Below are 60,948 nucleotides of genomic sequence, written 5' to 3'. Positions count from 1 at the left end.
AATCAACTTGTACTTTATGAAATTAAACATCTATTTTAATGAATTATATGCAGTAATAAACAACATATAAACTTAAAAATACTTTCGTTTTGATCGCTACTGTAGACAGTAAGTGTTTATATCCAGACTATAAACCTTTATCCCAGTAGGCCTACTTCTGTTATTTAAATGTCTGTAACACAGAAATGATGTGTGGTTGAAAAGACTGTTTGTGTTGCTCTTTCTGGATCAGCAGCAGCATGATTGCAGATGTCTTTAAGACGCTTACGATGTGAAACAGGCGGTGCTTATCCACACTATTACATCATAGAGTAGTAATTTTGGCAGACTGCCTTCAATATAAGTTTTTTAGACTAACAACAGTTTTGAGTTCTGAAACTTACATGATGTTTTTATTATACAATGACCTCTCATATGTCAAAAGATCAAGGGAATTTAGCTTTCTCAGTTCATGACCCCTTTAAGTAAGTAACAGTAACAATAAGGCTTGTTAACATTAGCTATGCATTAGCTAAACTAACAATATTGCTTTCAGAATCGTTTTCATATTTAGCACTGTTAGTCAGTAAAAATGCAATTGTTCATTGATGTTCAAAGTGCATTTGAACTTTGAAGTAACAACTGATTTAAAAAATGTAGAAGTACCCTAAATGTGTGAGATTAACCAAATTAACAATACTTCTACAGCATTTAATCTTGGATAATGTTACTTTTTGTGTTATGATAATCCTTTTGACATTTTATTCTTCATTTTTAAGTCATTTTGGATAAAAGCATCTACTAAATAAATAAAGGTAGTCTAAAAGTTAACTAGTTAAGTAATATTAAATGGATCATTATTGTAAAGTGTACCCATAATTACTTGATTCACATTATTAAATTGTGTTACGCATTAATAGTCATGCATATTGTTTCATTTGGTTATCTTTGCATTGGCTTCCTGTTAGTTTTAGGGTTGATTTTAAAATTTTGATGCTACTTACAAGGCTTTACATGGGTTGGCACCACAATATTTGTCTGAGCTTTTAATTCCTTATACTCCAACACGTGACCTTCGCTCATCTGAAACTGGTCTTCTAACTGTTCCTTTAACCCGTTTAAGATTGATGGGCGATAGGGCTTTTTCTTCATTAGCTCCAAAACTGTGGAATTCTTTACCTATTGAGATAAGGCAAGCTAAAACTCTTAGCACTTTTAAATCTCGCCTTAAAACTCATTTTTTTAGGGTAGCTTTTAATTAAACATTTGTATTACTCAAAAGAGTAATGTATTATTTTTATATTGTTTTATTTGTAGTGTTTTGTTTTTTATCTTTTTATTGTGTATGGTTTTATCTGTTGTTGTAAAGTGCTTTGAGATCTTCATTTAAAGGCGCTATAGAAAATAAAGTTTATTATTATTATTATCTAAATGAAATGCATGCAGTCAATTAGCTGGGAACAATTTGTGACTAAATGGGTTAAGTTATATTTATGGTGCCTGCAGGACATTTGCCACACATAGCTGCATCTGTATAGCCAGATGGTTTGAAGGTGCACTGGATAACAAATCCAGCTCACAGTCTATGAGTCTTTTTTCTTTTCTACAAATATAGCAAACAAATCCATACTTAAACTAAATCTTAATCATACTTTAGATACAAGAATCCCATATCATATTATTTCCAACTTTATTGTCCATAATTTCACCTTTAAACAATTACCTCTATTTACCTTTATCATATGCAAATTTCTTGCGTAGCCCAATAATAGCAGAGATCAGTTTTTAGCTGAACCATATCAACAACTCTTCAGATCTCTGGCTTTCGCTAGTGGAGGTCATATAGTCCTACATAAATCAATTATATTATTACAATTCCTATTACAGAAGGCAGAATGCAGTGTCATGTTTAATACAATTTTAAGCCTCAAACTTAAAACACATTTACTTTAAACTTCAATTATTAACTTTAATTTTTTTTATGAACCTGGTGAAAAGTATCCAAGAACTTTATGTTAAAAAAGGAAAAGAAAATGTTTTTTTTTACCCCCTTTCCATATAGCCCATCTTCATGTTTTCTTTTCAGAGGATGCATGATTTACCCTTACCAGCTCATTTCGATAAATATTCTTAAAAATGTACTTAAGAAAATGTTTCAGTCATCTAATTTACATTTTTATTTCAAATTGAGAACAATGCAGGGCAGGTGGAATGTAAAACTGTGGCAGTGATCACAGCTGATGCACGCACAGACATGATACAGCACATGGCATGCACAGACAAGATACAATGGAAAACTGAACCTAACAGTTAACAAGCTGATATTAAATTCCCTTTTCTACTCTCAGACAGGGGTCCTTTAAAGTACATGAAAAGTACATGAAAAGATGGAGTTCCTGTCAGAATTCACAGCACTGCTGGTTCCAGTCCTCTCCTGTTGCATTACTCGAAGTTAAACTTTGTCTTGCACCAATCTTTGCACATCAAGAGTGCAGCAACGGTGCCATCTAGCGCTCAATTTCAACGAAATTACGTCAAATCATTCAAATGTGTTAATTGAGATGAAAACCTAGGGACTGTTTCATAAAACAAGTTTACCAAATAAGCCAGACTTATTTCAGTTAGTCTGGCTTATTTTGGACCAAATCAGTTGGCAACAAGTCAGACTAACTGAAATAAACAAGGTTTTGTAAACTTGTTTTATGAAACAGGCCCCTGGTTCCAAAACTAATAGTTAATTACTAATTGAAATTGGAATATTTATTTTAAAGTTTAATTACATATCGAACCCTGAATCCTTTGAGCATAACGTAGCCTAATCTTCGTTAATTTTATTAACGGAAGTTATTAGGTAAAAAAAAAAAAAAAAAAAATGTTTTATGGAAAAAGTGTTTTTATTTACCTTCTCTTTTTTAAAAAGGGAACTATGGAAATGCCAATGGTTTGTGTGAAAAGTACTTATTTTGTCCAACAAACAACATTTTCCAATGCTATGTTTCATTTCCTCCCTAAGATCCTATCTCTTCCTGTTATAGAGGTGCGGTTATGGGACATTCCAGAATGTTATTAATGTTACATTAACATTGTCCACTAAATGCCTTAAATATAAATGCAGGCATAATTTATAAGCTATAATTTAAAAAGCAGTAGGCAGGACTACTCATAAACAGCTAAACATCTCCAGACGTCGCTCACCGTAAATCATTTGGTTTTATAATCCCAACATTAATCACTTAGGCCTACAATATTCAGCCTTGTTCAAAAAGATATCAATAAAGTTGTCAGGCTACCCATATGAAGTAAAGCAGTAGATAAATATGTAAACATTGAGTCAATTTGTTTCAAATCTTCACTGACACAGAGAGAGGAACAGCCAAGAGAGACTCATTGGTTGGCCTAAATTCATGAGGGGGGCGGGATGAGAAACCACATGAGACAACAAAACTATTAAACACTTTTCTGTTGAACCTTTATGTAAGAAAAAACGCAAAGCGAATAGAGGATAAACTGTAAAGAGGCGCGGTGGACCTGAAAACCCTTTGAATAGCACACCTCTAGAAAATAATCAATAGACAAAGGAGAGATTTCACCTTTAAACCATAAAAAAAAGAAAAGAGCCATGACATTTTTTGTAATTCCTCGAGTTCATTTTCTCTGTCTCCTCATTGTTCTGAACGTCTCGTCAGCTTCAGAGGTGCACAGCTCAAACAACAGTGTCAGTAAGTCTTGATTCTCATTATATTAATAACTTTTAAGGTTAAGACATCCTGTTTTAATCGTCGTTTATTAGTTTCCATGTATGAAAAGTTCGCCTTTATGTGCCTAACAGAAAAAGTTAAGTACAGTAATCTACGTAAGAACCATTATTGTTTAAGTAAATTAGAAATCTCCCTTGATTTTAACATAACAGTTGGAATATAATTCAGGTCAACGCAGCATGTGTAGATAATATGTGGGCGGCACTGAGCTGTAGCATGCAGAGACATGATTTAGTCTAACATAGCCCCTAGACTATCTACATTATATCACTTTGCTGTTGCCTACCGCTGCAAGTAGATTAGAGTGCGCAGATCAAATAAGTAATTCTTTAGAATGTAGGTCACTCACAAATATAAATTATTTCATAATTTCACCATTACTTACCCTCATGTCTTGGAAGCCATTTCACTACATAACGGAGAAAAAAAAAAAAACTTAAAAATTCAACATTGTGAATAGGTGTCAGACCTCTGTCTTGTGTTTCCACGTGCTTCCTGTGTTTCCTGTCCTTGTTTGATGTCATTAGTAGTTTAATTCAAGTCTAACCGTGTTTGTCTGATTATCCCATGTATATTAATCCTGTCTGTGTTGTGGTATGTCGTCTGGTCTACTCGTTACTCCCCGGTGTTTGATGGCTGCCTTGCCTTGGCCTGCCCTGTCTTCATTAAAGAAGGTTATTATTTGAGTTATGTCTTCGTATGCGTGTTCCTTGTTCCTCCCTGCTGTGTGCACCGTGACAATAGGTAGCCTATAAAAAGTCTAAATTTAGCCTATGTCATAAGTCATAATTATGAGGTAAAATGTCGAAATTATGAGATAAAAAGCCATACTGAGCACAGAAGTCAAAGTTGTGACTTACAAATCATGACTGACATAAAAAGTCAAAACTGTAAGACAGACAGACAGACAGCCATTAATTAGTTTAATTTAATTGATGCAATTTTGATAAAAAAGTTGAAAAGTTGACTGACATTTTGTCATAATTTCAACTTCTCAAGACAGACATAATTAAAGATTAATGAAATTTTGATGAGACAGTTGAAAATTTGACTGACATTTTGTCATAACTTATGTCATAATTATAACATTTATTTTTTTGAATTTCTTTGAAATTATTTTTACTTTTTTGACTTTTGTCACAATTTTTTCACACAATCTCATTTGTCACAATCTCATTATTTATACATTTTACTTCGTTATGATTTGCCAAAGCATTTTTTTTTTTGGTGGTGGAAATGGGCTTCAGTACAAATAGTTTCAAACTTTTATGACTTGTGTAGAACACAGTAAATGATTAGTCATGATGATGAGTAAATGATAAAATGTTAATTTTAAGCAAAATAAGGTGTAGGGACAAGTGATGTCTGATTGTTTTCTGTGTGGTTCTACATTGTGACTGAATGAATAAGTCTATTCTGTCATTCTTAGGAAAAGTACAGTTGAGGTCAAAAGTTTACATGTTAATTATTTTGACCAAAATAAGAGAGATCATACAAAATGTATGTTATTGTTTATTCAGTAATGACCTGAATAAGATATTTCACATAAAAGATGTTTACATATAGTCCACAAGAGAAAATAAGAGTTGAATTAATAAAAAATAACCCTGTTCAAAAGTTTACATACCCTTGATTCTTAATGCTGTGTTGTACTACAAAAACTTTTGAACAGAATGGAGATCTGTACATTTTCTTATTTTGCCTAAATATCATATTTTTTTATTTAGTACTGCCCTTCAGGCTACAGAAGATAGTTACATGTTTCCCAGAAGACACAATAAGTTAAATTTACCCTGATCTTCAAATTCAAAAAGTTTTCACCCCCGGCTCTTAATGGAACGTGTTTCCTTCTGGAGCATCAGTGTGCGTTTGAACCTTCTGTAATAGTTGTATATGAGTTATATGAGCATATGAGTAAACATACAGGTAACAAAGGTCATTTTTTATAAATTCAACATTTTTTTCTCTTGTGGACTATATGTAAACATCTTTTATGTGAAATTTTATTCAAGTCAGTACTAAATAAACAATAACATGCATTTTGTATGATACCTCTTATTTTGGTAAAATAATTCACATTTTGCAGATTCTGAAAGGGGGCTGTAAACTTTTGACCTCAGCTGTAACAAGCTATAAATAAAAGTGACAAATCTGTCTTTCCTCCACTTAGGGGCACGAGGCATGCCTCTGATTAATGGTACACTTCCGGACAAGTACAAGGAGCAGATCCAGAGCTACAGCTTTACACTTGTGGTTCCTCTTGTCTGCCTCTTCGCCTTTTTCATTGGGCTTCCATCAAACTTGTTGGCTTTCTGGGTGCTGCTCTTCCGAACCAAGAAGCTCCCATCCACCATTTTGCTGATCAACCTCACCATCTGTGATCTGCTGCTGCTGCTGGTGCTCCCCTTCCGTATCGTCTACCACTTCCTGGGCAACAACTGGACATTTGGAGAACCATTTTGCCGTGTTGTGATTGGGCTCCTCTATGGAAACATGTACGGCTCAGTGGTTTGTCTGGCACTGATCGCTGTGGATCGCTACATAGCTCTTGTTCACCCTTTTGGTGCCAAGATGCTTCGAAGTAACAAGAATTCCCTCTGTATGAGTGTTTTGGTTTGGATAGTGGTTTTAGCTGCTGTTGTGCCCTTATTAGCCTCACAACAGTCCTATGAGATAATAGACTCTTCTCTAACAACCTGCCATGATGTACTACCCATAGAACAGCAAGAAAAGTACTTCCTGCCGTACTTTGCTATTCTCTTCTCCATATGCTTCCTGCTTCCACTGCTGGTTGTGCTGTTCTGCTATTCTGCAGTGTTGCGCACCCTTATGGCTGAAGGGCAGCGTTTTGCCCATGCGATTAGAGTGACTGTGCTGATGTTAATGGTTTTTGTGGTTTGCTTATTGCCTAGTAATATTCTCTTGCTTTTGCATTACTCCAAATCAGCTTTCGACCTTTATGTACCATACCAGATTGCTTTGTCTTTCAGCACCTTCAACAGCTGCTTCGATCCTTTCATCTTTTATTATGTGTCTAAGGATTTCAGAAAGAAGTTATGGGAGGCTCTCAGATGTTCTGGGTCTGATTTAGAGTCCTCCTCAGAATCGAGGACAAAGATAACCTTACTATCAAAGATGAGCAGGACTGAAGGAGTAGCCTGATCATGAGGTTAGCGTGACAGGTATGCAAATCAGAAGACATTAAGTTATGTAAGTCAAAAATTCTTGGGCATATTGAATGATTACTCTAGAGAACTGTCTTTCTATCTGTCCACCCACCTTAAGTTTAATTTGCACGGGAAAAACTGGCATGAAGAGATATGAATTCATTTCCTCCTTATTTCCTTTAGTCATTAGTGATCCAGGAGACAAATAGATATATTTAAAAACCTTTAAAAAAGGAAAGGCAACATGCATCAGTAGACATGCTTTCTTGCATGAAGCCCACTGCATGTTGGCATCAAAAATTAAAAAAAATCAGCGGTCTCCATGGCCTGAAGTAGACTGCTAGATTAATAATGGTGGAAAACAAACGGTCATTTTCACACTGCCACAAACAGTCATGCAGTTCATGCAGTGATCCAACAAATCCCATACAATTCTGTGTTTGTATATTATATTATATTATATTATTATTATTATTATATTATAGTAAACAGTAATGAATGATGTATGTATTAATATAGAAAAAATGTGGGATATATAACTGAAATTAAATTTAACTGTGAAAGGTAAAATGTAATGTTAATTTCAGCCACTTAATATACAGTGTGACAATGCAGTTGTGGTGTATAGTATTAACCATTCATTAGCAAATGGAGGACTAAAATGCCTTTTAACTGCACTCCAGACGCCACAGCATTGGCTGTCCACTGCTCTGGGTGTATGTTCACTACTGTGTCTACACTTGGATGGGTTAAATGCAGAGCACAAATTCCGAGTATGGGTCACCACTTCCCCTCCCCTCCCCCTTTTATGAGCCTGTCCTTGCAATAGAAGTTTCTATATCTTTGTGTATCTTTGTGTACTTCCTGTACTTAACCACATCATATCCGCAACCATGTCTAAGTCGTATGTCAAGAAGTGATGATTGCATTGTTTTCTTGTTAATTCCTAACATTAACTATGTATATGACCATCAAAAATGTATTTGAATGTATATTTAAACAGTATGTTGTTTTATATATATGGTGATGGCGCAGTGGATAAGACACATGCCTTTGGTGTGAGAGACCCGGGTTTGAATCCACTGTGAGACACCAATGTGTCCCTGAGCAAGACACTTAACCCCCTAGTTGCTCCAGAGGCGTGCGACCTCTGACATATATAGCAATTGTAAGTCGCTTTGGATAAAAGCGTCAGCTAAATGAATAAATGTAAAATGTATAATACCTGACATGTTTAATTTTTGTATGATGATTTGCTTAAAAACTATTCCGCTTTCTAATTACCTTTACTTATAAATATTAAAATGATATGTTCTAACATTACAATATTTAATGATTTGACTAGTGTAGTTGCTATAATAACCATTCTGAACTTAGTACTCCTTTTAGTGGACATTAACGACCTTTTGTGGAGACATTTAAAACCTTGATATGACTGAGAATCGAAAAACTAAAACTTCCCAGTGACCCTACAAGTATTTATCAGTCTGGTATTTTCTTTTTTTTAAACAATACAAAAATACACAGGTGGATATCCCCGACAGTGTTTGACTTTTTTTTTTTTATTGTCTCCCAAAGATTCACACAAGTCTTTTGTTCAATTGTGGCTCAGACTAATGCTCCTTTAGGGCAATATGTTGACTTTTCCATTAAAATGCTTGTTCATTTGTTACAACCTTATATAAAAATTGGATGTGTATGATCTACCGAAGACATCTTTGTCACTCACTTTGTATATTACTAGTCTTTATCTAAATATTTCACATGAGAAGTGTCTTTGCATGCTTAAACATGATCAGTCTCAGCAAGGATAAGCGAGTCCACCTTCAGAATTTCTAATACAGATGGCCTCTTATGTCTTAAAATGCTATTATTTCAGTTTTGATAATGATTGAGTGAGTGGTATGGCAATCGTTTCAATTTTTGCCCCAAATTATGCCAACTTCTCTTTCAACTTCTGCTAAAAATGTGATTTCTAAATGCTATCATTGTTTGCTCTTGGTTGGGTTAGGTTACAACACACTGTAGTATATACTGACAAACAGACAAATACAAAAGTGTGCATTATTATATTCATGAACACAAAAGTCAGATTTGTAAGAACACAGTTAACATGCCCTAGATTGACTCACAACAACAAACACCCCTTTTATTTCATTCTTCCACTTGCTTTGTTATTGAACCGTCTTTCCACTGCATGTTCACGTTATCCTGTCACTGTTGAAAGCAGCCCGAAACAGAAATGGTGAAACATGAAATAGCTGGCCATAACAACTGACAGTTGAACTGATTCTGTGCTGTGGTTTATTTGCAATCAGACTGCAATAATTCAACGGTTTATATTGTTTTTATTTCTGCATTATCTTCTTTAATGATAAATTACAGCCTTTAGACATGCTCCACAAACTCTTACTTTTCACTGAAATGTGTAATGACATTCCTAATAACAGTCTATTTTGTTCACTTGGATTCCCACATTCAGTGGTTCGGAAGTGTTGTGATTTAAGGAGAACACAAGGGCAGGCTTTATTTGCTTTTTGCAAGCATTCATGCTAAACTGGAATGTCCCCACTTACATGCACACTGTCAAAGGGTTTAGATTGATAAAGTAGCACTATACTACATGTATTTATACTAAAATGTATACTTGTGTATAATATAAGTTAGTTTTTTTTGTATCACCACAATTAGCTGTGCATTATAGAACAACTGACAATGCCTAACAAAACATCTAATGAGAAAAACTAAAATGGTCATTATAGAGAGGTTGTGAGACTTTTTGTACTGGTTTTGTACTGGCTTATTTTCACTGAAACAGAAAATATGTTTAAATTAGAGGCTGGTCTGTTGTTCCCCTTTTGGGCTGTTATACAATGCCATTGTGTTTGGATTGTGTGTTTGAGTGTTGAAAGCAGAATTACCACATGACCCCAGCCAAAATATAAAAACTCACAGTTAAATGTTCCTACCAGACTGAGGACGACAGCATCTGAAAACAAATGCTTACAGGACCATGAGACTTTACGTCCTTTTCAGTTTTCTGCTTTTGGCTGGTAAGAAATTACAATTTAATTGCAAAATGGACAGAAAACTAGAAAACATTCTTTAAACCTAAAAAAAAATTATTCCTTTAACGGTTAAGTTAAAACTTGCTTATAGAAAGAAGAAAAAAAGCTGTCTACAGCACAAATAAAGCATGTTCTAATGTTACTTTGACTCTGTTTAAGGTTAAATTAAATGCATGACATTTTCTCACAAACAAGAATAAGTATTAAGATGAGTTTTATTGTTACCATTTTAAGATTTGCTAAAATTTACTGATGTTTTATGGTGTCATTAAAAAAAAACATTGCAAAAAGAGTAAACATACAAAGTAAAGATTGCAAAGACTAATTATGCAAATTCAATGTCTCAATGTGTCTTGCGTCTCTTTTTCAGTGATTTGCAGCTGTCTTGTTGATGCTAGTCAAGGTATGAAAAGTAAATGAAGAAAAAGACAAACAGGCAGGCACATATAAAGACAGGCAGAGCATAAAGTAACACAGAAAATTATTTTTGTTTCACAGTGAAATTTGGCCCCCTCTGCAGTGGAAACTCAAGTAACCGCAAAAGAGGATGTGATACAAAGTACGGCTGTGGAAATTACGGAGCCAGCCGGTAAACTGTGTGTGTGTTTGTGTGTTTTTTACTTGTGTGTGTGTTTCTTCTGACTCCCCTTATATAGAGCAAACTAATTTAGTTTTCTCTAACCTCTCCTCATAGCTCTTCCCAGAAGTCATTGATGACACATTTAGAGGAGGCTGTGTTATGATATATTGATATCACTCTTTTGCTTTGAGTGTGTTAGCACACAAACTTGACTACCAGACAGCCCAATGTTAACAAAGATATTTTGCGCCATAAACAACATACTAATAAAATCCATAATCATTTACACACCTTCATTTAGTTTTACATCCATATCTTAATTTCTTCAGACCAGGCTGTTTTATTTTTTTTTATGTTTTATATATACAGTGGAACTTGATGTGTACTAACATTATTATTTACCAAAAACTGTCACAAGACACACAAGAACAAATAATATTTGATAACACTACTCAGATCTAGCTTGATGCATCCTGTTTGATTGTACATTAAGATTTGAAAAAGTTTTTGAAAACTAACTTTTGATCACGTTGAGAAAATGATGACAGACTATTAATGAATTATTGGTGAATTATTCTTTTATGTGTGTTTGTGCTGCAGAGATGGTGGAAAACGGAAACATGAGGGTCTTGACATTGTCTGTGCTGATGGAGCCACGGTTTATGCTCCATTTGATGTGAAGCTGAACGGAAAAGCTGTACCATACAAAAAGAACAATGCTATCAATGATGGCATTAACTTGAGAGGAGAAGGTTTGTACTTATATCTTCACATCTGTTAAATGTTCTAAAAGCATTAATAGCAATGTAGCACAACGCAATTTTATAGACTTTCATGTTTGTAGAAAATAACAAAGTGCTTGCTTGATAAAATACTACTAGTAATATAGGACATGTGGAAAAAGATTTCATACATCAAAGTCATAATCTCACAGTAATCTTCTATTTCCCCACATGATTTGTTTGGCAGGTCTGTGCTTCAAGCTGTTCTATGTTAAGCCGGTCAGTTACTCTGGGACCCTGAAGAAAGGGCAGAAGATCGGAACTCTGCTCCCCATGCAGAAGGTTTATCCTGGCACCACTTCCCATGTTCACGTTCAAATGTGTGACAGATCAGATCCCACCAAATACTTCTGATGCTGATGGCCTCCTGCAAACAACTTCAGAATCTTGTGCCATTTATATCAGCTTGCTTTCTTTATGCTGGTGCCCTGCACTTTGCAATCTAACAATAAAGTTTTGAAGACTATAATGTTCTCAGTGTTACATGTGGTAAATTGTACCAGCATATAAATGATCCTGTTTTGTTTGGACTTATTCACAAAGAAATACAAAACAGTGTCTGCTATATGCACTAAAGTTATACACATTGATAATTAGTAAGCAAAGTAAAAAATAATCATATGACATTTGAATCTGTAGTATGGTTGTAGGCTCTAATGAATGTTCACGTTTAGTTTAAGCCAACCTGCTTTTATTTTTCCTGTCCTTTTGTGTGCTGCTTCGACATCTATTCATGGGTCTTTGAGGCAATCATTAATTCCGCATTTAGCTGAAGTCCATTTGTGTGTAAGTCGGAGAGATATTTTAATAGTTTCTGAGAACATGGTAAAGCAGTGCTGATACAATGAAGCAGAACACCAACTTCAAACCATGACATCTCACATCTAAAAAGGGAAAGGGAAGTGGTGTGTGGCCAAGTATGGTGACCCATTCTCGGAATTTGTGCTCTGCATTTAACCCATCCAAGTGTACACACAGTAGTGAACATACACCCGGAGCAGTGGGCAGCCAATGCTGCAGCACCCAGGGAGCAGTTGGGGGTTTGGTGCCTTGCTCAGGGGTCTCACCTCAGTCGTGGTATTGATGGTGGAGAGAGTAGTTATTCACTCCCCCCACCTACAATCCCTGCCGGACCCGAGACTCGAACCCACAACCTTCAGGTTAAAAGTCCAACTCTCTATCCATTAGGCAACGACTGCCACAACTCTATCCATTAGGCCTAGGACATGTGGTCAAAATATGGTTACTCAGGATTAATGTTGTACATCTAGTCATCAAGTCTAGCAAAAATGTTTAGTTATTGTTGTTGTTATTATTACCAATCATGGCACCATATAAATTATGATTCCATTACAGCAACATGTGTACATATTATAGTATTCATTTCTTTTACATTGATTATCAGGCTAAATTATAGTAGCCTGCATAGTATTTATTTCTTTTACACTGATTATCAGGCTAAATTATAGTACCGAAGTGAAATTGGCCTGACTTCTTTTAAGTTTCCATTTTCCTCTGCATTCATCCAGTGTCCTGATATGCTGCTGAATAATCTGTTCACAGTGGACTGTAGAAAAACTTACCAATGTTTCTCATATTTCAAATAACTGTCATTATGGCTTTCCATTAGTCATAGTCGGGGAGCCAAAGTCTCAAAAATGGGTTGAACCTGACATGGTCTGTCATACTTTTTATTTGTGTTTTTTCTGTTAATTTTGACCCTATGAACCAATAATTGGAGGGTCTGCTCTGCCGGAAATATTGCGAAAAAAATTTGTGGCCATTTTAGTGTATGCACCCTTTATTTTTTATTAGAAAAATGTGAAAAAATTTTTTTTTCCTCAAATCCTCAGTGGGTTTGGTAGGCTGTCAATAAATGCATTCCAGGTACACCGAACACATGTTCTGACAACATCCACTGAAAAAATAACTCTTAAAACACATTTCTACATGATTTTGCATTAATTTAATGCCAAAAAATTTGGCGTTTTCTCACTTTTTTCCAATATTTTCATCTTTACTTCACTGGCAATCAACTATTCCCCCAAGTTATGACATCAGTCAATATGTCATTCTTTTCACCAAACAGTATACTCATTCCACAGAAAAAATCATAAAAATCCAACCAAAATCAATGGATCTGTGATGATTTCACTAATAGTTGATCAGCAGGCTCAGAACCTCAATAGAATTTTAGGCTACTCTCAAAATTCTGTAAAACATGCTGGATATTTAACATCATGGCACACTTACGCACACACACACATGATCTTAGTAATTTGAATGAGTTTGTCTGGAACAACTAACCAACGGTAACCAATGGTTACCAATGGACTTCGAAGCTGCTCATCATTGTCTGTGGTAAGTGACAGTGACTTCAGTGAATACCGGTAGGTCTGCCCTAGCGTTTTGGGAAAAGAATGGTAATATGGATATTGTAATAGTAATTAACTGAAAGGACCACGCCAGTTTTCAAACAAGTATATTTCTGATGATTCCTCATCCCAAATGTATCCCTGTAGTAGCAGCATTCATTCTCTACTTAGCTAGCTTTAGCCGTTTTAGCTAATTTCTGTGGTTCCTTTAAACGACCATAACTCCTCACAGGAATGGTAGAGAATTACTTTTTTTTTTTTAATGCTCAGAACAGTGTTAATTTCATTGACACTGTAATTTTCGTCATTATTTTCATCAACAACATTTTTTTGTCATTGACGAAACTGTCACTAAATTGTCCTCATAGTTGTCGTCATTTAAAGCTGTTTTTTATTTAGTTATCGTCTCGTTTTCGTCTGTGAAAACTTTTTATCTCACTGCAGTTAAATCTGTTTCTCTATTGCATGTTCAAGCTTTAAAAGTGATTCATATTAACAGGTTAATTAATACATGTTTTCTCTGGGAGTATATAATGGGTTTGGAAATTTTTGAGAAATTCTAAATTAATGCATTACAATTTATCCAAACCCATTCAATTTTACATTTAGTCGACTAAAATCTTATTGTATTTCGTTGACTAAAACTAGACTAAAACTAAAACAATTCAGATGACTAAAATATAACTAAAACTAAAATGGCATTTTAGTCAAAAGACTATGACTAAAACTAAATAAAAATTTGTTTTGTCAAAATTAACACTGGATCAGAATCGTATGCTTTACGAGGGGTATGTGTCCTATATGTCCATTTTGCTTCGACCGGAAGTTGAGCAATTGCGAAAATTTCAATTGGACTTAAAGAAATAGATATGAGAATAAATGCTGCTTCAGGGATACGTTTGGAGTGAGGAATTATTAGAAATACACTTACAGTATATGAAGGCTGGTGTTGTCCTTGAAGTGTTTTTCATGTCAGACAGATAGTAAGCCACTAAGGATAACTAAAGGCTGCACTAAACGTTAATACTGAACAATACAAATGTTCTGTAAGATGTAAACACACTATATATTATGCATCCTTTTTTTGTATATAGTACTGTACAGTATATAGAGTGAGTGATTTGTCAAAAGCTAGTTAGCTAGTAGTGTCAAACATCTAGATTTCTTTCACCTGAATGCACAATATTTCCCATTTGCAGATTTTGTTCTGATCTTATTGGGTTTGCTGTGGAGGAAAAGTTAGCGAGAAGAGAAGGCAGCAGAGGATTGAAAAGTACAGTAAAGCCGGGCTCACACTGTGCGATTTTTAATAATCTTTTGCGATTGTTGCTTGTCACACTGTACGAACATGATCCCCATGTCAGACTGTAGGATCTCAGTTGTCTTAATGTCAGACTGTACGACAGTCAAGACATGATAAAAACGGACGTAGGCTACTCAAGAAGACTTGTCCGGAGTTTTACGTCATCAATACGTGACCCGCGTTCTCTCGCTATAATGGTATCTAGCAAACAACAGCAACGTGTAGCTTAGTTTTATTAATAACATGCCTTGATGTTAAAAAAAAAAAAAAAACGAAAAAGACGACGTGTGTGGAGCAAGTCATGGCTGGGCAAAAGAGGACTTTATGGACTTCCAGTTCTACAGAGCGAGCTTAAGGTAATTTTGTTATTCGAGTTTAAACATCCTGCCCCTTAATAAATAAACTTTAAGTAAACTTTACTTTGTACATATATTGTTTTTACAAATAACGAAGTTTAAGTTTGAAGTTGTCGCGCTTATTGCGTCTTCAAGTTCAGTGTTCCTATTGGTTCTTGGTTTGACGGTCGTCGTAGGAGATGTCACACTGGAAGAGGAGAATAGTGGAGAGGAGTAGAAGAGGAGAAGAGTGGAGAGGAGAGGAGAGGAGAGGAGAGGAGAGGAGAGGAGAGGAGAGGAGAGGAGAGGAGAATAGAGAGTGAAGAGTACAGGAGTGGATTGAAAAAGAGAGAAGAGTGGAGAGGAGTGGATGGAATAGGAGAGAATAGGAGCTTAACACGCTCAAAACTGTGGAGATGATTGTGGACTTCAGGAGAAACCCCCCTGCTCTCCCCCCACTCACCATCATGAACAGCACTGTGACTGCAGTGGAGTCATTCCACTGCAGTCTTGAGGGAAGATGGTGGCACGATTGATCGCTGCGGCTGCTCCGGGTCCCAAAGACGGTGCTTTTATGTCGTTTAATGTTGTCTGTTCGTCTCCAAATAGTGTAAGTTTACCGCTAACTCTTAAGGAAATCACCCCAGAATTCATCTATGATCGCCAAAGTCTTCTGGATATCAGCAACGCATACGAGCATCAACTCTCGCCGGCGGCTACTGAGAAGCTACGAGGCCTTTGTTTACTGCTGGAGCCAGACCTCGAGACCGCGGCCTCGCCTACTGACGCTACCCGCACAAGGCAGTGTCGCAAGCGGTGTGAGAGAGGATGGAAGCGCGGTAAGCGCGGAGGTATACGAGCTAGGCTAAGAGCTAACCCCTCAAGACTGGCTCTTCCAACACTCATGCTCTCAAACGCTCGCTCTCTGGAAAACAAACTGGACTTAATTCAACTCAGTCGATCTACACAGCATGAGGCAATGGACTGTTGTGTGTTTGTTCTCACCGAAACATGGCTAAACGACAACATCCCGGACTCCGCCATTCAGCAGCACGGGCTAACCAACTTCCGAGCGGACAGAGATTCATCACTGTCTGGTAAGACCCGCGGAGGTGGCTTGTGTGTGTATATCAATAAAGACTGGTGTAACAATGCTGTGGTATTATCAAAACACTGTTCATCGCTGGTGGAGTTTATGGTTGTGAAGTGTCGACCGTTCTATCTGCCGCGGGAGTTCACGGCCATTGTTATCATTGCGGTTTACATCCCCCCGTGTGCAAACGCTAAGGACGCGCTTCGTGAACTGTATAGCACCATCAGTGAACAACAAACAAAAAACCCCGACGGCTTTTTCATCATAGCCGGTGACTTCAACCACGCAAACTTAAAGACAGTTTTGCCAAAGTTCTACCAACATGTGAACTTTGCAACAAGGGGAAACAACACACTGGACTTTGTTTACACAACAGTTAAGAACTCTTACAAGGCTGAACCCCGCCCCCACCTCGGGTACTCCGACCACATCACTGTTATGCTAATCCCAGCATATAGACCACTTCTCAAACTCGTCAAACCGGTTCAAAAGCAGATCACAGTATGGCCAGACAATGCCACCTCAGCACTGCAGGACTGCTTCCAGGACACAGACTGGAACATGTTTAAAGAGGCAGCCACCTACAACAACCACACAGACCTGAATGAGTACACTGAAACTGTGACTGCTTACATCAAAAAGTGCACTGATGATGTGACAGTCACCAAGACCATCACCACACGTGCAAACCAGAAGCCATGGATGACAGCAGAGGTTCGTGGGCTGCTAAAGACCAGAGATGAAGCATTCAGATCAGGAGATAAAGCAGCCCTCAAAACAGCAAGAGCCAATCTGTCCTGTGGCATCAAAAAAGCAAAACGGTCATATGCCCAAAAAATCAACAACCACTTCACAGACAGCACAGACACACGGAGCCTGTGGCAAGCCATTCAGACCATCACTGACTACAAGTCCCCGCCACAGGCCTGTGATGTTAGAATGCTGTTCATTGACTTCAGCTCGGCATTCAACACAATAATCCCACAACAGCTCATAAATAAGCTAAACCTGCTGGGCTTTAACAATTCCCTTTGTAACTGGATCCTATACTATATGTCCCCACATGTAGCGGAATGACAATAAAGCTCAACTTGACTTGAACTTGACTTGACTTCGGATTCCTGGGCACCACCATCTCTCAGGACCTGAAGTGGGATATTCACATTGACTCCATTGTCAGGAAGGCCCAGCAGAGGTTGTACTTTCTACGCCAGCTGAGGAAGTTCAACCTGGCACAGGACTTACTGAAACAGTTCTACTCCGCCATCATTGAATCCATCCTCTGCACCTCAATAACTGTCTGGTTCAGCTCAGCTACCAAATCTGACCTCAGAAGACTACTGAGGGTAGTCCGGACTGCTGAGCGAATCATTGGTACAACCCTCCCCACTCTCCAAGAACTGTACTCATCCAGAGTGAGCAAAAGGGCTGGTAAAATCACTCTGGACCCCTCACATCCAGCACACTCCCTCTTTGAACTGTTACCGTCTGGTCGACGCTACAGAGCTCTGAGCACCAGAACGACCAGACACAGGAACAGGAACAGGAACAGTTTCTTCCCTCAGTCAATACATCTCATGAACACTCAATAAATAAACGTGGAACACACAACTAATTCATTATCCATTCACCACACTCACTTATTTTATTTATATTTTTCTCATTTCTAATTTGCACATACTTGACCTGTACATACATAGTTGCCTATATTATATATTTGACATTTATTTATTGAAGAGGAATAACCCCTTGAGATGAACCATCTCGTTTTCGAGGGGGTCCTCAAGTCCAAATACAAAAAATTGACATTGACCTTACAGCGGCAGTCAAATATAACAAAAAACACATACACAAATGAAACAGAAATATATTTCCATTATTTACAATATTACAATATTTACAATATATTATATGTTGTGTTTTTTCGTTTTGTTTTTTGGCTGCTTTTACATTGGTTATTGGCTATTTCTTGTTATTTTGTTTCATTACCTGTGTCCTGTCCTGTTACTGTGTTTCTGTTGCACCGTGGAGCTTCTGTCACTACAACAAATTCCTTGTATGTGTAAACATACTTGGCCAATAAAGCTCATTCTCATTTTCATATCTTTCTACCTGTTCATGCCATCACAGAAGTTCTGGCGGGGAAGTATGATGTTGCAGCTTCAGATCTTACATCCCTTCTCCTCAGCACCTACATACTTACCGGATGTGACACAGTGAGCTATCTGTACAGAAGAGGGAAAAGGCGGGCCTACACAACTGCTATTAAACACCTGACAGACCTTCTGCTGCTGTGCAGGTACGGTGACCCTGAGGAAAGCCTGGATGTTCAGGAAGAGGTTATAACAGCAGCACGGCAATACATGGTGTCACTCTATGACAGGAGTGACTTTGGTGGTACTCTAGATGCACTGCGAGCCCATCTCTTTGTGAGCATCAAAGGAGACATGTGTTGCCTTCCACCAACTGAAGATGCCTTCCAATTACACCTTCGCGGAGCCCTGCATCAGTTGGCTGTGTGTAAGCGGGCACACATGGTTCAGCCAACCTACCCAGCTGCCACTGATTTTGGGAGACAACTTGTCAATGGCAAATTGGTGGCAACCATGATGCTGAAAGAGGCAAAACCTTTTGAACTCAAACACAGCCAATACTGCCACTGCAAGAAAAGCATGTGTGCCCGAGGATGCTCCTGTGCAAGAGCCAATGTGAAGTGTGGCATTGCATGTCTCTGCACTGGGGACCCCAACAGATGTTCAAGGATTGAACTTGCGCTTGAAGACAGGGACACGTAAGCAGGCCGCGTGTGTGTGTGTGTATGCGTCTCCTCAGGTGGTGAGGGTGAAGGTCTGTCCCCAGAGCAGTATCTGCAGTGTACCACCCTCCTGATTATCCCACCTCACAGGGACCTGCACCTAGTTAATTAAGTCATGTTAAATTATTTTGTTCCGTTGAAGTTGTAATAGTTGTCATCTGAGTCAATAAAATAATGAAAGTCATTTTGCTGTATTAGATTTCTTGTGTGACACATTTCCATTGGGAGAACAGGGTTATGTTGAAATTAAAAAAATGCCTAGGCCATGATGCTTAATAATGTAGACATTAAAAACCATGTTAAATATCCAGCATGTCTTTCGGAATTTTGAGAGTAGCCTAAAATTCTATTGAGGTTCTGAGCCTGCTGATCAACTATTAGTGAAATCATCACAGATCCATTGATTTTGGTTGGATTTTTATGATTTTGTCTGTGGAATGAGTATACTGTTTGGTGAAAAGAATGACATATTGACTGATGTCATAACTTGGGGGAATAGTTGATTGCCAGTGAAGTAAAGATGAAAATATTGGAAAAAAGTGAGAAAACGCCAAATTTTTTGGCATTAAATTAATGCAAAATCATGTAGAAATGTGTTTTAAGAGTTATTTTTTCAGTGGATGTTGTCAGAACATGTGTTCGGTGTACCTGGAATGCATTTATTGACAGCCTACCAAACCCACTGAGGATTTGAGGAAAAATTTTTTTTTCACATTTTTCTAATAAAAAATAAAGGGTGCATACACTAAAATGGCCACAATTTTTTTTCGCAATATTTCCGGCAGAGCAGACCCTCCAATTATTGGTTCTTAGGGTCAAAGTTAACAGAAAAAACACAAATAAAAAGTATGACAGACCATGTCAGGTTCAACCCATTTTATTGAGCTTTTCAGACTTTGGCTCCCCGACTATCAGGGATGGGTAAATGGGTTTCTTATCATAAGCAATATCATGTTCCCACGTTCAGTATAAATTAAATTGTGGCTTTGGTTGTATCAGGTTTGGCCACAAGAGGGAAGCAGAGTACACAGACTGGAACCGACTTCTGTGTTTTTGACGGATAAATAGCCCTGATAAGCAGCTTGAGAACATTACTGGCATCCTGTATGTGAAGAACAATATACTGTAGGCAATGGCATATGTTTAATGTTTACATTGTACACTCCCCACCAGGTACAATATTCTGATTGTTTGCATCTTGTTTTTTTAAGCCAATAAATAATAGGCTAATGTACTCATTCTAATAAATTTATATTGTAATGTACTCATTAATATATTTAAAAAGTCATCATAACATTGGTGGTAGGTTACCATTGCACAAATTAACGCACTCTCTACATTTGATGATGATGTTTAATGTCTCCAACAGCGCCTGTAGTTAAAAAAAATCACGAGTGTGGTCTAGCTGGTGTGTTTTATGTCGTAGAACAAAACGTGAAAGTATCTTGAGCTTGTGTGAACCACGGACCTTATTTAAGGGATTTAACCAAAATCCCATTCAAAAATCCCATTGACCCTGGGATGATGGAACCGGAAGTGCTAAAATGCTAACTCGCTTCCGGGTTTTCGTCTAAAGTAAAGTAAAAGTAAAGTCGTGACGTATTGTCAAGTATGGTGACCCATACTCGAAATTGGTGCTCTGCCTTTAACCCATCCAAGTGCACACACACAGCAGTGAGTAGTGAACAAATCCACACACACACACACACACCGTGAACACACACCCGGAGCAGTGGGCAGCCATGCTGCGGCGCCCGGGGAGCAATTGGGGGTTCGGTGCCAAGGGCACCTCAGTCGTGGTATTGAGGGTGGAGAGAGCGCTGGACGTTCCCTCCCCCCACCTACAATTCCTGCCGGCCGGGGGCTCGAACTCGCAACCTTTCGATTACGAGTCCGACTCTCTAACCATTAGGCCACGACTTCCCCCTTCAGTCTACAAAGTGACATCATAGTTCCACCACTCTATTATGCTCTATTCATTGTTTATTATTTATTTTTTTAGAAAACGCGCACTTTTATATTCCATTTTAAACAGTGCTTTTCTATTCAAATTAAGAGTGGTCCACTGCTGCACACGTGCCACATTGATACAGGGCCAGCTGTATCGATATTTGTATCGCCCGGCGAGCAGTTGGGGCTTCGGTGCCTTGCTCTAGGGTCTCACCTCAGTCGTGGAACTATGTTGTCACTTTGTGGGCAAAAACCCGGAAGTGAGTTAGCATTTTCGCACTTCCGGTTCCATCATCCCAGGGTCAATGGGATTTTTGAATGGGATTTTGGTTAAATCCCTTAAATAAGGTCCGTGGTTCAGACAGGCTCAAGATACTTTCACGTTTTATTCTACGACATAAAACACACCAGTTACACCCCAATCGTGATTTTTTTTTTAACTATTGCATTTCTTACAAAAGAGGTTGCTAACAAGTTGCGAAATGGGACTACAGGCTCTGTCGTAGACATTCAATGTCATCACACCAAACAGTTTATCAATTTGCGGTATTTTCCAATTGTAATATAATTTGTAATACAGTAAATTATAGAATAACCAATGAATAGTTTCCCGCTTATTGTTGTTCGACAATTTTTTTTGGCTTTGCCCTGAAATGCAACACAAGTCTCCGGAGGGAAGATGCTCGTTTTATCGCTTTCCTATTGATACGGAGACTCTGGGTTTGTACCATAAGGTAAACTCATATGATTATTCCATGTAAACACCACATTTGCCAGCTTTACGTGGTGAAAGGGAAACTTTAATGATGCATAGTGCTTAAAGCCACATTAAAATTAAATGTTTGTGGCCACATAAGCTGTTAGTAAGCATATAGATTGAGGATTTTCTAGAAGCAAGGATAAAATAACATTTTGTGTACCCACCCTAACAAAATGAGAGCTGAAATATGGTACTTTATTCAGTAAAATAAGTTTAATCTTACCATATACCAAAACTTGCTCACTCTGCTGTTATTTCATAGATTAAATGCACTAGAATTTTATAAAAAATTACGTGGAGACACGTTTTTAATTAAAATATTCATATTTACCAAGGAAATGTACAGAAATATGTGCTTTCAAATGTCCTTTAGTTGTGATTATTTCATTTATTCACTATACTATTTATTACTAATGTCTCGTTTTAGTTTGGCTCTAGTTTTGTATTTATTCCAGTTTATATGAAAAGGTGCGTGGATTAAAAAAGTTGACGAAAAAGTTTGACGGAAGTGTGGTGGTGGCGAGCGACCGTGGTGTAGTAGTTCGTTTAAAGCCTAAGTTTAGCTTTTTAGTTCTGCCGCTTGTATTTAGGCTTGTATTAAGTTATATTATTTTGTGAAGATTATCTTGATGGACAAAACGTGTAAGTTTCATGAACTATTACCTCTTTATTTGTGACATTTTATTCCATTACGTATTCCGTTACGCAGTTTTGATGCTATGTCCATAGACTGTAAAAAACATAGACGTAGTGTTTGTGAGTTTTGAAGCCTAAAGTGGGCGGAGCTGACCGCCACCATCTTGGCAGCGTGTCACCGCGTGTCACTCTTGGATACTCCAAAAGGCGGGACGTGGGTGAAGCTGAGGTGCCTGGTTGCTGAAACCACACCCGTCTATAGTGTCAGCAGCAGTGCTGCCATGCATGGACAAAAAAAATGGGTTTTTGGTCTAAAATGATTTATTGATTATTTTGACATTAATGACCTCCTAACGTGCATAAGTATCATGAAGAAAAGCCCCTGAGAAACCAAGGCAGAACACAGTATAACATCAGACTTTCTTCTTTGTTTCGACTTTGTTTTGGAACGCTAAAAATAAGTTACGGTGCTCTGCATTTGTTTGCATTTGTTAGTCAATATTGTGCCAGCCTGTAGTTATACGGTATTCTGGCTTTGTTTTACTGTCCATTAAAGCCTGCCACGTTTAAATTACAGTGCGACTTTCATACATACATCTCTCGGCACTTCACAAACAAATTAGATAAGATTGCGATCTAACAAACTGCTCCATGTAACAAGGCACTGTAAACAAGCAACGACTAGATATAACTTGGCAACAATTATTTAATCGTAAATAATCTTTAACATTTTATTTCTTTGTAATAATGCAGATTATTCACTCAGTGCCAGCTGTCCAGTGTTTCCTGTGTCCAGTGTTTGGTGTTAAACGGCAATGTGCTATGTGTGTGTCTCCTGCCTGCCTTGGATATCCCTTGTTTTGGATGAATAAAGACTGGTTCTTGTTATACTCCCATGACTCCGCATTCTTCACATCCTCACAGTAGTGAGCGTGACAAGGACTGGCCCCTGTGGCACACCTTTAGTTATATTGAGTGAATCAAAACCTTCTGCCATGTGCACAATGAGTTATGTTTGAGAGATTATTAAACTAACCAATAGCATGTTTAGATAATCCAATAATAACGGGGCATTATATCAGTAAGGTGTGATCAACATTAAATGCTTTGGATAGATCAGTGAATAAGGCTACACAGTGTTTCTTGTTGTCAACAACAACAACATCATTTAGTACTTTTAAGGCTGCTGTAGTTGTGCTACGTTGTTTTATAAAACCAGATTGAAAATCAGACAGGTCTCAATGCTAAAGATTTCTTCTACTTGCCCGGTTAATATTTTTACTTGCCCTGTCAATATTTTCACTGGCCCTGCCACAAAAAAATAAAACAATTACTGTTATCATTGTTTTGACCCATGTTATCTTTTATTCTAATCAATAAGCTTATGACACCAAAATTTTAGATACCAATTACATTTTACAAATCTCAATTCCAATTTTGATTCCACAGCAAAAACTATGACTAATATAAAATTCAAACATTAATAAAGACAAGTGAACAGTCAGTATATAAGAACAAATGAACAAATTAGAAGCAATAGCATAACTGTATACAACAAATCTTACAAATTAAATAATGCTTTAGGAAAAACAGACGGGCTGAATGAGACGCAAATTCACTCACTGCCAGCAGGTGGTGCTTATGGTGCATTTCCTTGGTTACCGCTGTAAACAAAGCAGCTACGCTTATTAACACTTTAAATGTGCATTATTCACATGTAAACTTTTCTGAAGATACATTTATAAACCCCAATTCAATATTTAGGATTTTCTTCCTATATTTCGCGCATCAGTGATCTTGCTCTGCATGGTACCAAATTTTCTCCTGTTTGCATTCATCTTCAGCATATCTGGCCTCTGTTAACGGTTTGTTTAGACACTTCATAATATTTCCACACAAAATGACATTTTGGAAAATGATTGCAGTGCAGTTTGTGAGCAAGCTCAGGCAGATTGGTTGAAATAAAACAAAATGTCCAGTCAACCGGTAGGTGCATCTGTAACTCCAGCGTATAAATTAAATATTGATTAATAATTGTTTAAGCTACAAAGTTACTCGCCAAGATGGGTAATTTCACATACTTTTGTATGTGAACTATTTGTCCGTTCAAGACGCGGCTCTCTGTGATCGCCCTGTACACACAGAAGACAGCCCTCTAGCACTAGCTGTCTTTAACTTCTTGCTTGAATGCTTTGAAATCAATTTGAATTTTTAAATTAGCCAGGCTTAAAAACACGTGCTAAATGCTAAACTTTCTTGACATTGCCGCAGTGGCCCCATCGGGCCAGTGACAAATTCGTCAACTGTCCCGAGCGTCTTTCACACTGGCCCCGGGAAGGTAAGGTAGTTATTTTACTTACAGGTAACAACCCCCCCCCCCCCCCCCCCCCCCAAAAAAAAATACGTTTTGTTGTGTGTCATTGTAAAACATTGCAAAAGCAGTAACATGCAATAAAATTTAATGTAATGTAAAAAGTAATGCAAATTAAAGTTCCACTGTGTCTTTTTTTCAGTGCTTTGCAGCTCTCGTGTTGATGCCAGAGAAGGTATTGACAAACAGACAATTAAAAAACAGACAGAAAGTGTAATGTAAGCATCAGGAATGAGTTTAAAATTCATATATTAAAAATAAAAATGTTTTTTTTTTTTTTCTTTTAATTTATCAGTAAAATTTGGCCCCCTCTGCAGTGGTAACCAAAGTAACCTCAAAAGAGGATGTGATACCCATGGCTGTGGACACTATGGAGCCCGCCGGTAAATTGTGCCTTCTTCTAACCATCCTTATAAATGGCATGTTATTTAAAGGAGTTCCTGTTTTCTTCTAACCAGGTCTAACCAGAAATCAATGACTATAGTGAAGGCCGTGCAATATTTTGATATCATTATTTTGTTCAGAATATGTTGTCACACAAACTTGACATTACCCAACAAGCCAGTGTTGATCTTTATTCTGCACCATAGATGAGTTTACATACTAAAAATGAAAATGTTAGAAATCATCATCATTTTCTCACCTTCATGCCATTTCAAACATGTATCACTTTGTTTCTTTCTTTTGTAAGAAGGCAGACTAAGAAGGCAGTTTTTGGATTACATGATTACATATCATTTACACAATAGCAACGAATTATTCATATTTGATTGATTCTCCCTATTTCCTCTTTTTCATCTTTTAAATGTGATGCAAACTGGGAAAACCCGTCGGATATTGCACTGGGAAATTTTCAGGAAATTCGAAAAATAGGTTGAATGTAATTTTTTTGTCAAAATTAGGTTTTCATTAAATTATTATTCTATAACATCTTGTCTATCATCTCTGAAAATATCTTGGCAAAATTCACTTGTTTAGTGCAGAAAAATAGCAATTTATTGCAGCAGTCTTTCTCTTTTGAACGCGCTGAAGAAACAAGCTTGATGTTATCAACGTCTGATCTAGCATGATGCATCATGTTTAAATGTACAAGTTGAGAACTGTTTTGGAGGCAAAGAAACATTTTTCAACTTACTTGACTTTGGCAAGTGAACTTTTCTCTGAAGTGTATGTGTATTTGTGGTACACTGACAGTGAGAGCGGGCCACATAAGGGTCTTGACATTGTCTGTGCTGATGGAGCCACGGTTTATGCTCCATTTGATGTGAAGCTGGACCGCAAAGCTGTACCATATGAAAATAAACCTAAAAAGGAGCCTATCAATGATGGCATTAAATTGAGTGGAGAAGGTGCGTACATCTTCACATCTGTTAAATGTTATAAAGCATGAATAGCAAAGTAGCACAACTTTCTTTTAGAGACTTTAGGTCATTTGATGTTTGTGAATAAAATACTACTATTAATATTAAGAATATAGGACATGTGGAATAAGATTTCATACATTAAAATCATAATCTCACACGAATCTTCTATTTCCCCACATGATTTGTTTGGCAGGTCTGTGCTTCAAGCTGTTCTATGTTAAGCCAGACAGTTATTCTGGGACCCTGAAGAAAGGGCAGAAGATCGGAACTCTGCTCCCCATGCAGAAGGTTTATCCTGGCATCACTTCCCATGTTCACGTTCAAATGTGTGACATATCAGATCCCACCAAATACTTCTGATGCTGATGGAGCTGATGATTTCCTGCAACCACTAAACCACTTCAAATCAAAGTCTATCGCATTGAGGAACATATTATGCAATTTATTTCAGCTTTATTTCTTTATGCTAAATAAAGAAATCAGTTCTGGTTTTGTTTGTTGATTTTATCTTATTATTAATAAAGCCCTATTTCCTCCTGCAAGTGAGTCCTCGCTCTCATCCCTTCACCCCACACCTGACATTAGTACAGTGGTTCTCAACCTTTTTTGGACCAGTGCCCCCCATCCCCCCCCCATCCCGCCCATTCACCAGGTCCCCCCCCCCCCCATCAAATAAAACAGTCTAATTGTCTTCACTGAACAGTAGTTGATTATTATTTTGTGTTTATAATGAGGACTGTTATTTTTACAGTACCTTTCAAATGTATGGGGTCATTATGATTTGTAAGAAATTAAGTTAATTTCGCATGTAGGTGATTTTCATTACTACAGCTTCAACGATGTTGAGATCTGATACAGTATACCGTGCTCCAAATTTAAAGAGACTTGATAAAAAAATATCCTAGATAAAATAAAAATGAAAAGGCTATAGAATATCCAAAATAAAATATTTTGAAACAGTTCACAGTAAGCAGGTGAACTGGTAATAGGCCAGGGTATCATGTTTGGGTATAAAAGGATCATCTCAGTCTCAGTCAAGGCTCATCACTTTGTGCCAAACAAATCAAAAATCACATTTCTCAATGCAAAATCACAAAGAATTTAAGTCTGGCATATGTGTTAAGGTGCCATTAACATGGAGTCATATATTGGTATTGTACAGAGACATACTGCCATCAAGATGACGTCTTTCATGGGAAGTGCATAGTTATTAAATCAAGACAATGCCAGCTCTCATTTTGCATGTGCTACAACAACATGGTTTCATAGATACATGTGCATGACTGACTGGCCAGCAGATCTGTCTCCTATTGAACATGTACATTCATCATGAAAATAATAATCAGATAACGATGAGCACAGATTGATGGGCATCTGAAGTCTTGTATCTAGTGAGATTTTTTTGTGAATTTTTCTGTGAAATTTCTTTGTGAAATTTTACTCACAAAACTACCAATTAGTATCCTCAATTCCCAAACAATTAAACATTGTAATTAAAGGGAAAGTTGATGTGACAGTGTTAAAAATGCCTCTGTCCCAACTATTTTGGAGTGTGTTGCAGCCATCAAAATCAAAATTAGTTAATATTTACAAAATAACATTTGGCCAGTATAAACATCGGATATTTTTCTTTGTACTTCAGTCAATTAAATATAGGTTGAAGAGAATGAACACATAACATTTTCTTGATTGTATGGCATTTCACACAACGTCACAACTTTTCTGGAATTGGGGTTGTAGAAACATGGGAAATATATGCTTCTCATTTTCAAAATAGTTATTTTAGAGCAGTCCTTATATCTTTCTTATATCAATTACATAATTAAATTTATATTTTTGTTATTATCAATTAAATTTCAAATCTAGCTTTTTTGTTGTTGTGGTGTGCCAGCTATAATAATAAAAATAATACATATTTCTTGAGCAAAAATCAACATGATTTCTGAAGCATCATGTGACACTGAAAGCTGGAGTAATAGAGTTTTAGCATGAAAGGAAAACACGTTTCAAAATATATTCAGGCTAGGCTATTTATTATTTATAATATATATCGTAAAAGCATGTATTTTAACCCATATATAACACTGAATGGCACATGGCATTCATGACAAATTTGATTTGACTGAACTTGAAATATTATCATAAGTTTCCCAAGAAGAAAAACAAAGCCATGTGAATATAAATTAGGATATATTTATGTGCGTTGAATAAACTCTTTAGAAATTTGTCAATCAGCAAACAAAATGCATTTATGTTAATTTTTTTAACATTTCATCAGCTGCGCAACAGAAAGCCGACAAACACTAAAGTCGTTCAGTCGTTGCTATGGAAATAGTTTTGCTCTGCTGAGACCATAAACCTTAGTGACAGAGAATGTCTGGACGAAGCAGGCAACTGTGCAATTTACTTCTACACCAAACATTTATCACTTTCCCAGGTTTTCTTTATGTCCCAATCTCTCTTCAGTCCTCTCTCTCTCAGTGCTTGGTGTTGTCCCATCGTAAGAACATGAATGTCCTGTTGTTAACATGATGTACTGTATGTCATGTATCCTCCTCAACCTCTGAATATGGACTCAGATCTTGTGAGTAGAGAAACAGATCCTCTATTATATTATATTATATTATATTATATTATATTATATCTCAGAAAATAAATGTAGAATGTTGTAGGATGTAGGATGACACTCTGACATACAACATACACCTTTTGTACCTTTTTTTCTCAGAGTACTGAATAAGGCATACATTATGTTGTGAATCTAATATTTCAAACATAATTTAAAGGTGCAACATTACTAAAGTTTATTTAATAAATTTATAATGAAAGGTGTCCGTTTTCCGATTTGTTTCAAATGAAATGTCTGCTGTATCCAGATCACGTCACATGCAGTCTGGTATTATGATCAAAACTATTTTCATCCCTTTGTTGGTTCTTGCCAGCTGTCTTTATTCATGTCTCTCCCTACTGATACTCTCTAATTGCACAGACCAAACTTTCATCTGTTCCATTACAGATGATCAAACCAGGACACAGAGAGTTCCTCTGGGCAGTGCGAATTCATTTAAATCAACTCGTTCTTATTCACTGGAAATCAAGGCCTTTCTGTGTGAAGCTGATTGTCCAGTTTTGATTTCACTCTCCATTCATTCTGCAAGCAAATCGCAAATGTCCATCACCAGTGATTATATGTTTAAATTCCAGCTCACAAAGAAAATGTTGAGTAACCCAGGCAATTTATCCCCACTCCAACTGTCCTGGAATAAGTTAATAATTATAATCTATTTTCACACTCCATTTAAAGACATTTGCCTAAAATGTCTGCAGAACTTCTCACCGTCCTTTTCTTTCTTTTTCATCTATACAGTATGTACTGACCTCTCCCTTTCCACAGTGATACAGAAGTGTGGGCACAAAGAACAGAGACAATGACAGAGGCATAAGTGTTTATCGGGTCGAATATGAATATGAATATGAGACAGAGATAGAGATAGAGAAGAGAAAATAAAGGAGCGAGATATAGTGAGCGACCCCTGAAGGGTTTCCTGCATTAGTGCAGATGGGTTTGCGTTTCAGCTGTGCGTGCATCAAAAAGCACATAAAATAGGCCTATTTAATTTCCAGTTTAATATGGAGAGACAACTATAAAGAAGTTATTTTTTGGTTTTTGCAACTACAATTTACCTAAAAATCTGATATTTCAAAGTCCAAAACTTTTTGGACTGTGATGCACCCCACTTTTAATGAACAGAAAAAGAGACAGATGTTATTGTAAGAACAGGTTACTGGTACATTGATCAATAAAAATGAGATATTAAGTAAAGGAAAAAGAAGAAAGAGTGGAATGGACTGAGGCGCGCTAGTATTCCCTATGTGCTGGATTAGACAGATATGAGATTAGCAGAAGAGTGTGCTACAGCCTCGCTAATGGATTTCTGTACAGCAATAAGAAGCAGTGAATGGCAGCGGGACTCGTGTTTGCCTGCTCGGCAGAAAAGCTATAATCCATCTCCTGCGTTATTACACAATAGATCTGCCATCCAGGCTAGGTCATTGAATAGTGTTGGCTAATCAGGTATCGCCCTGACTGCCACCGCTTCAATTAACGATAAAAAAAGAGGCAGAACAGAAAGAAAGAGAAAATCTTATTTCCATTGGACTGGAGCAATCGCATCTGATTCTGATGAGCTGCTGTGCTGTTAATTGCTGGGTCTTGATAGATTAGTTTCTTAAGGCTGTTTAAATGGGAGAGGGTGAGTTTTTCAGTGTTGATGGGCTGGAGGGGGTTAAAATGATGGGCTTGTGACATATTATCATTATTCTGGAGAAACTGAAGTGCTTGAGGAAACATGTATAGTATGTTGCTTCATTTATAAAGCCAAAAACGGCTTATGAGGCAGAAACTGTTTTCAGTATACATTTTTTTTCTATTACCTTAAATTTTCGATGCATTATAGATAATTTTTTTGGTTTCACACAGTAATTGTTTAACTGTTTAAATTTAGCTGAAAAATCATTTTTTAGGATTCTGTGATGGATATAAATTGTATTTAACATGAACATTAAACAGAAATCTTTTGTATCATTACAAATATCTTTACAGTTACTTTTGATCAATTTGATGCATCCTTGCTGAATAAAATTATTCCTTTCTTTTTTGTTTTAGAAAAAGGTGGCATTTACATATTCACTGGAGTAGAGAGTGACATCTAGCCTTGGTCTCGCCATTATTATGCCATTGTTAAGGCTATTAAACTATTCAGTTACGTCGTCACAGAGATAAGTTGTTTAGTGTATATTTATGTATGTAATTACACAGTGTCCTTCTCTCTGTGCCACTCTTTAGGAAGCTGCATTTCAGATAGCAAAGCCTTCCTATTCACTGACTCAGACCTGTTGTACTGGCAGTTATTAATTGCGCATTATAGCTGAAGTCCATTCGTGTGTGTCAAAGCCACGCTCTCTTTCTCAATCCAACAGAAGAAATAGAAAGAAAAAAATGTATATGTGAGATTGAAGACACAGAGAAAGAGAGGGTTCAGTAAACATTACTCAGATGGAGTAGGTGGCCATGGGCAGGTTTACTAGCAGCTCTTCTTCTCTGTTCTTAAATATAAAAGCTATAAACCTCTCCCCACTGGCAGTGAATAAACCTTGCAATTCTGTTCTATTTGAAGCGAAATATTACTTTTGCTTACCCCTTTCTTTCTCAGACATCACAGCACTCAAGTACCACCAGCCATCTATTTTATCCTGTTTCCAAGCCAACATGACTATCAATAATAAGGATCCTATTTGAAGATCAATGTGTGCTTTTTAAGTTCATGACTGTACAGTTTAGCCTTCCAAAAGTGAAAAAGAATAAAGGAAGATGTTAGATGTATTGATTAATAAACAATTAAATGTAATATGATTTATAAACAATTTTGTAGTGTAATTAAAATAATAAGCATACAGTCTTGCAGAAACATGCGATTTTTAATACAATTATGCACAAAATTATAAACATCTTGTTCATAGTAATTTGCTCAGTTAAGATGGTCCACTTAATCCATGTCTGTAAAGTCTCCCCAACAATTTGAATCATCTTATAAATAGTAAAATATAAGAGGCTGTGCACAGGGGTCATGTTATAAAGTCTGCATAAGTTTTCATTAATCTAACGAGGACTTTGACATTCAGGCCTCAGGCTTCTCTCCCTGATGTACACAAGGGCTGAATTACACCACAGAGTGGATTATTCCTCTTTGGGGCAGCAGTACCTCCTTCTCTCCAGCTTTAATTAAGTTTTCAGAAGCCCATTAATGAGCATGTTTATTAGCTGCAGGATACAGACTGATTGTAGAGGGAGAGTTGGCTACTGAGGACTCCCAGTCTGAGTCTTTGGAACTCTCCAAACTGATTTCTGCTTGGTGGAGAGTCCCAAATACCTACTTGTTTAGTAACCACACTTGCCCTAAGGTTCTTAAAGCAACAGTCTTGATGAACTGTTGGGATTCTATATTGAACATTCCAAACTGATGTAATCAAGATTTTTCAGAACCTTGTTGCTCTTTTATTTAAAACTACAGTGCATTTTTGAGCCAGCATCATCAAAGGGAACTGCAATAAATAAACTATTGTCAGGGACTGTTTTTTTTAGTGGAAGATAATCGGTAATAATATAATAAAACAATTTAAAATAATATTACTATTTTACAACAATGTATTTCATATTTAATGGGGTTTTGTTTTATAATGTCTTCTGGTGCAACTTATGTTAGTAGCATCTTTGCATCAAAAATGGTCATAATTTAGAAATAAATGGCCATTTTACACATTAAATGGGCATGTCTCCTTTAAGACATCAATTAAAAACCCACTGCTATGATTGGGTAAAATATTTGCATATGAAATAAGTATTACATTTATAATAATTCTAAAAAAAACAATGGACGCTCTGAATGGGTGCCGTCAGAATGAGAGTTCAAATAGATGATAAAAACATAACATTAATCCACAAGTTATCCACATGACACCAGTCTATAACAGCTCCTTTAAGATGTTTTTAACTTCAAACCGTTGCTTCCGGCTAAAATACAAATTATTGTTTATATACTGTTTATATAACTGTTTAAACACATCTTCATCTTGGACATCCGAGGATGAGTACATTTTCATTTTTGGGTGAGCTATTCCTTTACCTAACTATAAAAAGGGTTGATTATTATAGTATTATAGTTCGATCTATTCCTATTGCACAAAAGGGTTATATTGCTGAGCATTTAGCCAATTACAGTCATGTGTGTTGAACAGTGATGACTGTCAGGACAATATCTCTCTGTAAAGGTCTGTTCTGCACTGAATTTGACTCGTTTACCACAGAATTCAAAGACGAATGAACTGAATAAACAAATAATCCTCTACTGAGACATTTACCTGATGCAAGTATTTACAAGTATTTACCTGATGCACCAGATGTATTCATCTCTATTTCATAATAAAGTAGAAACCGGGTCTTTTGCCAACTTGGTTTCGGTAAAAGCTTTCGTTTTTGAACTAACAAGGAAGATTTGATCTCTAAAACTTGCATTATGTTTTGTGACCTTTTGTATATTAAAAAAGACAAAGGACATTTAGATTTCTCATTTCATGACCCATTTATCATATTTTATTCAAACAAATACATTTCATCGGTAACATCATAATAAAGTGCTTAAGTGTGTGCTTCTCATCTTATAAACTGTATTTTGATTTTGCAAATGACATTTGCAGTTCAGCTGTATTTATTAGGGCTTTTTTCCTCTCTCCCTGCTTTAAGTGGCTTTAGAGTGTCTGTTTACAGTGCTGGTATTGATTTGATTCTGAGGTCTGGTCCACAGACTCAATAGCAAGGGCCCGTGGCTATTGAACCACACAGATGGAGTCAGAGCGCGCCTGTGCGGCATGGAAATAACGGCCCTGGGTTACCAACGCAGGAGTGAAAATGTTAAAGCGAGGTGAGCAAGGTTAAATCTATACTCTCAGTCAGTCTGCACAAACACGGCACACGCAGGGGAACAAGCACCAGCAGCTATAAAGCAAGATGTCATCAGGGGAGTAAACTAATTTACACATGCATGAACATGCACAAAAACACAAGTTTTGGCCTTTCACAGAAGTACATCAGTGATCATATACAATACTTGCCTGAAAATGTTAGCTTTGTATAATTTTTCTTTTATATAAGCTTTTATAAGTGTAGGCCAATGTGAGAATAACATAAAAATATTACTCACACATGTGAGAATAACATGAAAATATTTCAAGCAGTATTTTTTCAGTCCTGTTATTTTATTATTTTGTGTTCTTTTTTTAATAATCTAACCTGCATTACAATGTAGAAAACAAGCAGCCAGTGACAAGATGAACACTGCAATAATATTATAGTAATATTAATACTGAAATCCTCTGAGATGATTTTGTCAAACAACCAATAAAAGAGATGCAAAATGGCTCCAGTTATATAAATATATAAAACAAGAGAGCAAGTGAGACTTAAAAAGCAGCACAAGTGAATACAACATTCACATGTTAACAGTAAATATCAAGTGTCAGGATTGACCAATCAGAATCAAGTATTAGAGAGAATTATATAATATGCAATACTGAGGCTTGTTTCCACAGATTATATCTTGAATTCACTTTATTTTTCTTCCCCCAAACAGTTTTATTTCTTGTTTTAAGCATAAACGTCACAGAATTGTATTACATTTATGCTTAGACCAAGAAAAAGCTACATTATTTGCCATTGGGTAAGAAAACTTAATATCTTACACTGTTTTGTTTTTCAAGTTAATGCACATTTTTGAAGGGTAAAGAAAATGATTTATTGCATTGCAGCGGTCAACTGTTTCTAAATAGGATTTGCGTGGGAAGTCACAGGTCGTGCAAGAGCTTATTTTACTGACATCTCGTTACCGTAGTCACAGCCCACTTTCAGTGCTATATAAATCCAACACGGTGGAGAAATGGGACTGTGTGTCATTGTGTTTAGGTGAGCTGGACAGTGGAAAAGACAATTTGTATGCGGTAAGTGTGAGTGGATCTGGGTGTTCCTAAAACCGCAACTGTCCTCGGACATTCTGATATTTGGATATTTTTATGGAGTCTGTCTGAAGGGTGTCATGTGGGAATGCTGTGTTTGTGTTTGTCTTCTGAGGACTCTGATGTACAAACACAGAAAATCAAAGAGAAGAGATGAAAACAGCTGAGGCACAGGTAGCCGTGGGCGGTTCAGCTGCTACTTAGAGGTCTCATCTTTTCTGTCTAACTCGCTCTTTCTTTCTCTGTGTCTCCATCACACACAGACGCATATCATACACATGGACTCTGAAAGCATATTGAGAAATGAACTGATAACATATAGCCAGAATGCTCACAGGTCCATATCAATAACATGATTGTATAATGTTTGCATTCAGAGTATGTGTTAAGCAAGTATGTGATTCTCTATGCATGTCTTAAAGCTGCCTTCAAGAATATCTGCCTTGGACTGACTTGGAAATATCAGTACCTATATGAAATATAATTTAACATTAATTTGGCTTGATTTGAATCTAATTAATTTATATGTACCCTTGAATGAATTAAAATGATCCAGAATAAAATGAAAATTATCCACATAAACCACTGAATCAATGACAAAAACATATATTTTTTTTTGTAACTGGATCAACTGAATCAACCAATTTGTTAAGAAGATCAGGGGAAAAAAATTAAATAAAACTCATTTTAAAGCATTTATTAATCTTATCAATATTGGTTCAACATTTAGTAATGAGCCAAATGAACTAACAATAAACAGTTATATTTTTATTAACTAACATTAACAAAGATGAATAAATACTGTAACACAAGTATTGCTCATTAGTTAATGTTGGGCTTTATTGTAAAGTGTTAGCAATAGAGTTGGGAATACTACAGTTAAATTTTAGTCTCTAAAACACTATACAAACCGTACATCATAAACTCATGAAATCCATGATTGGTTCTCTGCTGTGACAAATAACCAGTCGGCATGCCTAGCATCTCACTCGAGCTGGTGTTCTGAACAGCTAATGGCTAATGTATTTAAAATTAAGAGGCACAGCACGCAAACAGCTCTGGGTGTTGGTGAAGTGAGAGATGTGGGAAAAGAGTGGAGAGGAACAGAGCTGCGGGTCTTCTGAGCTATATTAAAACACCCAGTGAGACCTTCCACCTTTTGGCATTCTGTTTTCCATATCTCTCTCCTGGCGTGTTATTAAAATAACAGAAATCTGAACGGAGTCCATCGAGTGTGGAAGTGGGAACTTGCTGAACCCATTAGACGGGTTAATTAGTACAAAGGGACAGGGCTCAACTCTGAATGAACTCTCAGATGGCCGCAAAAAAACGCTTCGTTCCACGATGGCTGCCTGAAAACACTCATGGTTTCTCCCAGGCTGTTTCTTCACAGCTAAATGCCAGTTGTCAATCAAATACAAGGCATCACTTTCAACATTAGCAACCTGTGACATGAGCATGATTGTAATCATTGTCCTTCCGCTCATTTAGGACACTTTATGAATATGACTGAATTATTTAATCCCATAATTGAGGGTATAGGCCTGTACACAAATCAAAAGTTACGCATGGTCGATACAGATCATTAAGTTAGCCTTAAAAGTTTGAAGTTTACCTATTTGCCTTCTTCGTGATGTTTATATCTAACTTTCCTGTATCTCACATTCAAGTTAATATTAAATTGGCACAGGGAAATCAATGTGTCTCTAGGGTAACCGTCAACTGATTTATATATATAGTTGTGTGACACCCCCATGTCTGGCATTCAGATCTGATTTATTTTATCTTATGATCTTAGATATTTGCTTATCATTTTACATCTCATCTTAAATAAATATTTCATAAAAATCCAAAGCTGCTTTTGAATACCTGTTCAAAAGTTTTGGGTCTGTAAGGTTTTTCAATGGTTTGTCTCTTATGATTACCAAAACTGCATTTACTTATTATTATCAATGCTGAAAACAGTCGTGCTGCTTAATTTTTTTTATCATTGCACATTTAATTTTTAGGATGTAACAATATAAAAGTCTTTAGATGAATATTGAATAAAATTAATAAAGTACAGTATTAATTATATAAAACAAAATAATGGTCTTTGAACAGTAACGTACGCAAGCGATGTTACAATTAAACAACCTTGCTTTATAATATTAGATGGTAATTCATTTTTATGAGAGATTAGATTCTAGATGAGCCTCTGCCCCCCCCCCCCCCCCCCATTTATTCAATTACAAAGGGACTCCCAGGCTGTGTGAGGCTGGAGACTAGTTGTATGTTATTTGCCAGTCACTCTTCTCAGAATACTAGCAATCCACCAAAAAGATAAAATATGAAGAGTGAGCACTCTATAGTACGCAACAGACCATCTTTTAGTCTGACAGACCTGTAATGACAGCTTTAATAACCACCATCTGCCTGTGCCCAGGGACTTTTTGACTCCATCAGCATTTGATGAGACAGGGGCTTCAGGGGATAAGTAACCAGAGACCTGCTTCTTCAGACACTTTGGTACACAAGGGACACTTACGCTCTAGGGTATTCTGCCATGCATTAGCACCCTTTTCTTCGATTCTCTGAAACCACTGCATAGCACTCTCAATCAACAGCAGAGATTGCAGAAAATAAAACACATGTAAGGTCACCGTCTGAAAGCCTCCTTAGAGTCAAAGTTTTAAAGGGCCACATGATGCATTCTGCAATGCATTGAAAAGATAAATGATCTCAAAAATACTATGAAATCTATATGAATATGTCCACAGCTTCCTCTGCAACAAGGACATCTTCGCAGCGCTTATTCATCTGAAGGTGTGTAGTGGAAGTTCTTGGCTCATTTCTATAGAGGCAGAAAACTTTGACACTGTCATTTGAAACACCCTTGCTTCATCGCTTTATGTATATTTTCTACTGTATCTGCAGCAAAAGATAAATAGCATAAACACTCATAGTCTGCTTGATAAATGCTTTCAATGATTCATAACTAAGAAAAAAAGTGTTTTGTGCCATACAAACATGACACCACACTTGGCGTTAATAGATTTCAGCATGCACAGCACACTAGATGCTTGACAGTTGGCTTTAGATGACACAAGTTATCCTGGTGGCAAGCAGACAGAGTGTTCTAAATTCTGCATTGGGTGTTGAGAACAATCTGTGGTGTGAAGCCTCAGGAGAAACTCACTAACACCCTGTCTCTCTAGACACAAGTCTTGTTCTCTGTGGCCCTTACAGAGATTGGCTCCGTTAATTGACCGAGGCTGGTCCTGGCTGTAAAAGATGGATATAAATAGTTGTTTCTTCTAGAAACATCACCAGAAGCAGAGGTGTGGAGAGACTAACACCAATGTCGTGAAGCCAGCAGTGGTCATGGTGAGTAGCAGAGCAATTAGTGACTTCCAAGTTCCCTTGAAACCGAACTTAAGTGCATTTTCTGTTGCAATTGCTGTTGAGGAGCACAGACCCAGTTCAAATCTCATGCCAGCATGTACCTTAACAGACAGAGGATGTGTTTTATAAGCTGTGAGACAAGTGCAGTTTCTTCTCTGACCAACAGGGGTCACTTTAAATACACTCTTTAAGACACCACTGCTAAGTGTTTGACTCAAAAGAGGACTTGTGAATGGCTTCGCATTTATACATGCTAAATAAAGCGAGAGTCTTCCATTCCATAGGTAGTGACAGAAGAGCAAAAATTGATGCAATATGTCTGGAACAGATGATGCAATTTCTGAAGAAGCAACACTGTTTTGTATTACTTCGTCCATGAAGCAGAGAGAGGCGACATGGTGAGGCAAAATATAAGAAACCACATTTTTCAAGCAATCTCAGGCTGCACTACTTTCCTGACCGTTTAAAAACAACATAATTGCAAAACACTTTCCCCCTCTCTGCTCATTGGATTTACTCCACAGGTTAAAAGAAAATGTAAAGTGCAGCAATTTCACCTCATGGTAAAGGTGTAAAATAAAATAAAAAAATATTAAATGTATATGCACTTAAATATATACACTCAGTATAATACAATACATTGTACCTATAAGAAAAGGCATTGAAGTTATCTTTAAAGAAAAATAATTAATTGAACCAGAACGCTCTGGCAGAGTGGCAGTCAAGGTCATTTTAGGGCTCATCAACAGCTTATTATTTACAGTGAAGGCACACAGTGAAGTCTGTAATTAAGAGATTCGGTTCAGCCTCCTTTCATCATTTTTGAATAATATAATATTTTTCCAGGAATGTTGCACCTCGTGTCAAATAAAATGCTAAGAAAATATGTGAGTTATATGAAGGCTACAGGGTGTAGCAACCACAAAGAAACTTCCAGATTAATGAATGAATCTAGTGAAGTCAGTCTAATTGAATTCTGAAAAGGAACCAATGGAGTCATGTTTTATAAAGCTTTGCTTTATTCCCTCTCATCTTCTTTTCTGTCTTGGTTTTTTAACTAAGCAGACAGTTATGAGTGCACACAACCTCTTTCTGTCTCTCACAGTCAGACCAAAGTGTTTTTCTCTTCTCAAATGATTAAATTCTTCTGGATAGTACAATATTTTTTTTCTTTATGTTTGTGACACATTATATTTTTTGCTATTGATTGTTTTGATGTCCCATATAAAAGCCTGGCTCCATCCTTCAATACGGCACCTAGTTTTAACTGTGCAAAATGGGATGTGGGTCCATGCTGTAAATGATCAATGGAGGCTTCTTAATTAACCTATTTTAGGTAAGGTGAGGTAAACTCACGCCACTCACAAGACTAAACCAAAGATATTTACTATACCTCACTGACAATTTAAAAGCATTTTCATCATGTTCAAATGCAAGAACTGGGGCACAAGAAAGCAATGAGCTCCCCAACAGGAGATTTTGGGGCTTTGTGAACCGACACGCTATTTTCAAAAGAAGAAAACAGCAGGCAGAACGCCAATTAACACTTTCTACTAGTGCTGAATCTCCACATGCACCCTGGAGGACAGTTTAACAGTCTTCTAAGTCGAATATAGCCAGAATTGCTCTAGTTTTCTACACTTTGAGTCTCACAGCTAGCCCCAGTCATGTTTTGTTTATACTTTTTTTATCAGCCATTGTCTCATTCTGTCACTTGACCCAAAAATTTCTTTGGAATCAACACCCTTAAAAGATTTGTGCATTCCCGTTTAAGATCTGACCTCCCCCTTAATGTTCAGAGTCACATTCAATCTCTTTGTGTGCCTTTGCTCTGCCAAATGTCGATGACAGAGAGGCGATACTGCACCTTTTTGATTCAAGGTTTGAATCAATAGCCTTGTCACAAACAAGGCCAAGCGATCTCATTCCGGAGGGAAAGGTCTCTATTGTGTAGACACACACAATAAGTGCAGTCTGTCAGCCCACAGACATGAAAATGGTAGCTCAATCAGAGGTCATCAGTGTTTGGACTGCGAGATGTGGTGTGCGCTAGTCAAAACATGAATACGAATAGCATGACCTTTCACTTTGAGGGCAGGGAACAGGTTTCACATGCCGAGCTCGCGATTATGTATGGCGGGGGTAAAGAAATGCGAGCAATTTTCTCCCTGCTGCAACTTTCAAATAGACCTTTCAAGATATCGTAAACCAATTTTCAAGTACTCAAAAACTGTGAAAAGACACACTGTAGCGTTCTTTTATTGCACAAAGGGACGGCAACAATTAAGGCTGTGACTTTAATCTGGTTTGTTTCAAAAGGAAAAGCTTCTGCAGATTTTTAAAACATAATAGTCAAGATTAATGTTAAATCCCTCTCTCTTTCTTTCTGGATGTTTGTGGAAAACATCATCTGATTGTCTCCGTCAGAGACTGTGCTGTGCTGTCAAAAGAATCTTTTAATACTGCCCTGCTGTGATAAACTGCCTTCATCATAACACAAGCTGGTCATTCTCTGTGGACTGGTCGTAAGTTATGCTACTGAAAGTTTATAAGAGATTTGCCAAGGCAAGGCTCATTGAGTGCCTTAATGCTGATCTGAATGCTGCCAAGAGCTTTTAAAAGGGCTAGCTAGTCTCTCGTGGGGTGTTGAATATGAATCCTACTGATGGGATGCCGATTGCTGGGGATTTGTTGCTGAAAGCTGTAGTGTGTAATTTTTGTACTACTAGAGGCATGAAATAATTGCAAAAAATAATGAGTGTTTCTGAATAAGTTTCCAACACTCCCTTTGTCTTCCAGTGCGGAAAAGCAGGCAGCACATGTAAACAAAAGCACTTTAACAGATTTAACAGATGTTGTTTGGTGCTGCTATCATGACATGGATCTTTTTCTTCTGTATTATGATGTACATCCAAGTGAAACTGATTATTGAATTGAAAAAAAAAAAAAAATTAGGATGGGATTTCGTTCAGTAGACCAATTGTTAATGCTATCCGGAAAAATCCAAATACAAGCTTGCAGTCAACTGCAAGAAAAGTGTGGGATTAATGAAGGCCAAATTACATTTTGATTCAAAATTACAAGGTCAAAATGCTTTTTTTTTTTTACAAAGATGTATTTAGAAAATAAAAAAAGATGAATTTCAATTTCATGCCAACTTTAAGTGCTTGTGCTCAAGCAGTGACTGCTAAAATGACCAGGGGTGCGTTTCCTGCACAACGACAAAACTCGCTACTATATTATTTTTATTGAACCTTAACTAGTAGATAATTAATAGTAGTTCTTCAGGAGGTGTGACAGAATACATTAGTTATTGTTTAGCTAACTGTTACTTAACACAATCATAAAATTGTATTACATACTGATTAGTTAACACATCTTCCTTAGTCGTTAACAGTAGTGCGCTAAGTGTTAATGAATCATTACCTGTTAGTTCTTCAGTAATTCCTTATTAGTTATGCAGTAAGTAAGAAACAGTATTCTAAAGTGTTACCTATTATTGTAGAAACTAAACCTAGGAAACCTAGGACCTTTGCGTTACATCTGTCATTCTAACCACATTGGTTAAAACGTTTATTAATGACATCAAGTAGGTATTGGATTGATAACTTCTGCTAATTAATTAGCAGTGTTGGAAAGTAATTAGTTACATGTAACTAAATTATGCATTTTAATTACAAAATAAATGTAATTGTAATCAGTTATACTTACTGAGAAAAAATATTTAGTTAAAAAACAGTTTAAATATGTTAAAATATGTTTCAGGACAGTAATGTTTAGTTTCATGTTTAGTGACAATAATCAGTGTTCAATACTGGAAGGTTAACCCTGCCTGGTTTACATCAAATGTAATCAATTACATTACCTTAACAAAGTAATTGAAATAGTTACACTACTTTTTATTACATTTTAGATATCAGTTTGACATCAAATTAATGTCAGATTATTGCTGTAAATAACAAACATGGAATCTTGGTATTGGTTTGTTCTTTGTTGGCATTTTGCTGGTTCCCTTACATTTCTCTGGTGTTTCCCTGTGGTAGAGCACTTACGCTCATACACACTGTTATTAAAAAGGGTGCTTCAACAAACTAAAAAACGTACAATGAGACTGTACTACTATTTGCTTATTTTGTTCAAGTGCATCCATGCATGTCAATATGTCATAATAACAAGAGACCACAGGTTGATAACCGTAGTTCCAACCATGCAACATTTCTATGCTGTTTGCAAATGTTCGTGGGAGCTATGCATTCAGGAAATGGCAAATAATTTAACTCCATGGCAATAACAACAGCTAATTATGCTTTTGGAAAATTCAACCCAGATTAGCCCAACATAAAAAGGGCAGTTGTGGCCTAATGGATAGAGAGTTGGACTTGTAACCTGAAGGTTGTGGGTTTGAGTCTCAGGTCTGGCAGGGATTGTATAGGTGGGGGGAGTGAATAACCAACACTCTCTCCACCCTCAATACCCCGACTGAGGTGAGACCCTTGAGCAAGGCACCAAACCCCCAACTGCTCCCTGGGCACCGCAGCATTGGCTGCCCGCTGCTCCGGGTGTGTGTACGCTCAGATGGGTTAAATGCAGAGCACAAATGCCGAGTATGGGTCACCATACTTTGCCACACACCACTTTTTTTATTTTTATAAAAAAAAAACTGTTGTGGGAAATGAACCTTGTATTTATTGATAAATAGAGATAAATAGATAAATTTTTACTTCAAGGCAGAAATAGACTTTCATAAATATACTGATGAGAGTTACTCTGTTGTTTTTAGCAAGGTGATGTCAATATGTCAATATGTGCCATTTCTTACATTTTATGTTGTAAATGAAAAGGTTTGTGGCATGACTCCATGTTCATGATTCACTGCGTCACTAACCCATCTGATGTTTTATTGCATGTTCTGTGAATGTGCCGTGTGTTCATCCACCGTGTATTCAAGTGCAGTATATACCAGAGGCTTGTAATAAGGAGATTCAGTAGTGTGACTCCCTGCTACAACTGATTGATAAGCTCGGCTGCATGTGTTCCTCTGTGAAATAGCTGGTTTTGCCAGCAGTTACTCTTACTAGTCCATGAAATTTTTACTGCCCTGCGTCTGATTGCAGTGGTGACACCCTGTTATATACAGAGGTATAGAAGAAGAGAAGCGAGTGTGTATTTTTTTCTAGTTCTATATTATGGCAAATAGACAGCACAGATCTAAATGGGTTGTTGATTAAATTTCTGTTTGCCGCTGATTGAAAACTTTTCCACAACAGTGTAATATATCCCTGTGACTCATTCTGCATTATAGTGAAGAGAGTGCCTGTTCAGGCTCTCATTTCATGACGAGACGCATGGGTTCACACATCCATGAAGCTCAACCAAACGAGCAGGTGCCCTAAAGCTCCACCATTATTTTGTAGAATACTGACATTGAGATGAAAATAGTAAACATGCCATTCTTGTCAGCTCCTCTAGGATGAGGCTGTTTTGGTTGGCAAATAGATGTTATTTGTTAGAGTGATGCTTGCTATCAATTGTAGGGCTACCTGACATCCTTCATTTTCCCCCAAGATAGAAATATTTTGGCGATTTCATAATGAGGTGAAGGGACCTACAAACCAAAGCAAACAGAAATACACACTCGTGGTCAAAAGTTTGGAATAATAAACATTTTTTTTATGTTTTTGAGAAATTTATTTTACGTACATCAAGACTGCAGTTTTTGATAAAAATACATATAATTGTAAAATATTATTACAATTTAAAATAACTGTTTTCTGTTTGAATTTGTGGAGACTACTTTTTTTCTGGAAACAGAAATCTTTTGTAACATTATAAATGCCTTTACTGTCACTTTTTGTCTTTGCTGAATTCAATTATATATCTTTTTGTTATCTTATACAAAACTGTTGAATGATAGTTTATCACAAATTTCACACAAATATTAAGCAGCACAACTGTATTCAACATCGATAAGAAATGTTTCTATAGAACAGTCATTTTTAAATTGTCATAATATTTCACAGTATTACTGTTTTACTGTATTTTTGATCAGTGTAGCCTTGGAGAAAATATTGGAGAGAGATTTTTCAAAAACATATATATATATAAACTTAATTATTTAAAACTTCTGGCCATACTAGTATATTTAAGTAGGTTAAAAAAGAGAGGACAAATGATTAAGCACATTCAGAAATAAATCATATTTAAAACAATCAATAAATTAAAATAAATTTAATGATTTTTACTTTTTTATAAATACAATCTAATAATTAGTCTAATACAACGTATATAAAATAAAATAATATAAAAAATTTAATTAAATTACCTTTAAAAATCTGGTAATATTTCATTCATTATGTCTCACAATTAGTCATAAGAGTCATGTGTTTGGGAATCAGACAACCTGTGTGTATTTTGATTCACTAAAATGACCAGCTCACTCGTCATTTGTTCAAGAATCAAACTATATTGGTTGCGCTGTATGTTTTTGATTCACTTAAAGAGCTGACTCATAAGGGTCAATAGTACCACTTGTAAAATCTAGGTCTCAATGCAAAACCAGTTGAAAGGCACTGTGTGCCCATGATGATCATGTCCAATCAAACAGGCATAAATTAAAGCTGCTGTCAGCAAGCGCTCAAATAAATCGTCTTCAGTAATAAATACACAAGGACTGATATTTCAGTATCAGTGCCTGAGTCCTCATCATCCAAGAGATGCCTTATGTACATCAAACATGGTCCTATAATAAAACCATTTATTCATGAAATAGGATTATTCATGAGAGAAATAGCGTGTCTCCACATGAGCTTCTTCCAATTCCGTCTAAAAGACATCAACATTTTTCCTGAAAACACAGACAGAGGGTAATTTAACGCTGCAAAGAATTTTCTCTTGTCCCCTTGGACACCGGTTTGACAGACAGCTGTTGAACCATTTGAATGACATCTTGAACTCCCTAAGGTCAAAACTGTGTTTTGGAGAATGTGCTAATATAAAACTGCCAAATGACAGGGGAGAAAAGGAGAACTGTACAACGCTTGACAGTCCTTTGTCTGTGAAACAACTTCAGTTTAGCCAGTGCACTCTGATCTAACCTAAAAACCTGTTAACCTAAAACTATTCATTCAGAACTTCCTCTCTTTTAAATAACTTTCTGTGTGTCTATAGCAGGAAAAATATAAAAAGCTTTTTGAAAACAGGCAAAAGAGGTTTTTTAAAGGCCAGTGAGAAACGTTTTTAGACCTCCAGCACAAAAAAGAAGATGTAAAGTAAAAACAAAAAGCTGAACAAAAAGGGACAAAAAGGGATAGATGGGTGAGAGTGTCCTTAATTCAATATGTCTGCACTTTTAAAAGCAGGACAGTCGAGAAGAGAGCAGTAGCCATTTTTAGACGCTATTGATTTGTGTAATGCTTGAAAGAGCCATTTATTACAAAGACTTATATTTTTGTAAAAGGGGGCACTTAACAGAGAATGCACATAAATCATATATTCTTGGCATTTTTCATCTCTCCTCCAGCATGCACAATCACAGAAATGGATATGACTAGTTTTATCATTTAATTGTGACTGGACTCCAAATGTGGACTTGATGCAATAAACTAATGCAGATTAGCTAGTTGCATCATAATGGCTTTGTTCTTTGTTCTCTCACTGAAATGTGAGATGAAGGTTAAGAATGAAGAAGAACTTATTATCTATTTAAATATACATGCACGTGTGTGTGTGTGTGTGTATATATATATATATATATATATATATATATATATATATAAACCTTTCAACAAAGTTGAACATAAAACCAAAATGTGTTTTTGTCTTATGACAACTTTGATTAACTATTTTGATCCACTGTGTTGACATATATATATATATATATATATATATATATATATATATATATATATATATATATACAGTGGTGTAAAAAAGTGATTTTTTATTTTATTGCATGTTTGTCACACTATAATGTTTCAGATCATCAAACAAATTTAAATATTAATCAAAGATAACACAAGTAAACACAACATGCAGTTTTTGAATGGAGGATTTTTTTATGAAGGGAAAACAAAATCCAAACCCACGTGGCCCTGTGTGAAAAAGTGTTTGGCCCCCTCCCCCCTGTTAAAACATAACTGTGGTTTATAACACCTGAGTTCAGTTTCTCTAGCCACACCCAGGCCTGATTACTGCCACACCTGTTCGCAATCAAGAAATCACTTAAATAGGACCTGCCTGACAAAGTGAAGTAGACCAAAAGATCCTCAAAAGCTACACATCATGTTGAGATCCAAAGAAATTCAGGAACAAATGAGAAAGAAAGTAATTGAGATCTATCAGTCTGGAAAAGGTTATAAAGCCTTTATAAAGTGAGACCACAGTGAGAGCCATTATCCACAAATGGAGAAAACATGGAACAGTGGTGAACCTTCCCAGGAGTGGCCGGCCGACCAAAATTACCCCAAGAGCGCAGCGACGACTCATCCAAGAGGTCACAAAAGACCCCACAACAACATCTAAAGAACTGCAGGCCTCACTTGCCTCAGTTAAGGTCAGTGGTCATGACTCCACCATAAGAAAGAGACTGGGCAAAAATGGCCTGCATGGCAGAGTTCCAAGACGAAAACCGCTGCTGAGCAAAAAGAACATAAAGGCTCGTCTCAGTTTTGCCAGAAAACATCTTGATGATCCCCAAGACTTTTGGGAAAATACTCTGTGGACTGACGAGACAAAAGTTGAACTTTTTGGAAGGTGTGTGTCCCATTACATCTGGTGTAAAAGTAACACAGCATTTCAGAAAAAGAGCATCATACCAACAGTAAAGTATGGTGGTGGTAGTGTGATGGCCTGGGGCTTTTTTGCTGCTTCAGGACCTGGAAGACTTGCTGTGATAAATGGAACCATGAATTCAGCTGTCTACCAAAAAAATCCTGAAGGACAATGTCCGGCCATCTGTTCGTGACCTCAAGCTGAAGCGAACTTGGGTTCTGCAGCAGGACAATGATCCAAAATACACCAGCAAATCCACCTCTGAATGGCTGAAGAAAAACAAAATGAAGACTTTGGAGTGGCCTAGTCGAAGTCCTGACCTGAATCCAATTGAGATGCTGTGGCATGACCTTAAAAAGGCGGTTCATGCTCGAAAACCCTCCAATGTGGCTGATTTCCAACAATTCTGCCAAGATGAACAATTCTCCAGCGCTGTAACAGACTCATTGCAAGTTATTGCAAACGCTTGATTGCAGTTGTTGCTGCTAAGGGTGGCCCAACCAGTTATTAGGTTTAGGGGGCAAGCACTTTTTCACACAGGGCCATGTGGGTTTGGATTTTGTTTTCCCTTCATAATAAAAAAACTTAATTCAAAAACTGCATGTTGTGTTTAGTTGTGTTATCTTTGATTAATATTTAAATTTGTTTGATGAGCTGAAACATTAAAGTGTGACAAACATGCAAAAAAAAATAAAAAATCAGGAAGGGGGCCAACACTTTTTCACACCACTGTATATATATATATACATACATATAGTGATTATTGCATTCTCTAGGGTCATAATCTCTAGTCTTATGAGTCAATTTCTATGTGTTTTTGTGTGTGAGAGAAAGAGACAATAATCTAAGAGAAAGTAAGACGAGGGTAAACAGAAGTACAGACAAACTTTCTAATCCCACTAATGCTTTTAATGATAGAGGATGTCATAGCACTGGCAGCTGGTTTAATTATGAAAGAGCCAGGCAGAGCAAGAAGCTCTCCTACACATAGCATTAATTATTGAAGTGCTGGAAAATAAATAATGAAGTCAATTGCACCATTTGGGTGTGGGCGGTAGGTTAAATTATTCATGAATTCAATATTTGTAAGTGTAATAAGAAGTCGAGACGTCTTGGATAGCAAGAAAAAAAATCCCACTACTATTAGGTAATTTAACTCGTATTAAGTCTTCATCTGTCTTAATGTTAAACATGGAGGAATGTTTTGGAAAGGATGTTTTGTCTTAATACTAAAACAATTACACACTTGCATACTCTTATGCAGAATGTGTCACCCATTTAAAGTAGTTTTATTTTTTTTCCAGAGCCATTAGTCACATTTATGTTTATTTATTAGATGACTTATTATATTGGCCAGTTGTATTTATATAAAGGGTCTTCGACTATTCTTGGCCTGGATCGTTTGGTGTAAAGAGAGATTATATAAAGCTGGTTGTTACATACATATACATTTTAATGTATTTGTATATAGAGTACGTACACTGTACATCAAAATGTAATATTTATACTTTAAGTTTATAAGATAACTTTTAGATAATTTGGCACTTTATGAAAAATCTAATACAATAATAAAAACATTGATTACACTTTATTTTAAGGTGTTGTTGTTACAGTGTAATTATACATATAATAATATTAATTAACTACAAGTAGGGTTAGGGTTTTATTTAGAGTTGCATATAATTGTGCATAATTTACTATTATTAATAACATGCAATGTAACAAAGACACTGTAAAATAAAGTGTTATCTACATTTTAAAATTACAATAAATGAATAATAATAATAATACAATTCTTCGTCTTCTTATAATTATTATAACAGATGCAGATATTTGGTGTAAAACTTACATATTGCCATATAGTTAAAAAGGAAAGGTTGAATGCATCTATTTGCAGGTCTTATTTTACATGGAGCTGAGATCAGGGTCACCATAGAAACGAAGCCTTTATACATGAACTGTCTTTTCAAGGTGACTGAGTTGAGAGTGTCCTTTGCTAATTAGACAGTGTCGTCCAGACAATATTGTGTCTTTTTCCTCATCAATTTAATAAGTCCCACTCTCTGCCAGATGACAGTAACATCTGGATGCTCTAGTCAATCCAATTACAAGAGCTCACGATTTAATTGGGAAATAGTGTGAGTGTGCAGTCATAACAATAAGATTAAATGCAAGCTAGAGGAGACAGCAATATTCTTCTAACTGAATAATACTGGAGAAAATCCTACTTCTGTCTAAAAGTATATGCTTCTCATTAGTGGTAAAATGCAATTTCTCTGTCTTACTCCCTCTTCTTTCCTCATCATATCCATAAATAGACTGAAGTCGAGCATGAAACGAGAGATATGAGACACGGGGGAAAAAAAGCATACTGAGGTGAACTGAAGGTAAAAAAAGCATACTGAGGCGAACTGAAGCATAATGTACATTGTCTTGAAGGTGAATTGGAAGGTTTTATGAGTAGTGCTTGTAGACACATGATTTGAAAATGTTTACATGATGAAGATTAATGTACAAAATGTTTCATTTATTCAAATATAACCATATGCTGCATTAGAAGTGAATAGCAATTCAATTGATGATTTATTAAAGATAAGACCAATTAAAAATTTCCTTTCATACACAATATGCACGGAAAGAGTGTGAAGACAAATTCATTATACAGATCCAAAATTATTAGTAACTGACAAGTGTCCACATTATTATCAGTAATGTGTCAATCTTAACTTTTAAACTTTTTAAAGCAACAAAAATACATTCAAATATTATGCTGTAATGGCTTTCTGAAGGATCATGTGACACTAACAGCTGTGGAAAATTCAGCTTTGCCATTAAAAAAAAAGAAATGACATTTTAAAATTTATTGTATAATATATAATGTCTTTTTAATTGCAATAATATTTCAAATTGTCAATCTTACTATTAAAGAATGCTTTCAAAAATGACACAAACTACTAATTTTCCAGTTAGATCTGTATTTTTCTGACACAAAAGCAATGAAGATGGCCATTCGAATGACAGCAATAAATTGAACAGATAAATTTATACTTACTAAATAAAATCAATAAAACATAAACTCTCAGAGCTGAAAACATGGTAATGAACAGCAGCATTTATGTAAATGTATTGCTTAAAATCTGTGAATAATTTATTTGACAAGTCCATTTACATTACATGTGCACAGTACCAAAGCTACATTCTAGGACGTGTTACATATTCCCAGCCTCTGACAATTGTATATTTATACAAAATGTGTTTTTGTATACATATATAGGAAATAGTTTATGAGAACATGAGTCAGTGAGGCACAGTCATGCCTGCATGACCTTTACATTTCAAATTGTAAGTAAAAGTCTGCATATTCACATAAACAATATGTCTGTGAAACAACAAGATTTCTCTATGTGCAGCAAAATATAGTCTATGTGGTTGTCATTGGGGACATGATGCACATACAGCACGTGGGAGTTTAATCGCTTGATGTGTCTGTTGTTTTACATAAGTGAAACACAATTCATAGCAAATTAAACCATTTTGTTGTCACTTTTGTGTCTTGAAAATTCAGTGCTTGTAATCATTTCAATGACTACTTAGAGGGAAAAAGGCTTTTATTCTTTTTAAACACCCCCTATGTGCAAGCATCTGCTTCTGTGTATTTGTTTACATCTGCTCAAATGTTTCTGCTTCCACAAAGACACCCGCACCCTCCTCCCCCTGCTGGCATTTGACAGACGGCCTCTGAGAGGAGAGGCTCAGTACAATTAAATGGTCCTATCAGCACTGAGAGCCAATGAATCACACTGATTCCTGTGGATGGGCTGCTGTTGTTTTCTACGATTCATATTGAGCCTAATGATGTTGTCCTTCGCTTGGGCCCCACAACTCTAGTCAACATTCAGTCAGTGATGCATGCCATGTATCCACTAGCGGGTGAGCATAAGTCTCTGTGTGTGCTGAGGTCAGATTTGCATGGCCGGCACTTGGGAATGAAGAGACATGTTGAGAAGATCAAATGCAAGGAAAGGTCTACATTAAAGAGAAAACAAGAAATGGATGCTCACTTTAATCATAAACTGGGTTTGCAATTACTTAACTAAAAAAGGCTGACATGGGGATGTCCCCAGCCAAATCATTTATTCAGAAATGTGAGAATCAAAGAAAACCTCAAATAACAAATTCTATTAAAAAGCCTAATGGAAAATTATTTGTTAGACTAATAAGCACAAGTATAAAGTGATATTTTAATGTGCAGATAAAATGACAATAGAGAGTTGCTGAAGTTTATGAAGGAAACTTGCGATTTCAAGTTCAAATTGGATGACTGCATTAAACTGAGAGTAACATATGTTAGATCTATGTTCGCAGGTATTGGTGTTTCTGCCTGAACAAATAAGAATAAATAGTTGCATATATGTACAAAAAATAATAATAATAATAAAAAAAGCCTGTGATATTTTTTTTCATTATTCTTAGATCAGTAAAAGGGAAAAAGAACAACATTTATTTAAAGTAGAAATCTATTGTAACAATATAAATTACTTTTCAAAAGCCTGGCGTCAGTATTTCTTTCTTCTTTTTTTGAAAGAAATTAATACTTTTATTCAGCAAGAATGTGATAAATTGATAAAAAATATTGAAAAAACTATCGTACAGTAGGATCCAAAAGATATTAAGCTGCACATCTCTTTCCAACACTGACAATAAATCAGCATATTAGAACAATTTCTGAAGTGACACTAAAACCTTGAGTAATGGCTGATAAATATTTAGCTTTGCGTCACGGAAATAAAGAATATTTTGAAGTATATTAAAATAGAAAACGATTATTTGGTTTTTTTTGTCTGTATTTTGATTAAATAAATGCAGCCTTGATGAACAAAAAAGACATTTAAAAAAAAGAAGAATCTTGCTGATATATATTACAGTAGAAAACATTTGTTTTAAACTTTAATACTATTTCAAAACATTACTTTTTGATTATCAAGTAAATGCAGTCTTGGTGAGCAATGAACAGTAATGTACATTAAATGAATAATAATAATAATACAACATACTGCATATTATTCTACATAATTACATGATTCCAGATAAATGTGTTCGCACATGCTATTAATATAAATAAAAGTGACCAAGTGCTGTTATATATATATAATATTGCCATTTTGTTTCAGAATTTTCAACAAAATGGAAAGAGGATATGTTCATTTTAAAAACACTAACATGCTTCTTTTCTTTCATCCTGCTTCAGCATGAAATGAAAGGCAAAGGGTGCTGTTTAGTTTCTATATATAACAAGACAACATTTCTTTGGAATTTTTTTTAAAGCAACCAAAAACAGCACATTGAAACTGAGCTCCTATTTATCTCACCATTATATTTTAAAATACTCTTCTAAAATACAGAAGTAGGAAGCTGTCATGGTGGTGCCCATTGGCTGTTCAAGAAAGTCATGGATGTCTTCACAAAACGAAGCAAGGCAGGTACAGGGGTCAGGGTCCTGCTGAGCGCAAATAGCATAGCGTGTGTGGCCTGGTGTATTAGTGTGTGTGTGTTTCATTGTGCATAGTGCTGGAGGTTCATATCTCAGAAGGTGTATGGAAGTTGCAGGGGCTGAAAGGTCAGTCTCTCGCCCGAAGCTGTTCATCACCCTTGTTGAAAAGGTCACATAGCGTTCCTGTTAGCTCTATTGAATGAATACGCCACCTCTCACCTCCAGAGAAGAGAGACCCATAGAACACCTCTGCCTCTGCCTCCTTCCTCTGAGAGGAACAGACCGACAATGTGAACTCACTTTTTCCCCCGAGCTCTTTTACCCTTCACAGTGTATAGAAGTCAAATGATTTCCACCCACTTTTCACAGGCAATGCTCATCAGCTTAATAATCTCAGCTCAAACCCTAGCAAAGTTTCATATATATATATATATGAATCAAATATCAGCAATTTCAGAAGACCTTCCCTGGAGTTACACAAGCTATGCAAGATGATCCCAAAGAAGAGGTTAATATATGTGCATTTAATCCCTAAGATTTGCTGGTGCACCGACTGAACCTTTGAGGGACAGCTGACTAGTAATTAAGTATGTGTTATTGTTACTGCATCAGGGAACTCTTAAACTTAATCTTAGAGCTCTAGTTTTTGCTGACTCTTTCTCCCTTTTACAGCCTCTCCTAACCAGCCGCAATGCAACAAGTATCTAGCGACAAGCAGTTTGTCTATCCACAAACTGCTGTGACATGACAGTCAAAACACCGTAGGCTTACAGAGATGGTCTTTTCAAGTATGTTTAATAGTCATTAAATAATCATTCAATTAAAAAAACTAAACTAAATAAGTTAACCTAAATAAATAATGATTTAAAAAACTGGACAGAAACCAATAATAAATAAAATAGCAAATAAATAAACAATATAATAAAATGTCTAAGATTTATTAACAAACAAACAATTATGGCCCTCACTCTGAGCAAACCTATATCACTGTAAAAAGTGATAAGTTGACTTAACTTAAAAAATTGAGGAAACCCCTTGCCTTAATTTTTTAAGTAAATAATAATAAAAAAAATAAGTTAAGCGAATTGTCAACATATATTGTTTACTTAATCATTTTAAGGCAACAGGTTTCCTCAATTTTTTTTAAGTTAAGTCAACTTATCACTTTTTACAGTATAGAAACCAAAATAAAAACTAGTTGACAATCTATTCTTTTCTTTAAAACAATAATAAATATTAAAATATATTAATAATAATAATACAAATAATAATAAAATCAATATTGAAAGCATTTAAATAAATAAATAATGTATTAATAAAATGACTAAGATTTATAAATAAACATACAAACAACTAAATAAATAATTATGGCCCTCACTTAGAGCAAACTGATAAACCAATAAAAAAATTTGTTGACAATCTGCTTTTCATTCAAATAAAAATAGTAATATATATAATATATATATATTATTTATTTATTTTATATATAATAATATATTATATATAAAATAAATAAATAAAATATATGAATAGACCAAGATTTGAAAATCCACAAAAAAACTAAAACATTTGCACGAAAGAGATCACTTTTTCATCTTTATTGCTTCATGCTTAGTTAGTATACAATATTAAGTGCTATAGTAATGCAGCATTTAATCAGATGTTATGTTCTGTGGTAAACCCTTGTTCTTCTTTGTCATGCCCTCACCTGTGCCCTAGCTTAAAAGTACTGTAAGCCATCACATGGCATATGAAATAACTCCTTGGCAGCATGGCTCAAGGTTGGCTTGCCCATATGGTGAGCTCTGGGATATGTCAGAATGAAGGAATGTGAGAAGTATTTACATGTGAACTTGCAAGCAGATGAAAAGGTGACTGATTACACCTGTGCACCTCCTCCCTCTCTCCTTCCAGGTGTTGTACAGGCGTGAGACTTGCACTGTCTCTGTATTTATAACATGTGGGTCAGAGGCCCCATGCTGGATTTAATTAATTCCATGAGTGAACCTGCTCTCACCAGCCGGGCATGTGATTTAGTAGGAGGGTGGAGTAATGCCATACCCTACTTAATCATAATTATTTCTCCAGCCTTGACTTCTTTCTTGCGAACTCAGCGGCTTGCTTGTTCCCTGATGCAAGAGGAGCTTGTGTACAGCAAAATTTGAGATCACTAAGAAGTCACTGATGCAGCTTTTTGCATGAATGTTATTATAGATCTTTTACACAAGAACATGACAATCGTGGTTAAACAGGGCGATCCACAATGGAGTTCTGCCTTCACTTGTAAATCCATTCCAGAATAATTCACCTTAAAATGAAACTTAGTCACCCCAAGGCCATCAAAGATGTAGATTAGATCAGATTTGGATAAATTTAGCATTACATCACTGTCTCACCATTGATCCTTTGCAGTGAATGGGTGCCATCAGAATGAGAGTCTAAAAAGTGGATAAAAACATTATAATTCACAAGTAATCCACATGACTCCAGTCAAACAGCTGATAAAATCATCACATAGAATTGACAAAACAGTAATTGTATTTTAGCCAGAAGTAACGATTTGAAGTAAAAAATGTCTTAAAGATAGATTTGTCCCATCTCGGAAGGCCTGAGGGCGAGTAAGTTTTGTTTTTTGGTTTATACTGAAGGATGACACTGAAAATGCACATGATGACAAAAATCAAATGACAGTTATTAAAACAAAAAATTATGACAAATGACAAATTATGACAAAAATATGAAAGGCAAAAAAAACCTCAAATTAGATGCCATTTTTGTCTGCGTATATCAAAAATCATGAATATTGATTTCAATAAAATTCATGATATTGATGAAATACAGAGTTTTTTTCCTCAGAATAAAGTAAGATTAAAACAAAAAATTATTAAAAAAATAACACTGCAAATGTAGCACAGTATGTTGCTGTGTGTTGCTGTGGCTGCTCTCTTTTCCAGTTAAAATTACTAAATAAAATGCAACCAAAGAGTCGTGTTTCTGATATAAACCCACTGATTCCCCCATCTCCGAAATCCCAATTTATCCCCCTGTGATACGGCAGACAAGGCCCTGATGTGACTCTTTGATTTCCTATTTCCAGCATATCCTGATTGACAAGCAGGAACTCTGTTACCCAACTGATCTTTAATTATGGCGTGACAAAGACGTGACGGTACGTGACCCCTTGGCAGGAAAAACTCAGACCTCACAAAAGCTTAGCAATTTTGTGGCAAGCCAAACACGGTTGTGATTCTGACCATAACGGATAACTGTGAAATAGCATTGTTGTGTCTCTCTCTTGAGCTGTTGATAGAATTACCTCACTGCAGGTGATCTGAGTGGAACAGACACAATTCTCAATTTACCAAGACATATGGCAGAGCATCCTACAGCAGCATCTTTACCAACTGATTCTGTGTCAGCTTCAGGAAGGTAAACCAAATTATCAATAGCACTGAGAGACTGAAGATACAGAGGTTACTGTAAATATGATCACACTGCACAAACAATGAAGACTCATATATAAATATACATTTATCAAAAGTATTTCTAAATAAATACAACAAAACATTTTCTTGCGACATTACATGAAGTATTATGACAAAATGCATTAAGAAGAAGAATTGGACCTGTTCTGCAGGTGCATTAGAGCTAACATTAGCATCATGCTACATAAGACAATTTATGAGATTATTTGCAAATTTGTAAACAGAACTCAATTTAAACCGCCAACGAGTGTTTGTAATAACTTCCTTTTGTGATCACATGTCTATATGTGACGCTGGACCACAAAACCTTAAGTTGGAAAGTCTTAAGTTGCTGGGACATGTTTGTAGCAATCGCCAAAAATACATTGTATGGGTCAAAATGATCCATTTTTCATTTATGCCAAAATCATTAGGACATTAAGTAAAGATCATGTTCCATGAAGATATTTTGTAAATTTCCTAGTGTAAATATATCAAAACTTAATTTTTGATTAGTACTATGCATTGCTAACTTCATTTGGACAACTTTAAAGATGATTTTCTCAATATTTTTAATATTTTGATAGTTGTATCCGATCCTAACAAACCATACATGGAAAGCTTATTTGTTCAACTTTCAGATTATGTATAAATCTTAATTTCGAAAAATTTACCCTTATGACTTGTTTTGTGGTCCAGGGTCACATATATACACTTTGGGCGGCCACGGTACATTACAAAAATAGCCAAAAAATAACGCAACCCACGGCTCTGTAATTTTTCCCGCGACTGTATTTTCAAAATAGCCCAATTGTGTGGGATAACCGCGACCCTGGCAACACTGGTTCGCTGTACACTTATCACATATGAGTATACATATCTCTCGCGCACTGTCGCTCTCTCTCTCTCTCTCTCTCTCTCTCTCTCTCTCAGACTTTTTGATATGCTGGAGATGTTTTTTAATTCTTTCAGTGTCATGTTTTCAATGAAATTGTTCATTTGTGGTTTTAAGTATGTTAAAAGTAGGCGTTATAAGTCTCAGTTGATAAATTTTTTGTTGGGGCAAGCAAAAATGGCAATTTATGTCACTAGAAAAGAGAAAATTGACATGGATATTAACAAAAGTTTAGTAGCTGTTTTCTCTGAACTTGTAAAATCCAGGATTTTAATTGACTTCTATTATCATAAATCAATACATGATCTTCTAATGTTTGAAACGATTTAGTGTTTAAATGGGATTCTTTGTGAAGTAGTGGAAGAAGAGCTGTGTTTTTCTTTTCTGTTGAGGTAATTTAGGCATTGTATGTACATTGTATTGTAACAAATGAAGTTTGAAATCTCTCGGACACACTCGACCTCTCTCGCACACTCTCTCTCTCTCTCGGACACACTCGCTCTCTCTCTCTGTGTTCGCTTCACTTTTGTCTAGCCCGGCACCTCATAATCACACAATCCCTGCGTCCCAATGTGCATACTGTACACCCTATCTGCCCTAAATAGTACTGAAAATGACTAATATCACATAGAATTTAGGATGGATAGCGTGCACACTTCTGCGCTGCGATGACAGCAAGAAGTTGGGGTCAAACCTTATGAAACGATTAATTTGCATAAAAAAAAAGGTTAGCACGTTAAATATTTTTAGATTAATCGCATTCGTTAACGTTGACTATATACAGTATAGTCAAAAATTGAAATGGATCAAAAGTTAATCAAAGTTGTCCTAAGACAAGAACGCATTTTGGTTTTAGGAAAACTTTGATACATATACATAAACATGTTAAGATAATAATGCTTTATATGGAGCTAAAAGCGAGGCTATTCAATGCTGTCTTGATATTAACATTTAAATTGTACTGAATAATAGAGTTTGGAATGCTTAATAATTACATGCCATGCACACTTAGCATCCAGACACATGGTGTGTAGGCTACTGACTCTTCAAATGTGTTTGTATCTACTTTGTACAGCTTTCTTTATTTTGCACAACTTCTACTAACTTCATTGTTTTTTCTTATTTCAGAAAATTATGTCAGACTCCACTCATCTGCTTTCGGATGAGTACCTCCAGGGTGCTTGCGTTTAAGAAGTCTACTACTCCAGCCTCCCACAGTTTAGCACCGCTGTGATACTCAAAGAGCAAAGCGGTTAGCCAGTCTTTGTAGTGCCTACTGTTATTAACTGAGAAGTAATTTCTGTCTCTTCTTTCGCTAATAGTTAGAGGGGATTTGCTTCTTTTCATCCTTTTTGAAAACAAACCAACACCGTCTCTAACTCAGTCTGCCTTTTTTCTCGTCAACCCCCTCATAATAATAATTTCCATTAGGAAACAAAACATGTGAGAGCAGGAGTGAAAGCAAGGAAAATAAAAGGCAGGATTTCTGGAAAAACTCCCAGTCAACTTTTTAAAAACGCTTTGAAACATTGACTGGAGAGACAAACTAAAAAAGCATGTGATTTCTTAACTCAGCTGTTTTTCTCCTCTCTTGCCCACCTCTCTTGGTGGCCAGGATTAATTGGCCATGCACTACTGTGAGGAGCCCTCTCAACCAATTACAGACCTCCAAATCCATTGCTTGGCTGGGTTAAGTAGGCCACGTTAGTCCTTTCCAATTAGAGGAAACCATAACCACAAAGAGGGATAGCAATCAGGTCAACAAAAGCTTAACACATTCTTCTCTTTCTCCTCTTCATACTGCATCAGCATCTAGTATTCAGATGAAAGCGCACGGTGAAATACATACCGAGGTCACTGTAACCCCAAAATAAAAGAAGACATGCTATCATGTCAGAGTCACTTGAAGGAGACCCCCAAGACTGTCTCTGTGTGTGTACTACAGGACCAGAATAAAGTATTGCATATTACATATTCAAAAATAGACATTTATAGGTACATTCCACCTATATTTTCTGTACCTCACAGAAAATAGGGGCGGAATGAATCTCACATTAAAGAAAAACCCTGCTATAGTTCAGCTGTTGCTTACAGGCCCTTTAGACCTTTTGCAGGCTCCCTTGTGTCTCTGTTGGTGACCTTTGACCATTTTTGGGTAGGTATACAGAACTGTCTGAGGAACAGTGATCAAAGCAGCCGTCATACTCTCCATACAGCATGCAAATTCAAGAATTCAGCTTTGGTTAGAAGCCATATTGCATTTGATTTTGAAAAAAGAGAGAAAGAGAGAGAGAGAAAGTTGCTCTTTCTGTAATTCACAATTGAGTAATTTAAAAGAAACTATTTTCTAAAATTGAGATTGGAGAACACAGTATTATCTGCTCCACTGAACTGATCCATTTTCCGTGACAAAGAGAAAAGCAGCAGGAAGACTATGTTGAAATCATCATCTTCAAATCAGTCCTCACTTCTCTAATTTTCAGCTGTTGATGAGGGCTCCAAGCGGAGGGAACAGAAAGAGGTGTAAATAAAACAACTGCCCTAGGAATTCACCGCTGATGAGTGTCCCGTACCCATCAATATTCTGCCCCACTGGGGGACAGCAACACTATCAACAGCTAACAATATTTTGAAGTTGTGATGACTCAGGTGATTACAGCTGTTTTCTCACATTTCTCTACCTGCTCTGTGTCTCCTACTAATGAAGGAGCAGATTAATAGAATTAGAATTCCCTGCTCTTCTGCTAAAGCAGAAACAGAGTTAGAGTTTTTCTCCTAGTCTCATCTAGTCAAGCTGTTTACTATTACCAGTGAATTAATTTCAAGTGTCATGCAGAGTAATCATTACACATTCTGTTATTTTTTTGCATGGGGTGTGCTTGACTTTGAGTGAAAATTGATTTAAGCAAGGTAAACTGTTAAATGGAGTTTTGATTAGACACTCTTATTGCTAAATTAAAGCATAAACAAATTAGCCAAAATGTCAAAGACAGAGGTTTTCAACTGGTTGATTCAGCACTTAAATGGTTACCTAACACATTATCAGAATTGTTTATCATACACAATTTAATTTGGATGATTTCATGCTCTTGGCAGCCTATGATTTAATGCCTTTAAAACAATTACATAATTATTATATATATAAAATTACAATTGTGTAATCTTTTTTTTTAAAAATGAGGTGGCAACACAAGTCACAAAAAACAGAATTAAATGCTATTTCAAGTTAAGTAAATGAGCCAATTGGTTAAACTAAATAATGTCATTGATCATAAACATATTAGAATCATCCAAACATTCCCATGAATTAAAATATCATATACTAAATAAAGATCCATAACTTTGAAAATCTATAAAGTTGTTCATACGTAAACAATTAGCAATTTAGATTCTATCAGTAAGCCTATACTGTATATTTTAATGTCTAAGTAAATGTATATGCGGCAGAACCACATTTTAGGGGAAATATAGTATTTCACAGAAGTGAGTACACCCCTCACATTTTTGTAAATATTTTATTATATCTTTTCACGTGACAACACTGAATAAATGACACTTTGCTACAACGTAAAGTAGGGAGTGTACAGCTTGCATAACAGTGTAAATTTGCTGTCCTCTCAAAATAACTCAACACACAGCCATTAATGTCTAAACCACTGGCCACAAAAGTCAGTACACCCCTACGTGAAAATGTCCAAATTGGGCCCAATTAGCCATTTTCTCCTCCCGGTGTCATGTGACCCGTTAGTGTTCCAAGGTCTCAGGTGTGAATGGGGAGCAGGTGTATTAAATTTGGTGATATTGCTCTCACTCTCTCATATTGGTCACTTGAAGTTCAACATGGCACCTCATGACAAAGAACTCTCTGAGGATCTGAAAAAAAGAATTATTGCTCTACATAAAGATGGCATAGGCTATAAGAATATTGCCAATATCTGCAGCACGGTGGCCCAGACCATACAGCGGTTTAACTGGACAGGTTCATCTCAGAACAGGCCTCACCATGGTCGACCAAAGAAGTTGAGTGCACATGCTCAGCGTTAT

At 36.3% G+C, this 60,948-nt stretch overlaps 3 protein-coding genes across 3 annotated transcripts; all 3 read left to right on the top strand.

The window, feature by feature from the left end:
- The first annotated feature begins 3,445 nt into the window (after positions 1-3,445).
- LOC306853462 (proteinase-activated receptor 4-like) lies at positions 3,446-7,199 on the top strand. Its single transcript, XM_079390898.1, has 2 exons — positions 3,446-3,698; positions 5,908-7,199. The coding sequence occupies exons 1-2, from the start codon at positions 3,599-3,601 to the stop codon at positions 6,897-6,899; spliced, it is 1,092 nt and encodes a 363-aa protein (XP_079247024.1). The 5' UTR covers positions 3,446-3,598; the 3' UTR covers positions 6,900-7,199.
- A 2,591-nt stretch (positions 7,200-9,790) lies between these two features.
- LOC306853461 (leukocyte cell-derived chemotaxin-2-like) lies at positions 9,791-11,803 on the top strand. Its single transcript, XM_079390897.1, has 5 exons — positions 9,791-9,957; positions 10,343-10,375; positions 10,471-10,561; positions 11,153-11,304; positions 11,522-11,803. Exons 1-5 carry the CDS (start codon positions 9,918-9,920, stop codon positions 11,686-11,688), a joined length of 483 nt encoding a protein of 160 aa, XP_079247023.1. The 5' UTR covers positions 9,791-9,917; the 3' UTR covers positions 11,689-11,803.
- Positions 11,804-21,858: 10,055 nt separating this feature from the next.
- On the top strand, positions 21,859-27,034 carry LOC306853325 (leukocyte cell-derived chemotaxin-2-like; the record flags this gene model as incomplete). Its single annotated transcript, XM_079390640.1, has 6 exons — positions 21,859-21,939; positions 24,873-24,939; positions 25,115-25,147; positions 25,268-25,355; positions 26,167-26,321; positions 26,530-27,034. The coding sequence occupies 6 exons, from the start codon at positions 21,859-21,861 to the stop codon at positions 26,694-26,696; spliced, it is 591 nt and encodes a 196-aa protein (XP_079246766.1). The 3' UTR covers positions 26,697-27,034.
- Positions 27,035-60,948: the final 33,914 nt, after the last annotated feature.

Source organism: Barbus barbus (genome assembly GCF_936440315.1).
Source record: "Barbus barbus genome assembly, chromosome: 33".
NCBI classification, from domain to species: Eukaryota; Metazoa; Chordata; class Actinopteri; order Cypriniformes; family Cyprinidae; genus Barbus; species Barbus barbus.
Note: the sequence above shows the minus strand (reverse complement) of the source record. Positions and strands in the feature narration are given on the sequence as shown.

What these genes read in the sequence shown, in the direction of transcription:
- LOC306853462 (XM_079390898.1), top strand. Translation starts at nt 3,599, where the DNA reads ATGACATTTTTTGTAATTCCTCGAGTTCATTTTCTCTGTCTCCTCATT. An exon ending in CAGCTCAAACAACAGTGTCA is followed by an intron (nt 3,699 to 5,907) that starts GTAAGTCTTGAT and finishes TCCTCCACTTAG; the next exon opens with GGGCACGAGGCATGCCTCTG.
- LOC306853461 (XM_079390897.1), top strand. Translation starts at nt 9,918, where the DNA reads ATGAGACTTTACGTCCTTTTCAGTTTTCTGCTTTTGGCTG. An exon ending in CAGTTTTCTGCTTTTGGCTG is followed by an intron (nt 9,958 to 10,342) that starts GTAAGAAATTAC and finishes TCTCTTTTTCAG; the next exon opens with TGATTTGCAGCTGTCTTGTT. An exon ending in CATTAACTTGAGAGGAGAAG is followed by an intron (nt 11,305 to 11,521) that starts GTTTGTACTTAT and finishes TTTGTTTGGCAG; the next exon opens with GTCTGTGCTTCAAGCTGTTC.